Source organism: Liolophura sinensis, chromosome 1 (genome assembly GCF_032854445.1).
Source record: "Liolophura sinensis isolate JHLJ2023 chromosome 1, CUHK_Ljap_v2, whole genome shotgun sequence".
NCBI classification, from domain to species: Eukaryota; Metazoa; Mollusca; class Polyplacophora; order Chitonida; family Chitonidae; genus Liolophura; species Liolophura sinensis.
The window spans coordinates 93,223,033-93,295,121 of NC_088295.1; the positions used below are offsets into that span (position 1 = coordinate 93,223,033).

General features: G+C 43.6%; 1 protein-coding gene across 1 annotated transcript; it reads left to right on the top strand.

Moving 5' to 3' along the window:
- Positions 1 to 16,957: 16,957 nt before the first annotated feature.
- On the top strand, positions 16,958 to 37,127 carry LOC135465788 (mucin-2-like). Its single transcript, XM_064743134.1, has 6 exons — positions 16,958 to 16,979; positions 19,544 to 20,257; positions 23,254 to 23,423; positions 24,286 to 24,537; positions 36,507 to 36,615; positions 36,961 to 37,127. The coding sequence occupies exons 1-6, from the start codon at positions 16,958 to 16,960 to the stop codon at positions 37,125 to 37,127; spliced, it is 1,434 nt and encodes a 477-aa protein (XP_064599204.1).
- Positions 37,128 to 72,089: the final 34,962 nt, after the last annotated feature.

A 72,089-nucleotide genomic window follows, 5' to 3' on the forward strand; every position in this document is an offset into this window, starting at 1 on the left:
ACACCAGTGAACATGTGACAATAGCAGTAGACACTTGACAACACCAGTGAACATGTGACAATAGCAGTAGACATTTGACAACATCAGTGAACGTGTGACAATAGCAGAGGGAACGAAGCAATAGCAGTGGGCATGCAACAATAACAGATGTCCGTGTCTCGACGAAAGCAGAAAATAGTGTCTGAGACTGAGTGAAATGCACGGTGGGTACGATTGTGGGTTAACAGGAAGAAGCGACATCCCCGTGGACCACTGGTATGGCTACGACCAATCCCGATGACCAAGAACGGCCGTTTGTTGAGTCTGGTGCGGCTCTGTCTTCGTTTCGAGACTGGCGTCAGAACAACTTTACCTCACCTTCAAGTGATCACACCATGCTGTTTACTAAGTAAGTGCACGATCAGAAAGTATGCATCTTTACTTAATCAAGCTAGGAATGCCCGACATCATCTATCTTGATATACTGAGCCATATTTACTCTTCAAAGCCCTGAACATTTCGGCATAAACATGCATAATTCATGGTCCACTCAAATTCCACCTTATTTACTGATACTGACAGGAATTCAAAACAGCATGGGATGTGGCGAGAAGTGAGAAGTAGGACTTTGCGGTATATGGAATAAATTTATTTCACTCTAAGCCTATAAGTGCTAGCGCAAAAAATAGTCGTGCTCATTGACGTGTTAACGGCTAGCAAGGGGGTGGTTATTTTGAGGCAAAATAGATTTGAAAGAAATTAGTGTGGAAACAACAACAACATAGGCTACATCGATAGGCTTTTCGGTCTCTTTCGCTATCACCGGTATTTGCCGGATAGCATAGTGACTTTCGGCTGCCTGTTCGTTTCATGGCACTGCTTATTAGCATACATGCTTTTGCTTCGAAATAAGGAAGTACACACTTATAAGAGACGATCAATGATTGGCTAAAATGTCCTTGCGAAAGTACTCGTGGAATGAATTTACTGACATGAAAATAGTGTAGGTGTTTTCTCCTTGAACTTTTCCAAAATTTTAATAACCATTTAAAATAACCAGTAGAAAAACCTTTTCTGTGGAAAATAGGCTATCTGATGCTGTTTTGGACACGGATTCTGAATATGGAATTTATGCAAAACCCGAAGTGACATCCTCAAAACAGGAAGCAGGTATTCCTCCTTAACAAATGAAGCTAGAGTGACGGTCTAAAGGCTTAACATCATCCGAAGCCAAGGAGACAAATTTTACATCACCGAAAGTGACGTCATCAAACCGGAAGTAGGACAGTCTGAACATAAAACCACAGTTTTTTGCATGTTTCAAAATTACAAAACTTATGAAGCTAAAATGACAGGGCTGAGATACGTGAAGCATAGGTTTATACTAGACATCTAGATGAACTTTGGCTAGCACTAATTAGAGTGTCCACAGTCACCTGACCGTGAATCGTACGTTTATACCAGACCTCTAGATGAACTTTGGCTAGTACTAATTAGAGTGTCCACAGTCACCTGACCGTGAATCGTACGTTTATACTAGACCTTTAGATGAACTTTGGCTAGCACTAATTAGAGTGTCCACAGTCACCTGACCGTGAATCGTACGTTTATACTAGACCTTTAGATGAACTTTGGCTAGCACTAATTAGAGTGTCCACAGTCACCTGACCGTGAATCGTACGTTTATACTAGGCCTTTAGATGAACTTTGGCTAGCACTAATTAGAGTGTCCACAGTCACCTGACCGTGAATCGTACGTTTATACTAGGCCTTTAGATGAACTTTGGCTAGCACTAATTAGAGTGTCCACAGTCACCTGACCGTGAATCGTACGTTTATACTAGATCTCTAGATGAACTTTAGGTAGCACTAATTAGAGTGTCCACAGTCACCTGACCGTGAATCGTACGTTTATACTAGGCCTTTAGATGAACTTTGGCTAGTACTAATTAGGGTGTCCACAGTCACCTGACCGTGAATCGTACGTTTATACTAGACCTTTAGATGAACTTTGGCTAGTACTAATTAGAGTGTCCACAGTCACCTGACCGTGAATCATACGTTTATACTAGACCTATAGTTGAACTTTGGCTAGTAATAATTTGGGTATCCTCATTCACCTGACCGGGAGGCCATTTTGAATTGAGACGAAAACATTTGAGAGTCAGTATCTCCAGAACCTAAAAGTCCAACTGACTTCAAATTTAGCACACGTAACAAGCCTTCCAAGCAGGATATTGGTGAAGAAAAAAAATGCAATGTGTGAGAAAATTAGGTTTTAGCCTATAGAGCAAAAGTGAACCAAATTTTTGTTTAATTTGAAGATTTTAAGCGGGTTACCTGACGTAGTTTGACGTCCGGATCGCAAAACTGGTCTTATTTCTTTCACAGGAGTATAGTTTTGTCACAAGTTGCTGTCAAAGTGCAAATTGTATTGATGGCTTGGAAAAAATGTTCTTTCTAATGAAATTGTTGTAATTGTCTTTGCAATGACGTTATTCTGTTTGTCTTTTTGTTTAGGGCTATGAGCAGAAAATCAAATTGACATTATTGTTCTGCTAGTCGATTAGGTTTAGAATCAGCTTTGAAACAATGTGTTCTTCTTAGTATTGACTGCCTGCAGTAGATCAAACGTGCAATCCAAGAGCGCCGGTATAAATATTTGATTATCATATATCCTTTATTTTCTTTGTTTGTTTAATTAATTATATTGTAAGTGTTTAAATATTTTTATTATATTTTTGTATGGGAATGGCATTCGGCATATGAAAAAAAATTGACGGTTCGCAATTTATGAGCAGTTTTACTTCTCAGTTTCATTAGGTAGAGTTCGAATCCCACTGATATCGATAATTATTTTATGGAGTTTTTGAATTGTCTTATCAAAACGGGAAAGTTTGTATGTCCTTTACAAATACTCTACAATTCCATGGGACTATCCCTATTCGTTATTTCGCTGCATGGAAACAGAATTGATTTAACCAGAAATGAATTCTACCAGTGGAGTATCCTGAATGAGAGAAATGCTGTTCACTAGGAGCGCTTTTGTTCTGACGATCCGCAGAACTGTCACGATATGGCATGAAGGATTCATTTCCAATAAATGCTCGTCTTATTCATCCACATAACTATCTGTTTGACTATCCGCAGAAGTAAACACCTGTCTAAATATCCACAGAAGTAAACACCTGTCTAAATATTCACATAAGTAACCGCCTGTCGAAATATCCACAGAAGTAACCGCCTGTCGAAATATGAACACAAGTAACCGCCTGTTGAAATATCCACACAAGTAACCGCCTGTCCAAATATCCACATAAGTAACCACCTAAATATCCACAAAAGTAACAACCTGTCTAAATATCAGCATAAGTAACCAGTTTCTAAATATCCACATAAGTAACCGCCTGTCTAAATATTCATACAAGTAACCGCCTGTCCAAATATCCACAGAAGTAACCACCTGTCCAAATATCCGTATAAATAACTAGTTGTCTAAATATCCGCATAAGTAACCGCCTGTCCAAACATCCACATAAGTGACCGCCTGTCTAAATATTCACACAAGTAACTGCCTGTCCAAATATCCACACAAGTAACCACCTGTCTAAATATCCGCATAAGTAAGCATCTGTCTAAATATCCGCATAAATAACCGCCTGTCTAAATATCCGCATAAGTAACCAGTTGTCTAAATATCCACACAAGTAACCGCCTGTCTAAATATTCACACAAGTAACCGCCTGTCCAAATATCCACAGAAGTAACCGCCTGTCTAAATATCCACACTAGTAACCACCTGTCTAAATATCCATATAGGTAACCACCTGTCTTTTCATTCACACAACTATCCACCTGTCACTCCATCCACACGACAGCCTGACCACACGACTATCGACAGAAGTAACCACCTGTCTAAAAATCCACATTTCTACCTGCCTTTACATCCACAGAACTATTTATCTGATCATCCACAAAACTGTGTCTCTCCATTCACACAGCTGTCTGTTCGGCTATTCACATAAGCAACTGCCCGTCTAAATATTCACAAATCTGCCTGTCTTTACATGCACTGAACTATCAGTCTGATCATCCACAAAACGGTGTCTCTCCATCCACACGACTGTTCGATTGTCAGCAGTACTGTATATTTTAGCATCCGCATAACTGTGTATCTTAGCTTCACCATAACCGTGTCTTAACATCCACATACCTGCGCGTCTCAGCATTCAGATAATTTCCTGTCTTAGCATCCACATAAGTGCGTGTCTTAGCATTCACACAACTGCGTGTCCTAACATCCACACAACTGCGTGTCTTGGCATCCACAAAACTACGTGTCTTAGCATCCACAAAACTATGTGTCTTAACGTCCACATAACTGCGTGTCTTGGCATCCAGATGACTGTTTGTCATAGCATCAAGATAACTGCGTATCATAGCATCCTCCTAACTGCCTGTCTTAGCATCCACATAATTACGTATCTTAACATCCAAATAACTACGTGTCTTAGCATCCACATGAATTTCATACACATTTGACAATCCACATAACTATTCACATTTTGACACTTTTGTGTTTTCCAATGGCTTGTTTGGCTGTCTAACATCATGTATGTTCATTAACATGACGGCATGTCCAAATACCTACCTGTTTATGTGTATGCCTTTCTCTTTGCTCATCCACATGCCTACCTGTTTGGCCATCCAAATGCCTACCTGTCTGCTCATCCACATACCTACTTGTCTGTTCATCCGCCTGACGGCATGTCTGCTCATCCAGATACTACCTGTCTGTTTATGTGCATGCCTGTTTGCTCATCCAAATGCCTACCTGTCTGCTCATCCACAGACCTACCTGTCTGTTCATTTGCATTCCTACAGGCAGTTTGCTCATCCAAATACCTACCTGTCTGCTCATCCACAGACTTACCTGTCACATTTATGTGCATTCCTACAGTCAGTTTGCTCATCCACATGCCTGCCTGTTTGCTCATCCACATGCCTACCTGTTTGCTCATCCACATGCCTACCTGTTTGCTCATCCACATGCCTACCTGTTTGCTCATCCACATGCCTGCCTGTTTGCTCATCCACATGCCTACCTGTTTGCTCATCCACATGACTACCTGTTTGCTCATCCACATGCCTGCCTGTTTGCTCATCCAAATGCCTACCTGTTTGCTCATCCACATGCCTACCTGTTTGCTCATCCACATGACTACCTGTTTGCTCATCCAAATGCCTACCTGTTTGCTCATCCACATGCCTGCCTGTTTACTCATCCACATGCCTGCCTGTTTGCTCATCCAAATGCCTACCTGTTTGCTCATCCACATGACTACCTGTTTGCTTATCCACATGCCTACCTGTTTGCTCATCCACATGCCTACCTGTTTGCTCATCCACATGCCTACCTGTTTGCTCATCCAAATGCCTACCTGTTTGCTCATCCACATGACTACCTGTTTGCTCATCCAAATGCCTACCTGTTTGCTCATCCACATGACTACCTGTTTGCTCATCCAAATGCCTACCTGTTTGCTCATCCACATACCTGCCTGTCTGTTCGTCCACATGCCTATTTGTCTGTTTATCAAAATGCCTACCTGTCTGGCCATCTACCTGATGGTATGTCTACACATCCACATGCTACCTATCACATGACGGTATGTCTGGTCATCCACATGCCTACCTGTCTCTTTATCCATATGCTTATCTGTCTGCTCATCCACCTTCCTACCTGTCTGGTTATCGACACACCTACCTGTCTGTTCATCCACATGCCTACCTGTCTCATGACAGTTTGTCTGTTTATCCAGATGCCTACCCGCCTATTCATCCACATGCCCACCTGTCTCTCTAACCACATGCCTACCTGTCTCTTTGTTCACATGCCTACCCGTCTGCTCATCCCCATGCCCGCCTGTTTTAGTATGGTATGACTGCCCTTCTACATGCCTGCTTGTGTAGTTATCCACATGCCTACTTGTGTAGTCATCATGTCTGGTCATCCACATGTCTGCCTGTCTAGTCATCCACATTCCTACCTGTCTGGACATCTACCTAACAGCATGTCTGCTTATTCACATGCATATTCATCCACATGCCCATCCACATGCATACCTTATACAATGACGGCATGTCTTGTCATCCAAATGACAACATGTCTGGTTATCCAAATGACGGCATGTCTGCTCATCCACCCGAAGGCATGTCTGCTCGTCCATCTGATGGTATGTCTTTCATCCACATGACGGCATGTCTGCCCCTTCCACATGTTTGCCTACCTGATCATCCACATATCTGCCGGTCTGCACTTCCACGCGGAGGTAAGCCTGCTCATCCTTATGCCAGCATGCCTGGAAATCTTCGGATAGGAGTAGAAACGTCCTTCTTTGACTAATAATATATTTTTTGGACACTTGATCAGATCTCTTCTCCAGTCCTTCTATTTAGTAGCTAGTTCATTGTCATACATGTATAATGTAACTCCTTGTGTTCTTTCAGGGCCGACCTAACTCGAGATGGCTCTACAACAAATGCAGGTTAGTTTGCAGTGTAGTGCACAGCAATTTCCAGTGCTGTCATATTTTCTTGCATGTCTGTTAAACTAAATCCTATGATAACGATGTATGACTGATCTATTACTAGTTCTACTGACACGTTATTTTTTCAACTTTAAGGAAAAGAAAGCTAATGCTACAGACAGCTAACGCTTAGATTTTGTTAGCAGAAACGTAGAGAGTTGCAAAGCCATCTGGACTTGAAAAGAGGGCTACGCTTGAAACCACTGTCCTCACTTAGTGTTTCTTTCAGAATGGATGACTTGAAAATAGCATTACGCTTGAAACCACCGCCCTCCTTTAGAGTTTCTGTCAGAATGGCTAAATTATAAATAGGGTTACGCTTGAAACCACCGCCCGTTACTTATTGTTTTTGTCAGTCTGATTGAAGTGTAAAGAGGGCTAAGCTTGAAACCACTGCCCTCCTTTAGAGTTTCTGTCAGAATGGCTAAATTATAAATAGAGTTACGCTTGAAACCACTGCCCTCCTTTAGAGTTTCTGTCAGAATGGCTAAATTATATATAGGGCTACGCTTGAAACCACCGCCCGTTACTTATTGTTTTTGTCAGTCTGATTGAACTGTAAAGAGGGCTAAGCTTGAAACTACTGCCCTCCTTTAGAGTTTCTGTCAGAATGGCTAAATTATAAATAGGGCTAAGCTTGAAACCACTGCCCTCCTTTAGAGTTTCTGTCAGAATGGCTAAATTATAAATAGGGTTACGCTTGAAACCACCGCCCTCACTTAGTGTTTCTGTCAGTCTGATTGAACTGTAAAGAGGGCTAAGCTTGAAACCACCGCCCGTTACCTAGTGTTTCTGTCAGGCTGACTGAACTGTATAGAGGCCTACACTTGAAAGCACCACCATCAGTTGGTGTTTCTGCCAGAATGGCTAAATTGCAAAGAGGCTTACGTTTGAAACCGCCGCCCTCACTTAGTGTTTCTGTCAAAATGGCTAACAGTTGGTTACAGTACAATTATTCGACCGAGGCTGCAGTTTTTTTTATTAAACCAAGTGCTATGATCTGACATTTAACCCTTGTGAACAGCTTATGAACTTTTCACATTATTTTTTATCTGCAGGTCTGGCGTTCGTTGGTGGTGCATGTACAGTTAATGCCGTCTCCATAAACGAAGATAAATTTAATTTTGTGACTGTTACAATAGCTGCACACGAGCTAGGACATAAGTAAGTATACAGCTGCCACTCGAACTACTCCATCTTAGCAGAAAGCTTGTTTAACGTGGACACTTTTCAGAAGTGCCGACGGCCACTTGACTACTCAGAAACCACTCTCAGCCATCAAGGTGTGTATATGTATGACGTTCAATTCGCCCGGGTAGAACCATACCTGTGCAGGTTTCTCATGATATCACCTGTGTATATGCAGTCTTTGTTAAGTAGACGCATAACCCGTCAGTGCTTCCTGAGTCTGTGTATTGTAGAGGATCCTCCTTATCAGTTGTTATATAAATTACGTGAATAGGTCAGACAAATGTGTGTTCGTCGTATTTGGAATAATAAACGCATTGTGATAAAAGAAATACTCACATTCCCACATGGTGTGATCTTTCTACAATTCTCGGTGAGGTATCTGAGAGGTCAGGATCTATGTCTATGGTCTATCTGAGAGGTCAGGATCTATGTCTATGGTCTATCTGAGAGGTCAGGATCTATGTCTATGGTCTATCTGAGAGGTCAGGATCTATGTCTATGGTCTATCTGAGAGGTCAGGATCTATGTCTATGGTCTATCTGAGAGGTCAGGATCTATGTCTATGGTCTCTCTCTTGCAATTCCAGTTTGGGAGCAGGGCACGACGGTGATGGAAATGCCTGTGATCCAAGCGATTACTATATCATGGCGCCATCTAGTGGAGTAAGAACCGGGGATGCGGCACGGAATCAGTGGTTCTTCACTGACTGTTCTGTGGACTATTTCAGAACATACGCGTCTTCACTGTAAGTATCAACCTTAATCTGGGAATTGTTTCATAGCTACAATGTACAAAAGGCAGATAACTGAGGCCTCCAACCCTGTTGGCCATTTTTAATTTCCCAATCCTTGGTCTCTCGGACAGGTTGTCAACTTACCAGTTTGAAGGTCTGAGGACTGATTATTCTTCAGTAGTTTCATCTGAAGGTCTCAGGTCTAAGCAGTCTCAAGAACACTCTCACCTGTCTGTTGTGTAAATAACTTCTCCCTACTAACAATTGCCGCTCCCTGACATCTGGATGTCAAGGTTACTGCTGTTCTATACCACCCAGTCTGTACAGTCACAAAGTAAATGTTGCGAACTGAAAGGAACTCGTTTGTTGAACTATTGCCGAATACATGTGAGGAACACATCCCACTGATATTAATGTACGCTGGAAGTGCTTAAATCAAGGTTAACCTAGAGATTAAAGTGAATGTAAAATCAAATAGGAATCTTCCACATTGAGTGAGCCTTATCTCTAATGTCAAAGCTGGCAAAGAATGAAATCTTGTCTCATAATAAAATGAAACCTAAATATACTAACAAGACACAGAGTGAAAGAGTTAGAAAAGTATGAAATAGATGTGTCTTACAATGGACAGAAATGTGAAAAAGGACCATTTATTGCGGAAAACTTCATTTATAGCGCGTGCTCATTTAATATAGTATATTGTAATTCAGATGTTTTGGACAACTGCGGAATGAATTGCGGAGAAATTACAAACTGTCTTCTCAGAGCATGACGTTCTTACTGAACTTGTATCTGACAATGACCCTTAATGGCCCTCTAAGTTGTTTCAGGACTTCTCGAAGATCAACAATGTTCACCATGTCCAATCTCCACCATTCTATCCCAGCCAAATGGTCAAACAGAAGGCTTTGTTGGGACATTGAAACGAGCAATGGAATCTAGACAGGATCAGAAGGCTTCTTGGAATCAGAAGATATCAGAATCCTTGCTATCCTACAGAGCTACGCCACACAGTACCACCAAGCGAACACCAGCTGAACTACTTCTGGGTAGAAACCTTAGAACCAGACTCGATGTCGTAGAGAGCTTCGCCCCATAGTACCACCAAGCGAACACCAGCTGAAATATGGAATACTTCTGGGTAGCAATATTAGAACCAGACTCGATGTCGTAGAGAGCTTCGCCCAATAGTACCACCAAGCGTACACCAGCTAAATTAGTTCATGGTAGAAACCTTAGAACCAGACTTGATGTCGTAGAGAGCTTCGCCCCATAGTACCACCAAGCGAACACCAGCTGAAATATGAAATACTTCTGGGTAGCAATATTAGAACCAGACTCGATGTCGTAGAGAGCTTCGCCCCATAGTACCACCAAGCGAACACCAGCTAAATTAGTTCATGGTAGAAACCTTAGAACCAGACTTGATGTCGTAGAGAGCTTCGCCCCATAGTACCACCAAGCGAACACCAGCTGAAATATGAAATACTTCTGGGTAGCAATATTAGAACCAGACTCGATGTCGTACAGAGCTTCGCCCCATAGTACCACCAAGTGTACACCAGCTAAATTAGTTCATGTTAGAAACCTTAGAACCAGACTTGATGTCGAGCACAACTAAGCCCCATAGTACCATCAAGCATACACCAGCTGAACTACTTCTGGGTAGAAACCATAGAACCAGACTTGATGTTGTAGACAGCTACGCCCCGCAGTACCACCAAACGTGCACCAGCTGAATTACTTCTGGGTAGAAACCTTAGAACCAGACTTGATGTGGTACAGAGCTAGGACACACATTGCCACCACGCGAACACCAGCTGAGCTGCGCCACATAGTACCACCAAGCATACACCAGCTACTGTAGTTCGTGGTAGAAATCTCAGGCCAATTCTAGGTGTTGTACAGAACTACACCATATTGTATTACCAAGCGTACACCAGCTGAAATACTTCTGGGTAGAAACCTTAGAATCAGACTTGATGTCCTACAGAACTGCGCCATATTGTACCACCAAGTGTACATCAGCTGAAATACTTCTGGGTAGAAACCTTAGAATCAGACTTGATGTCCTACAGAACTGCGCCATATTGTACCACCAAGCGTACACCAGCTGAACTACTTCTGGGTAGAAACCTTAGAATCAGACTTGATGTCGTACAGAACTGCGCCATATTGTACCACCAAGCGTACACCAGCTGAAATACTTCTGGGTAGAAACCTTAGAATCAGACTTGATGTCCTACAGAACTGCGCCATATTGTACCACCAAGCGTACACCAGCTGAAATACTTCTGGGTAGAAACCTTAGAATCAGACTTGATGTCGTACAGAACTGCGCCATATTGCACCACCAAGCGTACACCAGCTGAAATACTTCTGGGTAGAAACCTTAGAACCAGACTTGATGTCGTACAGAACTGCGCCATATTGTTCCACCAAGCGTACACCAGCTGAAATACTTCTGGGTAGAAACCTTAGAATCAGATTTGATGTCCTACAGAACTGCGCCATATTGTACCACCAAGCGTACACCAGCTGAAATACTTCTGGGTAGAAACCTTAGAACCAGACTTGATGTCGTACAGAACTGCGCCATATTGTACCACAAAGCATACACCAGCTGAAATTCTTCTGGGTAGAAACCTTAGAACCAGACTTGATGTCGTACAGAACTGCACCATATTGTACCACCAAGCGCACACCAGCTGAAATACTTCTGGGTAGAAACCTTAGAACCAGACTTGATGTCGTACAGAACTGCGCCATATTGTACCACCAAGCGTACACCAGCTGAAATACTTCTGGGTAGAAACCTTAGAATCAGACTTGATGTCGTACAGAACTGCGCCATATTGTACCACCAAGCGTACACCAGCTGAAATACTTCTGGGTAGAAACCTTAGAATCAGACTTGATGTCGTACAGAACTGCGCCATATTGTACCACCAAGCGTACACCAGCTCAATTATTTCTGGGTAGAAACCTTAGAATCAGACTTGACGTCGTAAAGAACTGCGCCATATTGTACCACCAAGCGAACACCAGCTGAAATACTTCTGGGTAGAAACCTTAGAACCATACTTGATGTCCTACAGAACTGCGCCATATTGTACCACCAAGCGAACACCAGCTGAAATACTTCTGGGTAGAAACCTTAGAATCAGACTTGATGTCGTACAGAACTGCGCCATATTGCACCACCAAGCGTACACCAGCTGAATTACTTCTGGGTAGAAACCTTAGAACCAGACTTGATGTCGTACAGAACTGCGCCATATTGTACCACCAAGCATACACCAGCTGAAATACTTCTGGGTAGAAACCTTAGAACCAGACTTGATGTCATACAGAACTGCGCCATATTGTACCACCAAGCATACACCAGCTCAGTTACTTGTGGGTAGAAACCTTGGAACCAGACGTGATTTTGTACAAAAGTACGCCACATAGTATCACCAAGCATGCACCAGCTCAACTACTTCTGGGTAGAAGCCTTGAACCATACCTGATGTCGTAGAGAGCTACGCCACACAGCACCACCGAGCGAACACCAGCTAAGTTAGTTCATGGTAGAAACCTCAGAACGAGACTTGACGTCGTATAGAACTACGCCACACAGCACACCGAGTAAACACCAGCTGAACTACGCCCCATAGTACCACCAAGCGAACACCAGCTGAACTACTTCTGGGTAGAAACCTTAGGACCAGACTTGATGTCGTAGAGAGCTACGCCACACAGTACCACTGAGCGAACACCAGCTGAATTAGTTCATGGTAGAAACCTTAGAACCATACTTGATGTCGTAGAGAGCTACGCCCCATAGTACCACCAAGCAAACACCAACTGAACTACTTCTGGGTAGAAACCTTAGAACCATACTTGATGTCGTAGAGAGCTACGCCTCATAGTACCACCAAGGAAACACCAACTGAACTACTTCTGGGTAGAAACCTTAGAACCATACTTGATGTCGTAGAGAGCTACGCCACACAGTACCACCAAGTGTACACCAGCTGAATTAGTTCATGGTAGAAACCTTAGAACCAGACTTGATGTCGTAGAGAGCTACGCCACACAGTACCACCAAGTGTACACCAGCTGAATTAGTTCATGGTAGAAACCTTAGAACCAGACTTGATGTCGTAGAGAGCTACACGACACAGCACCACCAAGCGAACACCAGCTGAACTATTTCTGGGTAGAAACCTTAGAACCAGACTAGATGTGGTACAGAGTTAGGCCATACAGTACCATCGACTGAACACCAGCAGAACTGTACCACACCAACATTGTACCACCAAGTGTACATCAGCTGAAATACTTCTGGGTAGAAACCTTAGAATCAGACTTGATGTCCTACAGAACTACGCTACATTTTACCAGCAAGCGTACACCAGCTAAGCTACTTCTAGGTAAAAACCTTAGAACAAGACTTGCCGCCATCAGGCCAAATTTTGGACAGCGAATTTAGAGACAATCTTCGCGAGAAAAAGATTCTCGAAATGTAGGAATAGGAGAACCTGTTTGGATATGAGATGACAGACAACCTAAGAAAGGATAATGGGTATCGTTCTGAAAGGAAGGAAGGATATCTAAAATCACCAGATGTAACAAAATTGTCAACTCAAGAACCACCAGTTGTATTTATGACAATATCTCTATTCATGCAGAAGATTCCTAACAGTGACCAGCAAATCACCAACCAGTCTGTAGTAGATAACTCGTGTGAACAGATACCAGTATAAATCTCACCTGATCATTCCAAACCATCTCAAGCTGGACTTGACAGGGATACAACCTATCTCAGCACTTCTTCATGAACATTTGGTGAAGATCATCAAAACAAATACGTTATCTGTGTTATTTGTTTTGTTACAGGAATACTTCATCATAACTAATAATGCATGCATGGTTATTTTGGATAATTTGCACGGGAAGTTTACTGTTTAAACTAGCTGCAAATCTGTTGTACCGGAACAAGAGTGTTGTGTGAATGACTTCTCTCCACTGATAATAACCGCTCAGGTAATGACTGCTATACTATACCATCCAGTCTATGTAGTCACAAACTACATGTTGCAAACAACAAGGAACTCCGCCATCTGCCATGACGTCTTGAAATATGTTGACAGGTCACCTAACTGCTTGTTAACGGACGATTCAGGTGCTGACCCTACTGCAACAGACGACCTGTTAACGGTTCTCACCGGCCAGTTCTATTCTCTCGATGAACAGTGTGTTCTGAGCTTGGGCAATGGGTCCTACTTCTGTCGGGTAAGGAAATAATTTACTTCTCAAGTTGTGATCAAATAGGAAGCTTTTAAATCGAATGTACCTAAATCCCAGAAAGGGTTTACTGTCATCCAACGAACTCATAAAACAGAGACTATCATGAATTGCCTATCACTTTGGAGTGAGATCAAAAATGAAACTGTTGCTTCTAAAACATTTCATGTCAGACTAATTTACAGTGCGCTGACACAGCTCTAAATGAATGTTGATGACCCTTTTGTTATAACCTAATCGGCTCGCTTGATTATTTTCGGTTACAGAGATCGTATTCTTCTCCTTCCGAATATGAGAGTCTGTGCACACTAACATGGTGCAAGATCCCTGGAAGCCTAGGTACATGTAGAGGGATACTCCCTGGTAGAGGAACAACGTGCGGGGATAAGAAGGTTGGTCGCATTATCTGACGAGCTTACATCTATAACTAAATATTTTCTGTTCACTGTTTATGTTGCCCCGAGTACATGGCCATTTACCTTTTCTCTTAGTAAAGATGAGACTGACCTGGAGACATTCACGGCTACGTGGCAAATTTTTCTTTGCATGATGTTCGATTAATTGCACGGTAGTGTTTGATTAACATAGGATATATTGTTTGAATACCCGTACAGTATAGTGTTTGCTTACTAAACACTAGTGTTCGGTTAATTCACTGCACATTGTTTGGTCACTACACAAAGTACGGTATAATGTGAGTTGGCTGCACGAAATATATTTCGATTACGGCACAGTAGTGTTGGACCACTGCACGGTGCGTTGGTCGCTGGTGGTACAGTATGTTGTTCGTTCATTGCACAACAATGTTCGATTATTGTATTGTGTAGTGTTTGATAACTACCCAACAGTTTGCCATCACCATACGTTATAGTGATCAGTTAATAGTGTTCGTTGACAGCACGGTATATTGTTCCATTACTGCACAGTATTGTTCAATTACACTCCGCTGTAGTGTTCGACTACTGCACGGTGAACTGTTTGATTACTGCACAGTATAGAGTTCGATTACCACAATCGAAGTGTTCGTTTACGCACAGTTATGGACACTAGTGTTTGATAACTGCACGGCATTCTTCGACCACTTTACAACACGTTCAATTACTGTGCAGTATAGTGTTCGATTATTGCACGGTAAACTGTTCGATACCTGTATGGAATAGTGTTCGATTATTATATGGTGAAGTGTTCAATTTATACCGGATAGTAGTGTTCGGTTAAAGGATTTAATCTGAATTATGATAATATTAATGAACATATTAAAATGTAATTATGATCAAAATACAGGTTAAACACAACTGTTAAGTGAAAAGACCAAATTGTAGTGCAGATGTGTTTATTAAACATGTGTCCATCCCCATTTATAACATTAGTACATAAGGACAATATATACCAAGAGGTAGCCCCAAATACCCACTTTACAAAAATGCTTTTCTAGTGTCATTTTGTCTTTATGTTATAACAATATTGAAGACCACATTTACATCTTACTTTTCTCACTCGATCATTTGAATTTTTTCATATGTAATTTTTATGTTTTCTCCACCTTTATTGCACGTTATAGTATACGATTACTGGGGAGTAGTCTTCGATCAACGCACGGTATTATAGTGCTCTATTAATGTACGGTTTAGTGTTCGATCACTGCTGGATAGTGTTCCATCACTGCACGGTTTTCAACAATTTTGGTGCAACGAAGGTATATGATCCGTAGATTGCCATGGCGTTTTTAGAATTCTGAGAAGTTCTGTCGGCTGACTTCACTTGGGATCTGTTAGTCTCACCACCCTCGAGCTCGCCAGATAGGACAAGTCGACCTACGACTGATCTATAGCAAATAATTTGTCACGGAGATAATTCTGTCACAATGAGCTAAATTTATATATCCAAAAAAAAAAAAAAAAAAAATAATAATGAATAAATAAATAAATAAATAAGTAATAATAAATAAATAAATATCCCCCCAAAATATAAATAAATAAATAATAATGAATAAATAAATAAATAAATAAGTAATGATAAATAAATAAATAAATAATAATAAATAAATAAACAACTGTGATTTATTATAAGGTGGTGTGTAATCAGACATACCTTTATAGAAGCAGTTTGCATGTGGTGTCATTGGCCTAGCGCTCAGCTTTCTTTTCACAAATCTCTCCAGTTATAAGACCATGAACACATTTACGGCGCAAAACTGAAAACGCCTCCTCACTTCGATCCGTTCAACCTTTCAGTGGTGTATTGACGGTGCCTGTGTTTGCGACGAAAACGCCCCTGCCGGTTCAGGTAGGCTTAACACGCTTATCTCTTACATATTATCACAGAATCTAACCATGGGTTAATGGTAAATAAATAATAAAACATATATTCTCGAGCAGCAGGTCATTGAGTAAACAACAAGTTTAAGAATTGTAGTAAGTCGGTCAACTAATATATAGAATCACAATATCATTGTGATATCACAAATCTAATGTGCCCCCAAATATGTGAGGATTTTATCAGCCAAAGACTCCACAGAGGTAGCCAGACAATGTGTGCCAGGCTGTAGTTAGGCAGTCAGAGTAACGCATGTTCTATATTGTGTCTTTCTATCAGATACGTGTCCATACGGGGACCAAGAAGAGGATGTATCACCGAATAACTGCGTGGACGTGTCAGGTTTTCCCGGGCTCTGCTATCAATCATATTATAGAGTTCGTTGTTGTGCCACATGCGAGGCGGCCAATACAGGACCCCCAGGTAGGCCTTCATATCAATACTGTATCTCATGTGAGACGGCCAATACAATACCTCCAGGTAGGCCCTCATATCAATGCTGTGCATCACGTGAGGCGGCCAATATAGAACTTCCGCATAGGCCTTCAAATCAATGCAGTGTTTCAAGTGAGACGGCCAATACAGGACCCCAGGTAGGCCTTCAGATCAATACTGTATCTCATGTGAGACGGCCAATACAATACCTCCAGGTAGGCCTTCATATCAATGCTGTGCATCACGTGAGGCGGCCAATATAGAACTTCCGCGTAGGCCTTCAAATCAATGCAGTGTTTCATGTGAGATGGCCAATACAGGACCCCCAGGTAGGCCTTCAGATCAATACTGTACCTCATGTGAGACGGCCAATACAGGACATCCAGGTAGGCCTTCATATCAGTGCAGTGTTTCATGTGAGATGGCCAATACAGGACCCCCAGGTAGGCCTTCAGATCAATACTGTATCTCATGTGAGACGGCCAATACAGGACATCCAGGTAGGCCTTCATATCAGTGCAGTGTTTCATGTGAGACGGCCAATACAGGACCTCCAGGTAAGCCTTCAAATCAATGCTGTGTCTCATGTGAGACGGCCAATACAGGACATCCAGGTAGGCCTTCAAATCAATGCTATGTTTCATGTGAGACGGCCAATACAGGACCTCCAGGTAGGCCATCAAATCGATGCTATGTTTCATGTGAGACGGCCAATACAGGACCTCCAGGTAGGCTTTCAAATCAATGCTGTGTTTCATGTGAAACGGGCAATACAGGACCTCCAGGTAGGCTTTCAAATCAATGCTGTGCCTCATGCGAGGCGGCCAATAAGGACCTTCAGGTAGGCCATCAAATAAATGCTGTGTTTCATGTGAGACGGCCAATACAGGACCTCCAGGTACATGTAGGCTTTCGGATCTCTGGGTCCCCATAATACTGGCAACACAGGACCCCGAGATCACTGCTGTGCCTGTAATACTTTCGACACAGGACCCAAATAACTACCTCTGTGTAGGCCTTCAGATCACTGGTGTGCCACTAATGCTGGCGAAACACCCATCGCCTTCTGTAATGTGGCTAACACAGGGGCCCTGGTAGGCCTTCAAATCGCTGTTGGGCCTCATGTGATGTGGTCAGTGCAAGGGCTTTAGATACATGTAGGCCTATTGATCACTGGTGTTCCCATAATGCTGCCAACATAGGGCCCCCAAATAACTGCTGTGCCTTGTACTGTTGTCGTTTCTGCAGTATTTATATGTCTGACCAAACATTCAATACACTGGTATCTGAGGTTGAGCTATTCCTGGGTTCATTTGTCAGTGATGAATAATGCTTGGAATGTTTCACTTTTATGGCAGAAGTTAGGTTTATAGTGGAAGTATCCTGGTACCAGGGGCAAATGTCGGCCCTTCGCCGTGCTTTTGATAAACAGGTCAACCATTATCTGCCCATCGCCGTGCTTTTGATAAACAGGTTAACCATTGTCTGCCCTTTGGCGTGCTTTTGCTAGACAGGTCAACCAATACCTGCTCATCGCTGTGCTTTTGATAAACAGGCCAACCAATATCTGCCCATCGCTGTGCTTTTGATGAACAGGCCATCCAATATCCCGTTTGCCATGCTTTTGATAAGCAGGCCAATCATTATCTGGCCTTCGCCGTACAGGCCAACTATTATCTTCCCCTCGCCGCGCTTTTGCTAAACAGGTCAACCATTATCTGCCGATTGCCGTGCTTTTGATAAACAGGCCAACCAAAATATGCCTTTCAGCGTGCTTTTGATAAACAGGCTAACCAATATCTGCCCATCGCCGCGCTTTTCCTAAACAGGTCAACCAATATCTGCCCATGGCCATGCTTTTGATAAACAGGTCAACCTATATCTGCCCATCGCCGTCCTTTTGATAACAGGCCAATCAATACCTGCCCATCGCCCTGCTTTTGATGAGGAGGCCAACCATTATCTGCTCTTTGCCGTGCTTTTGATAAGAAGGCCAACCATTATCTGCCCTTTGCCGTGCTTTTGATAAACAGGCGAACCATTATCTGCTCATCGCCGTGCTTTTGATAAACAGGCCAACCAATATCTGCCCATCGCCTTGCTTTTGATAAACAGGCCAACCAATATCTGCCCTTCAGCCTGCTTTTGATAAACGGGCCAACCATTATCTGGCCTTCGCCGTTCTTTTGATAAACAGGTCAACCAATATCTGCTCATCACCTTGCTTTTGATAATCAGGTCAACCAATATCTGCCCATTACCGTGCTTTTGATAAACAGGCCAACCATTATCTGCCCTTTGCCGTGCTTTTGCTAAACAGGTCAACCAATATCTGCCTTTCGTCGTGCTTTTGATAAACAGGTCAACCAATATCTGCTCATCGCCTTGCTTTTGATAAACAGGCCAACCATTATCTCCCTATTGCCGTGCTTTAGGTAAGCAGACCAATCATTATCTGGCCTTTGCCGTACAGGCCAACCATTATCTGGCCTTCGCCGTTCTTTTGATAAACAAGCCAGCTATTATCTGCCGATTACCGTGCTTTTGATAAACACGCCAAACAATATCTGCCCATCGCCATGATTTTGATAAACAGGTTAACGAATATCTGCCCCTCGCGGTTTTTTTTGATAAACAGGTCAACCAGTATCTGCCCATCGGCGTGCTTTTGATAAAGAGGCCAAGCGTTATCTGGCCTTCGCCGTGCTTTTGATAAACATGCCAACTAATATCTGCCCATTGCCGTACTTTGATAAACAGGCCAACCAATATCTGCCATCGCCGTACTTTTGATAAACAGGCTAACCCATCGCCGCGCTTTTGATAATCAGGTCAACCATTATCTGCCCTTCGCCGTGCTTTTGATAAACAGGCCAACTTCGATTGTGACGAAGTGACAATGTTTTACTCGGACGAGTCAGCGAAGTCTTACCAAAGCTGGAAGTTTTGCATTAAACTGAGTAGTTACCTTGAGTTTACATATTTACGTTGATTGTTTGCTATCCAGGTTGTGAATATGGGGATTGGAATAGCGGTTGCGAGGTGGCAAACTGTCCTTTTTATGACGTGTCCCATGTTAACACGGTATGCTGTGAGACATGTGCTGCATTTACGACTCCAAGGCCGACAACTGTCACCAGTGCTACAAGTGCAACCTCTACATGCAAAACAGCGACAACTACAACCATAACCGAGACAAGCACTACTGCAGCGACAACAACTCCTGCAGAGTTGACAACAGTGCCAGCGACAACGACAGCAGAACCCACAACCCCTACAGAGGCGACAACAACTGCAGAGGCAACAACAACAACACTTTTAGAGTTGACAACAGCACCAGTGACAACGACTGCAGAGGCAACAACAACTGCAGAGGCGACAACAACGCTTCCTGCAGAGTTGACAACTGTGCCAGCGACGACAACAACTACACAGGCGACAATCACTACAGAGGCGACAACAACCGCAGAGGCGACAACAACAACACCTGCAGAGTTGACAACAGTGCCAGCGACAACGAGTGCAGAGGCGACAACAACTACAGGGTTGACAACAACAGCAGTAGCGACAACAACCCCAGAGATGACAACAACTGTAGAGTCGACAAAAGTACTTGTGACAACAACTAACCGAGCAACAGTTACTTCTGCAGCTAATACTGCAACTTTAGAGGCAACGACAACATCAGATACTACCACACCATCGGCAACAATTACACCAGGTTTGCTGATTTTTGGTAAAATAATATGGTCTTGCCTAAAAACCGAACACAAAGCATAGTTAAGTTACGTTGGTCATCAGTGAGCAATGTGAGTGAATTACACACCATCATGTTGTCCTTGTAAATTGGTAATGAACGATGTAAATCAATGGCAGTTTCCAAGACAAAGGACTTTCTGGTTTGCAAGCTGGAAGCAATTGGAAATGTACCACAAAAATGAGCTCCATATGAAAGATATTTACAGTTAGTAATACGTTTATAATGTGGGCTATTTGCAGCTAACGACCAAGCTAACCACATGGCATACATAACATACGCGTAGATCGTACGTTCAAAATCAGATATCAAAGAGATATCACCATATACCCGCCAGTGTTTAAGTTTATCAAGAGTTTACAAAATCAGAAGAGTTGGGAACGGGGAGCGGAGTGGGTGAAAACATTAATGTGTAAGGAAAGGGATTTATTAATAAGGAAATATTGAATGTCTTGTTAAATTTGAATGAATTGGTCTTAAAACGCAATATTTTACTTTCAAAAGTTTGTACGTATTCATTGTAGGAACAGGACACAAGTTACATGCCCTTTAGTTTATGTTTGTGTACTTGTGTGTGTATAGGTCTAGATGTGTAGATAAACTGTCTTTTGTCCCCAAATGTATTTTACTACCAATCTTGGATGATGTTTATGTATTATTCAGTACATGTAACGTGAACGTGAACTTCGGTACAGTACACTCAGTAAACTCTATCTCCATGCATCTTGAGGAAAGATTTTGAAATTCTTTCTAATAGCCCTGTCCTTAATTTAAAATGTGTTCTGGTTTCAATTATGTTGCTAATGCAGGTAAGCTTATTGAAAATATTAACTATCGTTGAGAGGGGAGCTTTGTAGGGAGAGTTTGGCAATTACGATGGATATAGAGTGTGAATTTAAGTAACACGATAAAATATGGGTCTCTCTTCCTTTGGGTTGGCCTCATGGAGAGCTGCCTTATTTCCGCGACGCCTCGCGCCACTTCACTCCTTCAAACATACGCCTAGCTATGTCACAACGTTCATCAGCCCGTCAAACACAGAGCCATATGTGTTATCACCGACCAGTTTGAAAAACCCAGGCCGAGACAACTAAAGTAGGACAGGCTTCTACAACCCTTATGTATTGAAGGTTTAATGCTTGTTAGACTTCCAAGCGAATCCTCTGAGGATATGGTATACAGCTCGTAGTTCTTGGCTCCTGTCTAATTTTTTGAACAAACAAAAATGGCCGATCAGAATACTGCAGAAATACGGTTGAGGTAACTCTCCTTAGGAATCGTAAAATGCCTAGCTAAATAAAACAGTTGCTTGTGGCTGTTATGTAGGCGGACCTTACTTTGTGAGAGAATTGATTGAATCGACCAATCCGATGTTTTTTGTGCGTTGATAAATTGGACAGAAAAAATATAACTTGAAACTGAGTGAATGTTGGGTCATAAGTCATTCTTTATCAACGTATTTTTAGCATTTTTGTGCAAAATGTGTACTTTTTGAAGAGTAGTACGTGGTGGGAGGTTTATTTAGTATGTTGCATTAGGATAACTGGTGATAAGAACCAGAGAATTACGTCGATTTAATTGGGGATTTGTTAAGCCAGTGTTTTGTGTCCTCATCTTTTATTCAAGAACAAATGGACTGATCCTTCTAAAATTTAGAGACATATTAGTGACACACAGTGTAAAGAAAACATTGATATGTGGGCTCGCCACTGGTCGTGTATACGACATCATAAAAAAGTCATAAATATGCTCTTTTCATGGGAGTTCATGTTGAACTGCCGTCAATATTTTTTCGCTATAAGTGTTTTAAATGACATCAGCCAATTTCAGAAATACAATAAGCCAGATTTTGTGGGTATATAGTCTTTAATAGCCTAGATAGTTGTCCATTGTTTTACAAAACTGACCTTATATCTCAATATACCAGCATCGCTGTGTTGCTAATTGTAACAAACTATGCCATGCCGTTAACTGCTCTGTATTAACCATTCGTGAAACTATCAGCCGTTCTGGTTTCCATTTTGTACTCACAATTTAAATTGATGGCGGATATGCCCTGTAGTGAAGACTTGAGAAATTCTGGCTAATATGCATATGTATGTTACGTTTGCTCATGGGATAAAGGTTAACAACATTGTCTCACCTAAGGACTTTTGAGGAAAGCTTTTTATTACTTGCATGTATATACAGGGACTTATTGCGAATTCCAGGGATTATTGAAATTTTTCTTGTTTGGCTTTGCTCACCCAGCTTCCTCTACACATGAAACTCCTCAGCTTGTTTGGCTTTGCTCACAAGCTTCCTCTACACATGAAACTCCCCCAGCATGTTTGGCTTTGCTCACCCAGCTTCCTCTACACATGAAACTCCTCAGCTTGTTTGGCTTTCCTCACTCAGCTTCCTCTACACCCGTAAACTCCCTGGCTTGTTTGGCTTTGCTCACCTAGCTCTCTCTACACACGGAAACTCCCCGGCTTGTTTGGCTTTGCTCACCATGCTTCCTCTACACATGAAACTCCCTGGCTTGTTTGGTTCTGTCCTCACCCAAATTCCTCTACACATGAAACTCCCCGGCTTACTTGGCTATACACACCCAGTTTCGTGTATTCATGGAAACTTCCAGGCTCATTGTGCCTGTATTTATCTAGCTTCACCCGGATACTCCACCGCTTATAAGATATTTCAGTTTGTTTGATAGCTATTTGACGCCATAGCCAAGAATGGATGAATGATTATGGCTTAACGCCACATCGGCATCCCCATAGCCAAGATGTTTGGTCAGATACGACAATAGCGGAATTTACATATGGTGTAAAGCCGGGTTAGTTTGTCATCATTTGGCTGTGTTCATCCGAAGTCCTTGTAAATTTTATTACTGATTCTTGACGACGTTTATCGAGGAAATGTCTTTTTGTAAGAGCTGTAAGTCTGAGCGCCAAACGTGATTTTCCTCTTTCCAGCCCCAGTTACCTGCACGGAAAGAGGTTCCTTACCATGGATCAAAGAGATTCTGGAGGACGGTGTTTGTGACACTAGTGTCTCATCATGCCTTGAGCCGGTGTTGGATATGCTGGAGACAACCCCTGTACACGATACACCTAACCTTGTCTGCAAGTTTACACAGATAACGGTAAGGGATTCCTCTGTTTGTTTTTGGCCACACACACACACACACACACACACACACACACACACACACACACACACACACACACATATTTGTGCAGGACCAATGATCTAGGCAAACGGCTCTGCAGATATATTCTTAACAACATAAAACAAGCACAAGAAACGGACATAATTTGCGATCTATTCTCAGTAGGCTTCTGGGCCAGTGGAAAGTACAGCAGCACTTCAATATTAAATACGCCAAGTGAAGCTTTTCTGTAGATCTGTTGCAAGGCATATAGACTGACAAAGGGAGGCCATAGTACTAACCATCAAAGTCGACGGGTGTGTATTAGAAAGGGGATAAGATTTTGTAAAAGAACGAGACACCCTATTGGGTAGTTTAAACCCTTACACATATAGATGTAAAGTTTATAGACAAACAAATAAAACGAACTGTACAGAGCATAGTTGTATGGAATGTCTCACCGTAAACATTGGTACATCTCAGTTTTGGGCGCCTAGAATGATTTATTTGTTTATTTATTTGGTTTTACCCAGCTAAAATAAAGGCGTACGTACAGGGCAATAATCTCTTGAACATTTTCTAAATGATGTTTAATACACATGCTCAGTATGCACTTATTTCGCCCAGTTTTGCCCACGGGGATTTAATACAGTTCTTTGCGTTTCCCTTCTTTCTTTGTATGTTTTCATTTGGAAAAACAGAATCAGTGAATTCGTCTACATAAAATATGATACGCGTCAAAGATACTAAAAGTTGGCATCGAAACATGGGTGAAAAATAACTGGGCTTTGTTACAGACAGACGTTGATTATGAGATAGCTAAGGATTTAGTAAACACACTGGGCTCATTTTACAGGTGGATGAGATGGGCCCGCTGTTCACAGGACCAACAACGGTAGTGCCTGCTCGTTATATCAGCTGTAACAGTGTTGCCTGTCTGGTACCAAACCACACCATCCCCATCCTGGAGGGCAGAGTTTTGGCCGGGTGGTATGTGTCGGTCAGCGACGACGCCGACACGTTTGGTAACGAGTTGATATACCTGCCGTATGACAACCGCTGTGTGACTTGTACAGGTGTCAATGCGTTACCGATGTGCAGTTGGACGGTAAGTATAACATCAGCAAAACCTGCTGTGTGACTTGTACAGGTGTGATTGTGGTACCGGTGTGCAGTTGGGCGGTAAATATATCATTAGTAAAGCCTGTTGTCTGACTTGTACAGGTGTAAATGTTGCACCAGAGGTCAGCTGGGCGGAAGGTATAACATCAGCAAAGTGTACTGCGTAATTTGTACAGGTGTAAATGTAGTATCGGTGTGCAGTTGAACAGTAAGCATAATATCAGCAAAGCCTGCTTTGTGACTTGTACAGGTGTAATTGTAATGCTGGTGTACAGTTGGACGGTAAGTATAACATCAGCAAAGCATGTAGCGTGATTTGTACAGGTGTAAATGTAGTATTGGTGTGCAGTTGAACGGTAAGCATAATATCAGCAAAGCCTATTGTGTGACTTGTACAGGTGTAAATGTGGTACCAATGTGCCGTTGATCGGCAATCATAATATCAGCCAAGCCTGTTGTGTGACTTGTACAGGTGTAAATGTGTGCACTTGAAGGGTAAGCATAATATTACCAAAGCCTGTTGTTTGACTTGTACAGGTGTAAATGTGGTAGCGGTGTGCCGTTGATCGGCAATCATAATATCAGCCAAGCCTGTTGTGTGACTTGTACAGGTGTAAATGTGGTACCGGTGTGCAGTTGAAGGGTAAGCATAATATTAGCAAAGCCTGTTGTTTAACTTGTACAGGTGTAAATGGGGTACTGGCGTGCCGTTGGACGGTAAGTATAACATCAGCAAAACCTGCTGTGTGACTTGTACAGGTGTAAATGTGGTACCGGTGTGCCGTTGGACGGTAAGAATAATATCAGCAAAGCCTGTTTTGTGACTGGTACAGGTGTGAATGTGGTACCGGTATGCAGTTGAACGGTAAGCATAAAATCAGCAAAGCCTGTTGTGCGACTTGTACAGGTGTAAATGTGGTACCGGTGTGCAGTTGGACGGTAAGCATAATATCAGCAAAGCCTGTTGTGTGACTTGTACAGGTGTAAATGTGGTACCGGTGTGCCGTTGATCGGCAATCATAATATCAGCAAAGCCTGTTGTGTGACTGGTACAGGTGTAAATGTGGTACCGGTATGCAGTTGAACGGTAAGCATAATATCAGCAAAGCCTGTTGTTTGACTTGTACAGGTGTAAATGTGGTACCGGTGTGCCGTTGAAGGGTAAGCATAGTATCAGCAAAGCCTATTGTGTGACTTGTACAGGTGTGAATGTGGCAGCGGTGTGCAGTTGAACGGTAAGCATAATATCAGCAAAGCCTGTTGTTTGACTTATACAGGTGTAAATGTGGTACCGGTGTGCCATTGATCGGCAATCATAATATCAGCCAAGCCTTTTGTGTGACTTGTACAGGTGTAAATGTGGTACCGGTGTGCAGTTGAAGGGTAAGCATAGTATCAGCCAAGCCTGTTGTGTGACTTGTACAGGTGTAAATGTGTGCACTTGAAGGGTAAGCATAATATTACCAAAGCCTGTTGTTTGACTTGTACAGGTGTAAATGTGGTACCGGTGTGCCGTTGATCGGCAATCATAATATCAGCAAAACCTGCTGTGTGACTGGTACAGGTGTAAATGTGGTACCGGTGTGCCGTTGGACTGTAAGCATAATATCAGCAAAGCCTGTTGTGTGACTTGTACAGGTGTGAATGTGGCAGCTGTGTGCCGTTGAACGGTAAGCATAATATCAGCAAAACCTGCTGTGTGACTGGTACAGGTGTAAATGTGGTACCGGTGTGCAGTTGAACGGTAAGCATAACATCAGCAAAGCCTGTTGTTTGACTTGTACAGGTGTCAGTGCTTTACCGATGTGCAGTTGGACGATAAGTATAACATCAGCAAAACCTGCTGTGTGACTTGTACAGGTGTGAATGTGGTACCGGTGTGCAGTTGGGCGGTAAATGTAACATTGGTAAAGCCTGTTGTGTGACTTGTACAGGTGTAAATGTGGAACCGGTGTGCCGTTGGACGGTAAGCATAATATCAGCAAAGCCTGTGGTTTGATTTGTACAGGTGTGAATGTGGCATCGGTGTGCGGTTGAACGGTAAGCATAATATCAGCAAAGCCTGTTGTTTGACTTGTACAGGTGTGAATGTGGTACCGGTATGCAGTTGAACGGTAAGCATAATATCAGCAAAGCTTGTTGTTTGACTTGTACAGGTGTAAATGTGGTACCGGTATGCAGTTGAACAGTAAGCATTATATCAGCAAAGCCGTCTATGTTACGTGTACAGGCGTCATTGGTCAACTGGACGGCAAGTATAACATTAGCAGAGCCTGTTGTTTGACTTGTGCAGGTGTAAATGTGATACCAATTGTCAGCTGGGTAAAAGGTACAAACATCAGCAAAGCCTGTTGCGTGACTTGTACAAGTGTAAATGTAATATGGGAGTTAGTACAGCATAACAAAGCCTTTTGTGTAATTTGTGCGCGTGTAAATTTGATATAGGAGTAAGTATACCATCAGTAGGGCCTGTTGTGTGAATTATTAGGGTCTAAATGTGATATAGGAGTAAATATAAGATCAGTAAAGCCTGTTACAGCCCGTCTTTTGCAGTGATTTCACACAATGCCTCTGCCAAGGACTCCACATTTTGCCTCTGCTAGTGATTCCCCAATCTACCTCAGCCTGTGATTCTCCAGCCTCACTCTGCAAGTGATTCCAGTTTATCTCTGCAAGTGATTCCCCAACCTCCCTTTGCCAGGAATTCACCAGCCTACCCCTGCTAGTGATTTTGCAGTCTACCTCTGCAAGTGATTCCCCAACCTCCCTTTGCCAGGAATTCGCCAGCCTACCCCTGCTAGTGATTTCGCAGTCTACCTCTGCAAGTGATTCCCCAACCTCCCTTTGCCAGGAATTCACCAGCCTACCCCTGCTAGTGATTTCGCAGTCTACCTCTGCTAGTGATTCCCCAGCCTATTTCTGCCAATGGATCCCCAGCCTACATCTGCCAATGATTCCACAGTCTACCTCTGCCAATGGTTTCTCAGTGTACCTCTGCCAGCAATTCCCCAGCCTACCTCTGCCAATGGTTCCCCAACCTACCCCTGCCAGTGGTTCCGCAGCCTACCTCTGCAAATAATTCCCCAGTCTACCTCCGCTAGTAATTCCTCAGCCTACCGCCGCTAGTAATTCCCCAGGCTAACTCTGCCAATGATCTCTCAGCCTACCTCCGCAAGTCTTTCCCTAGCCTACCTCTGCCAATGATTTCTCAGCCTACCTCTGCCAATGGTTTCTCAGTGTACCTCTGCCAGCAATTCCCCAGCCTACCTCTGCCAATGATTCCCCAACCTACCTGTGTCAGTGGTTCCGCAGCCTACCTCTGCAAATAATTCCCCAGTCTACCTCAGCGAGTAATTCCTCAGCCTACCTCCGCAAGTAATTCCTCAGCCTACCACCGCTAGTAATTCCCCAGGCTAACTCTGCCATTGATCTCAGCCTACCTCAGCTAGGTGTTCCCCAGCCTCCCTCTGCTCATGATTTCTCAGTGTACCTCTGCCAGTGATTCCCCAGCCTACCTCTGCCAGTAATTCCCCAGCCTACCTCTGCCAGTGATTCCCCAGCCTACCTCTGTCAGTGATTCCCCAGCCTACCTCTGCCAGTAATTCTCCAGCCTACCTCTGCCAGTAATTCCCCAGCCTACCTCTGTCAGTAATTCCCCAGCCTACCTCTGTCAGTAATTCCCCAGCCTACCTCTGCCAGTAATTCCCCAGCCTACCTCTGCCAGTAATTCCCCAGACCTCTTTCAGTGATTCCCCAGCCTACGTCTGCTAGTAATTCCCCAGCCTACCTCTGCCAGTAATTCCCAGCCTACCTGTGTAAGTGATTCCCCAGCCTACCTCTGTAAGTGATTCCCCAGCCTACTTCTGTCAGTAATTCCCAAGCCTACCTCTGCCAGTGATTCTCCAGCCTACTTCTGCCAGTAATTCCCCAGCCTACCTCTGCCAGTAATTCCCCAGACCTCTTTCAGTGATTCCCCAGCCTACGTCTGCTAGTAATTCCCCAGCCTACCTCTGCCAGTAATTCCCCAGCCTACCTCTGCCAGTAATTCCCCAGCCTACTTCTGTCAGTAATTCCCCCAGCCTACCTCTGCCAGTAATTCCCCAGCCTACCTCTGCCAGTAATTCCCCAGACCTCTTTCAGTGATTCCCCAGCCTACGTCTGCTAGTAATTTCCCCAGCCTACCTCTGCCAGTAATTCCCAGCCTACCTCTGTAAGTGATTCCCCAGCCTACTTCTGTCAGTAATTCCCAAGCCTACCTCTGCCAGTGATTCCCCAGCCTACCTCTGCCAGTAATTCCCCAGCCTACCTCTGTCAGTAATTCCCCAGCCTACCTCCACTAGGGATTCCTCAGCCTAACTCTGCCAATGATTTCTCAGTGTAACACCTCTAGTCAATCCCCAGCCCCCCTTTGCCCATGATTTCTCAGTGTACATCTGCCAGTGATTCCCCAGCCTACCTCTGTCAGTAATTCCCCAGCCTACCTCTGCCAATGATTTCTCAGCCTACCTCCGCAAGTCTTTCCCAGCCTACCTCTGCCAATGATCCCTCAGCCTACCTCAGCTAGGTATTCCCCAGCCTCCCTCTGCCCATGATTTCTCAGTGTACCTCTGTCAGTGATTCCCCAGCCTACCTCTGCAGTGATTCCCCAGCCTACCTCTGTCAGTAATTCCCCAGCCTACCTCTGTCAGTGATTCCCAGCCTACCTCTGCCAATGATTTCTCAGCCTACCTCCGCAAGTCTTTCCCCAGCCTACCTCTGCCAATGATTTCTCAGCCTACCTCCGCTAGGATTCCTCAGCCTAACTCTCCCTATGATTTCTCCGTGTGACACCTCTAGTCAATCCCCAGCCTCCCTCTGCCCATGATTTCTCAGTGTACCTCTGTCAGTGATTCCCCAGCCTACCTCTGCCAGTGATTCCTCAGCCTACCTCTGTCAGTAATTCCCCAACCTACCTCTGGCAGTAATTCCCCAGCCTACCTCTGCCAATGATTTCTCAGCCTACCTCCGCAAGTCTTTCCCCAGCCTACCTCTGCCAATGATTTCTCAGCCTACCTCCGCTAGGGATTCCTCAGCCTAACTCTGCCAATGATTTCTCAGTGTAACACCTCTAGTCAATCCCCAGCCTCCCTCTGCCCATGATTTCTCAGTGTACCTCTGCGAGCGATTTCTCAGCCTATCTCTGCTAGTGATTCCCCAGCCTACCTCTTCCAGTGATTCCCCAACCTACCTCTGTCAGTGATTCCCCAGCCTACCTCTGCCAGTGATTCCCCAGCCTACGTCTGTCAGAGATTCCTCAGCCTACATTTGTCAGTGGATCCCCAGCTTACTTCTGCCTATAATTCCACACTCTGTCAGTGTTTCCCCAGCGTAATGGTTCCCCAACCTACCTATTTCAGTGATTCCCCAGCCTACCTCTGCCAGTAATTCCCCAGCCTACGTCTGTCAGTGGATCCCCAGCTTACTTCTGCCTAAAATTCCACACTCTGTCAGTGTTCCCCAGCGTAATGGTTCCCCAACCTACCTATTTCAGTGATTCCCCAGCCTACCTCTGCCAGTAATTCCCCAGCCTACGTCTGTCAGAGATTCCCCAGCCTACATCTGTCAGTGGATCCCCAGCTTACTTCTGCCTAAAATTCCACACTCTGTCAGTCATTCCCCAGCCTATTTCTGCCAATGGTTCCTAAGCCTACCTCTGCCAGTGATTCCCCAGCCTACCTCTGCCAGTAATTCCCCAGCCTACGTCTGTCAGAGATTCCCCAGCCTACATCTGTCAGTGGATCCCCAGCTTACTTCTGCCTAAAATTCCACACTCTGTCAGTGTTTCCCCAGCGTAATGGTTCCCCAGCCTACGTCTGCCAGTCATTCCCCAGCCTATTTCTGCCAATGGTTCCTAAGTCTACCTCTGCCGATGGTTCCTAAGCCTACCTCTGCCAATGGTTCCTAAGCCTACCTCTGCCAATGGTTCCTAAGCCTACCTCTGCCAATGGTTCCTAAGCCTACCTCTGCCAGTCATTCCCCAGCCTATTTCTGCCAGCAGGGTCACAGTCTACCTCTTCAAATGATTACGGGGCCTCCGTGGCTCAGTCGGTTAAAGCGCTAGCGCAGCGTAATGACCCAGGAGTCTCTCACCAATGCGGTCGCTGTGAGTTCAAGTCCAGCTCATGCTGGCGGCCGTAAGTGAGAAGGTCTGCCAGCAACCTGCGGATGGTCGTGGGTTTCCCCCGGGCTCTGCCCGGTTTCCACCCACCATAATGCTGGCCGCCGTCGTATAAGTGAAATATTCTTGAGTACGGCGTAAAACACCAATCAAAAAAAAAAAAAAAAAAAAAAAAAAAAAAAAAAAAAAAAAATCAAATGATTACAACCCCTCTAGTCACTCTCCAGCCAACCTCTACCAATGAGCGAGAATCCACAGTCTACTTCTGCCAATAATTCCCCAGCCTTTCTCCTACTTCTGCCTCTGCCTACTTCTGCCAGCAGTTTCACAGTCCACCTCTTCCAGTGATTCCACATTCTTCTTCTGCCAGTGACTCCACAACCTACCTCTGCCAGTGATTCCACAGCTTACCTCCGCCAGTAGTTCCCCAGCCTACCTCTATCAGCAATTCCCCAGCATACCTCTGTCAGCAATTCCCCAGCCTACCTCTGTCAGCAATTCCCCAGCCTACCTCTGTCAGCAATTCCCCAGCATACCTCTGCTTCCTCTCTGGAAGTCATTCTACAGTCTATCTCTGTCAGTGATTCACCAGCCTACCTCCACCAGTAGTTCCCTAGCCTACCTCTGCCAGTAATTCACCCCTACTTCTGCCAGTAATTCCCCAGACTTCCCCTGCCAGTGATTCCACAGCTTACCTCCGCCAGTAGTTCCCCAGCCTACCTCTGTAAGTGATTCCCCAGCCTACTTCTGTCAGTAATTCCCAAGCCTACCTCTGCCAGTGATTCCCCAGCCTACCTCTGCCAGTAATTCCCCAGCCTACCTCTGTCAGTAATTCCCCAGCCTACCTCCACTAGGGATTCCTCAGCCTAACTCTGCCAATGATTTCTCAGTGTAACACCTCTAGTCAATCCCCAGCCCCCCTTTGCCCATGATTTCTCAGTGTACATCTGCCAGTGATTCCCCAGCCTACCTCTGTCAGTAATTCCCCAGCCTACCTCTGCCAATGATTTCTCAGCCTACCTCCGCAAGTCTTTCCCCAGCCTACCTCTGCCAATGATCCCTCAGCCTACCTCAGCTAGGTATTCCCCAGCCTCCCTCTGCCCATGATTTCTCAGTGTACCTCTGTCAGTGATTCCCCAGCCTACCTCTGCCAGTGATTCCCCAGCCTACCTCTGTCAGTAATTCCCCAGCCTACCTCTGTCAGTGATTCCCCAGCCTACCTCTGCCAATGATTTCTCAGCCTACCTCCGCAAGTCTTTCCCCAGCCTACCTCTGCCAATGATTTCTCAGCCTACCTCCGCTAGGGATTCCTCAGCCTAACTCTCCCTATGATTTCTCCGTGTGACACCTCTAGTCAATCCCCAGCCTCCCTCTGCCCATGATTTCTCAGTGTACCTCTGTCAGTGATTCCCCAGCCTACCTCTGCCAGTGATTCCTCAGCCTACCTCTGTCAGTAATTCCCCAGCCTACCTGTGGCAGTAATTCCCCAGCCTACCTCTGCCAATGATTTCTCAGCCTACCTCCGCAAGTCTTTCCCCAGCCTACCTCTGCCAATGATTTCTCAGCCTACCTCCGCTAGGGATTCCTCAGCCTAACTCTGCCAATGATTTCTCAGTGTAACACCTCTAGTCAATCCCCAGCCTCCCTCTGCCCATGATTTCTCAGTGTACCTCTGCGAGCGATTTCTCAGCCTATCTCTGCTAGTGATTCCCCAGCCTACCTCTTCCAGTGATTCCCCAACCTACCTCTGTCAGTGATTCCCCAGCCTACCTCTGCCAGTGATTCCCCAGCCTACGTCTGTCAGAGATTCCTCAGCCTACATTTGTCAGTGGATCCCCAGCTTACTTCTGCCTATAATTCCACACTCTGTCAGTGTTTCCCCAGCGTAATGGTTCCCCAACCTACCTATTTCAGTGATTCCCCAGCCTACCTCTGCCAGTAATTCCCCAGCCTACGTCTGTCAGTGGATCCCCAGCTTACTTCTGCCTAAAATTCCACACTCTGTCAGTGTTCCCCAGCGTAATGGTTCCCCAACCTACCTATTTCAGTGATTCCCCAGCCTACCTCTGCCAGTAATTCCCCAGCCTACGTCTGTCAGAGATTCCCCAGCCTACATCTGTCAGTGGATCCCCAGCTTACTTCTGCCTAAAATTCCACACTCTGTCAGTCATTCCCCAGCCTATTTCTGCCAATGGTTCCTAAGCCTACCTCTGCCAGTGATTCCCCAGCCTACCTCTGCCAGTAATTCCCCAGCCTACGTCTGTCAGAGATTCCCCAGCCTACATCTGTCAGTGGATCCCCAGCTTACTTCTGCCTAAAATTCCACACTCTGTCAGTGTTTCCCCAGCGTAATGGTTCCCCAGCCTACGTCTGCCAGTCATTCCCCAGCCTATTTCTGCCAATGGTTCCTAAGTCTACCTCTGCCGATGGTTCCTAAGCCTACCTCTGCCAATGGTTCCTAAGCCTACCTCTGCCAATGGTTCCTAAGCCTACCTCTGCCAATGGTTCCTAAGCCTACCTCTGCCAGTCATTCCCCAGCCTATTTCTGCCAGCAGGGTCACAGTCTACCTCTTCAAATGATTACGGGGCCTCCGTGGCTCAGTCGGTTAAAGCGCTAGCGCAGCGTAATGACCCAGGAGTCTCTCACCAATGCGGTCGCTGTGAGTTCAAGTCCAGCTCATGCTGGCGGCCGTAAGTGAGAAGGTCTGCCAGCAACCTGCGGATGGTCGTGGGTTTCCCCCGGGCTCTGCCCGGTTTCCACCCACCATAATGCTGGCCGCCGTCGTATAAGTGAAATATTCTTGAGTACGGCGTAAAACACCAATCAAAAAAAAAAAAAAAAAAAAAAAAAAAAAAAAAAAAAAAAATCAAATGATTACAACCCCTCTAGTCACTCTCCAGCCAACCTCTACCAATGAGCGAGAATCCACAGTCTACTTCTGCCAATAATTCCCCAGCCTTTCTCCTACTTCTGCCTCTGCCTACTTCTGCCAGCAGTTTCACAGTCCACCTCTTCCAGTGATTCCACATTCTTCTTCTGCCAGTGACTCCACAACCTACCTCTGCCAGTGATTCCACAGCTTACCTCCGCCAGTAGTTCCCCAGCCTACCTCTATCAGCAATTCCCCAGCATACCTCTGTCAGCAATTCCCCAGCCTACCTCTGTCAGCAATTCCCCAGCCTACCTCTGTCAGCAATTCCCCAGCATACCTCTGCTTCCTCTCTGGAAGTCATTCTACAGTCTATCTCTGTCAGTGATTCACCAGCCTACCTCCACCAGTAGTTCCCTAGCCTACCTCTGCCAGTAATTCACCCCTACTTCTGCCAGTAATTCCCCAGACTTCCCCTGCCAGTGATTCCACAGCTTACCTCCGCCAGTAGTTCCCCAGCCTACCTCTGTCAGCAATTCCCCAGCCTACTTCTGTCCCCAGCCTACCTCTATCAGCAATTCCCCAGCATACCTCTGTCAGCAATTCCCCAGCCTACCTCTGTCAGCAATTCCCCAGCCTACCTCTGTCAGCAATTCCCCAGCATACCTCTGCTTCCTCTCTGGAAGTCATTCTACAGTCTATCTCTGTCAGTGATTCACCAGCCTACCTCCACCAGTAGTTCCCTAGCCCACCTCTGCCAGTAATTCACCCCTACTTCTGCCAGTAATTCCCCAGACTTCCCCTGCCAGTGATTCCACAGCTTACCTCCGCCAGTAGTTCCCCAGCCTACCTCTGTCAGCAATTCCCCAGCCTACTTCTGTCCCCAGCCTACCTCTATCAGCAATTCCCCAGCATACCTCTGCTAGTGATTCCCCAGCCTACCTCTGCCAGTAATTCCCCAGCCTACCTCTGTCAGCAATTCCCCAGCATACCTCTGTCAGCAATTCCCCAGCCTACCTCTGTCAGCAATTCCTCAGCATACCTCTGTCAGCAATTCCCCAGCCTACTTCTGTCAGCAATTCCCCAGCCTACCTCTGTCAGCAATTCCCCAGCATACCTCTGCTTCCTCTCTGGAAGTCATTCTACAGTCTATCTCTGTCAGTGATTCACCAGCCTACCTCCACCAGTAGTTCCCTAGCCTACCTCTGCCAGTAATTCACCCCTACTTCTGCCAGTAATTCCCCAGACTTCCCCTGCCAGTGATTCCTCAGCCTACCTCTGCCAGTAATTCCACCTCTGCCAGTGATTCCACAGCCTACCTCTGCCAGTAACTTCACAGCTTACCACCGCCAGTAGTTCCCCAGCCTATCTCTAGCAGTGATTCCCCAGCCTACCTCTGCTAGTGATTCCCCAGCCTACCTCTGCCAGTAATTCCCCAGCCTACCTCTGTCAGCAATTCCCCAGCATACCTCTGTCAGCAATTCCCCAGCCTACCTCTGTCAGCAATTCCTCAGCATACCTCTGTCAGCAATTCCCCAGCCTACCTCTGTCAGCAATTCCCCAGCCTACCTCTGTCAGCAATTCCCCAGCATACCTCTGCTTCCTCTCTGGAAGTCATTCTACAGTCTATCTCTGTCAGTGATTCACCAGCCTACCTCCACCAGTAGTTCCCTAGCCTACCTCTGCCAGTAATTCACCCCTACTTCTGCTAGTAATTGCCCAGACTTCCCCTGCCAGTGATTCCTCAGCCTACCTCTGCCAGTAATTCCACCTCTGCCAGTGATTCCACAGCCTACCTCTGCCAGTAATTTCACAGCTTACCACCGCCAGTAGTTCCCCAGCCTATCTCTAGCAGTGATTCCCCAGCCTACCTCTGCTAGTGATTCCCCAGCCTACCTCTGCCAGTAATTCCCCAGCCTACCTCTGTCAGCAATTCCCCAGCATACCTCTGTCAGCAATTCCCCAGCCTACCTCTGTCAGCAATTCCTCAGCATACCTCTGTCAGCAATTCCCCAGCCTACTTCTGTCCCCAGCCTACCTCTATCAGCAATTCCCCAGCATACCTCTGTCAGCAATTCCCCAGCCTACCTCTGTCAGCAATTCCCCAGCCTACCTCTGTCAGCAATTCCCCAGCATACCTCTGCTTCCTCTCTGGAAGTCATTCTACAGTCTATCTCTGTCAGTGATTCACCAGCCTACCTCCACCAGTAGTTCCCTAGCCTACCTCTGCCAGTAATTCACCCCTACTTCTGCCAGTAATTCCCCAGACTTCCCCTGCCAGTGATTCCTCAGCCTACCTCTGCCAGTAATTCCACCTCTGCCAGTGATTCCACAGCCTACCTCTGCCAGTAACTTCACAGCTTACCACCGCCAGTAGTTCCCCAGCCTATCTCTAGCAGTGATTCCCCAGCCTACCTCTGCTAGTGATTCCCCAGCCTACCTCTGTAAGTGATTCCCCAGCCTACCTTTATAAGTGATTCCACAGCCTCCTTTAGTCAGTAATTCCCCAGCCTACTTCTGTCAGTGATTCCCCAGCCTACTTCTGTCAGTGATTCCCCAGTCTACTTCTGTCAGTGATTCCCCAGCGTACTTCTGCCAGTAATTCCCCAGCGTACTTCTGCCAGTAATTCCCCAGCCTTGTGCCTATGATTCGATACCATACCTCTGCAAATGAATCCCAACCTTGCCTCTACTATTGATTGATACCACACCATACCTCTGCCAGTCATTCCACACCTTTCTTCTCTCAGCCATTCCACACCCTGCCTCTGCAAGTGAGTCCGCATCCTACTTCTGCAGGCCATACCACACCCTATCTCTTTCTTCGATTGCTCACGAGAAGAAGTGTCATTTTAGAATTTTCTTTACGATCTTCCAACACCGGTATGATAATAAAAGTCGTGCCTTATATTCTTTGTGTCTTTATAGGACAGTAGTTGTTACATCGGTGGTATGTGTTACAACCCGGGAGACAGTAATGGCGGTTCGTGTGAAGTCTGTGACATTGGACAGAGCCTAACTCGGTGGTCAATGCCAGGTGAGAAAATATACCTGTAGCATGAATCAAATCTCTCTTTCATCTAAGGCTTTGTTAAATTGTACAACATGATGTGTTTCATTATCAAAATTGACCAAAATTACATGTTATTTGTTTTGCATATTTAAGCCTTAAATGTTTTAAATTTTATTTCCAGAATGTAAATTTCCCCTTACGCTGGTGACAATTGGCCGCCAATCTTTTATTTTTTCTAACCACCACATTGTTCCACACATAAGAGCGTATGTGGGAGTTCACGAAATGTTTATACCAGCCACAGGCGCTGCTTAGGGGAATAGTGATAAAGCTAGCTGTTCTAGAGTCATGTTAGCTATTCTCTAACAGAAATGGTCAGCACACAGGCGTTCCATGGCAAGCTACTCCCTAACAGAAGGCGTTCCATGAACAGCTACTCTCTAACAGAAGTGGGCGGACCACAGGCATTCCATGGACAGCTATTCTCTAACAGAAGTGATCGGCACACAGGCGTTCCATGGTCAGATGCTCCCTAACAGAAGTGATCAGACCACACGTCATCAGTCATCCCAATATCCAATGTACCCCACACTTAATATAATACGAATAAAAAATGAAAGTATATAAAATGCGCTGCGACCCGAATCATAAAATGAAACCTTTCGTCGCCATAAATACATCCCCGTTTCCCACCTATGACCAAAATTTGCGCACACATGCCGCGTAAAGGTTTACTGCACGGATAATTTCTCGCGATCTGCTGTTCTGGGACATGACTGTATCACGTGAGGACACTTAGGCTTCACTCCTCTTCGGCATGACCTTATCACCTGATGACAGGTAGACTCCACTCTTCTGCCACATGACCTTATCACCTGATGACAGGTAGACTCCACTCTTCTGCCACATGAACTTATCACCTGATGACAGGTAGACTCCACTCTTCTGCCACATGACCTTATCAGATGATGACAGGTAGACTCCACTCTTCTGCCACATGACCTTATCACCTGATGACAGGTAGACTCCACTCTTCTGCCACATGACCTTATCACCTGATGAAAGGTAGGCTCCACTCTTCTGCCACATGACCTTATCACCTGATGACAGGTAGACTCCACTCTTCTGCCACATGACCTTATCACCTGATGACAGGTAGACTCCACTCTTCTGCCACATGACCTTATCACCTGATGAAAGGTAGACTCCACTTTTCTGCCACATGACCTTATCACCTGATGAAAGGTAGACTCCACTCTTCTGCCACATGACCTTATCACCTGATGACAGGTAGACTGACTTAACCTAATCACATGACGATACTCTTCTGCCACATGATCTAATCACATCAACTGTTCCATGACATGGCCTAATGACATGATGATAGGTAGACTCAACTGTTCCATGACATGACCTAATGACATGATGATAGGTAGACTCAGCTGTTCCACGACATGACCTAATGACATGATGATAGGTAGACTCAGCTGTTCCACGACATGACCTAATGACATGATGATAGGTAGACTCAGCTGTTCCACGACATGACCTAATGACATGATGATAGGTAGACTCAGCTGTTCCACGACATGACCTAATGACATGATGTTAAGTAGACTCAGCTGTTCCACGACATGACCTAATGACATGATGATAGGTAGACTCAACTGTTCCACGACATGACCTAATGGCATGATGATAGGTAGACTCAGCTGTTCCACGACATGACCTAATGACATGATGATAGGTAGACTCAACTGTTCCACGACATGACCTTATGACATGATGATAGGTAGACTCAGCTGTTCCACGACATGACCTAATGACATGATGATAGGTAGACTCGGCTGTTCCACGACATGACCTAATGGCATGATGATAGGTAGACTCAGCTGTTCCACGACATGACCTAATGACATGATGATAGGTAGACTCAACTGTTCCACGACATGACCTTATGACATGATGATAGGTAGACTCAGCTGTTCCACGACATGACCTAATGACATGATGATAGGTAGACTCGGCTGTTCCACGACATGACCTAATAACATGATGATAGGTAGACTCAACTGTTCCACGACATGACCTAATGACATGATGATAGGTAGACTCAGCTGTTCCACGACATGACCTAATGACATGATGATAGGTAGACTCAACTGTTCCACGACATGACCTAATGACATGATGATAGGTAGACTCAACTGTTCCACGACATGACCTAATGACATGATGATAGGTAGACTCAACTGCTCCTCGACATGACCTAATCACATGCTCTCTCTGTACCCTATTCCGTCATTGGTGTTGAAAGACTCCCTACGGTGTCACTGTGTGTGCAGAGGTGTCTGCCGACGCGTCCACACCGACGACTGGTTCGCAGTAAAGTTCATGAGAGAAACTTTAACTTTGGCAGATATGCTAAGTTTAACATGAATCAGATTTATATTTAAGCTGAGGTGGATTCAGTTGATATCACAATTAATATGCAGGACTTCTTCAAAATGCAAGGCCCATGTATTTTGAGCGCGATCGGTGATATGTGTCTTCAACACTAGTAATGATGGTAGCCCCCCCAGTGTTTGACACTTCTTGTTTTCAGGTGACAAATGTTTTGTCGGTGGTACATGTTACATAGACGGGTACATCAACCCTGCGGACAACTGCACAGTTTGCAACTCTACGGCCAGTACCTCAGAGTTTACACCCAGAGGTAAGCCATCTGCGCTGGAATATCCAAGGCACTTCTTGTCTTGCCAAATATCTGGAGTTGGCTTTGTAGTTCAGCGTCTAATTGTTGCTTAAAAGGAGGGACAGCTAAAGGGCTATTATCACTAGTATTTATTTATTTATTTGACTGGTGTTTTACGTCGTCCTCAAGAGTATTTCACTTATACGAAGGCAGTCAGCATTATAGTGGGAGGAAATCTGACAGAACCTGGGAAAACCCACGACCATCCGCAGGTTGCTGGAAAACCTTCCCACGTACGGCCGCAAAGGCATCCAGCATGAACTGGACTTGAACTCACAGCGACCACATTGGTGGGAGTTTCCTGGGCCATTGCGCGGCGCTGGCATGTAAGCCCCTCGACCACGGAGAGGCCCTTAACTCTGGTATATTACACAAACAATATCATGTTTATATATACTTGCACAGTCATAATTTGAAAATAACAAGCGTCTGTATATATAAGGGAGTCTTATGACGACGATGATGCTTTTGTTTGACATTTGACCAGTCGTAATGACCTAAAGATCAATCCTGCTGGATCGACTGTTTCCTGTTTTGAATTTGTGGACCCAACCATTCACTCACCCCATAACTTTTAAAGGCATAATTAGTATGATTTGAGCGACAGATAACAGAGCGCAGTCACGGAGACTTCCTTAATAGTGTATTATCTTCATTAGATAAACACAACGTTCTGAAAAAATACAGAAACTAACACATTAAGCATTTATCGATACAAAAAATTACATGAATTAAATATCGTGGACCAATAAACAATTATATTTAAATGTTCTAAATATCCCAGTAAAACTAGATAGTTGCCAGATCTCATGCTCACTTTAAAGTACAACTACAGGCACTCTGATTGAACACCTTTCACCTGATCACAGTTTCTGATATAAATATAACAATAAAGGTGTGAACAAACTCGTCACTGTGGGAGTCACACTAAAATAGTTCATCACACAGTAATCAGTGAATTTCAGTGCATCATATGAAATTGTCTAAGTAATTTAAGCTTCAGAATATAGAAATGCATTTATCACTGCTCTAGAGTTAACATCCAAACTTTACAGTGAAGTAATGCACAGAATGCTAATTAATTCACAATTATACACAATACATGTTTGGATACAGTATACGTATAATGATTGCACATAAAATACTTTCAACCAAAGCTGTAATAAATCAACACATTTAAAAGAACAAGATTTTTCTCTCGCTTATATAACTATAATTAAGACATTAGCCACACACACAAACTAGACACATTTGTATAAAATGTAAACAAACAAAAACCCCTAAACCCCTGACTTCATAATGGAACATTCCTGAGTTTTAACATCTAAAACATGCCGTTAAATCTCACATGGTTTAAAGCTGTAGATGACCAAATTCTGAAATCTATAAAACGCATTCTATATTAGATTTGCATAAAATTCCGTACACAGTTTCAGCTTACACAAACCCAAAACCCCTACCAATAATGGACAGAATCAGCCGGTTGAGCACAAAGTTGAAAACCACAAAAAATGTGACTAAAAAGGTACATATTTCAGCTTTGTCAGGCGATAATAATGGAGCATATACTAAAGATAACCAATACCTGGAGAGTGAATCTCCGTGCAGTTGTTCTAAAGCCTGAGAATTGGACAGAATCTGAGTGGCCTGTTATCTCTCCCACACCGATGAAAGACAAGATATTCTCTTGACATTTGGGCTGCGCAAGGCAGGGAGCATTCAATGTACGTTAATGTGACTAGTTACAGATTTTAACAGTACATGGACTGATTTAGACTGCAGTGTGACAGTGTTATAATGACATATAATGCTATCTCAGACTTAAATGTACAACATAGTTTATTTGATTGGCGTTTTTATGTTGTACTCAAGAGTATTTCACCTATACGAGGGTGCGTACAACTTAGTAAAATAAACAAGACACAACAATAATGTTGGATCTTTTTATATTGTTTCATTTTTGAAAATAATCAGCTAACATATGCTAAAATGGATCATATGTTTCTAAGTGTTTCCGTATCATTCTTTTCGTATTTAGTTTTGTTACAGGTTTTCGTTACGTCAGAAAAGCAGGTCTTCGGTAATTGAATGTTATAGAATATGTATACCGGATGTTTCTTCTGATTTCAATTTGCAGGGAATGCCTGTAATGAGGGTGGAAGATGCTATGAGGATGCTGAGATCAGCCATGAAGACAGTTGTCGTATATGTGACGTCACACACACAACAACCAGTCTGACCACCACAGGTAATGTTTGCACTTCAAATTTTACATTATTTGTTATGCTTTCTTTATATTCAGCTACCGTTGTATATTTTAAAATTATTGAACTGACTAATTGTTTTAAAAAAATTAAAATTTTTAATGGCACATTCAAGTGCGAGTTTTTGATAAACTGCATTAAGCTAGAGTTCCAAAGTAACGTATCACCGACAAGTTTGGTGAGCAGATCCCTAAAACGACTGATGGACAACCCTCAGCGCCTAATGTCTACAAGGGTTTTCTACAGAGTGAGTTTTATTTGCTAAAATTTTGCGTAGTAAACTAAGAGATGTGTTAATCATGTAAGTAATATGAGATATACATGTACATACATCTAGTGAGAGTTTGTAGGAAGACCTACACCTGCATGAATCTCCTTGTTCTGTGTGGCAGTACCACAGATGATTGCTGTTTTTATGTAATTTTACCATAAATGATTTGTGTTTTGTCTTCTTGAAAAATGTACATGTTGTATTTGGCATGATTGGTTTGTGTTTTTGTCTCCTTTATAAGTAGCTTTCCTATGGATGGTTTGTGTTTTTGTGTGATAGATAAATGTAGGTTTACTATTGATGGTTTGTCTTTTTGTCTCCTTGTTATGTGTAGCTTTACTATGCATATTTTGTATTTTTGTCTTCTTTATATGTTAATTTACTATGGATAGCTTGTGCTTTGGTCTCCTTTATATGTGACTTAACTATGGATAGTTTGTGTTTTTGTCTCCTTTATATGTAACTTTACTATGGATGGTTTGTGTTTTTGTGTCATAGATAAATGTAGGTTTACTATTGATGGTTTGTCTTTTTGTCTCCTTGTTATGTGTAGCTTTACTATGCATATTTTGTATTTTTGTCTCCTTTATATGTAAATTTACTATGGATAGCTTGTGCTTTGGTCTCCTTTATATGTGACTTAACTATGGATAGTTTGTGCTTTGGTCTCCTTTATATGTGACTTAACTATGGATAGTTTGTGTTTTTGTCTCCTTTATATGTAACTTTACTATAGATGGTTTGTGTTTTTGTGTCATAGATAAATGTAGCTTTACTATTGACAGTTTGTGTTTTTGTGTCATTGATAAATTTAGCTTTATTATGGTTAGTTTGTGTTTTTGTCCCATTGGTAAATGTTGCTTTACTATTGATGGTTTGTGTTTTTGTCTCATTGGTTAATGCAACTTTACTCTGGATGGACTGTGTTTTTGTCTCATTTTTTAAATGTAACTTTCCTATGGCTGGTTTGTGTTTTTGTCTAACTGATAAATGTAGCTTTACTTCGGATGGTTTGTGTTTTTGTCTAACTGATAAATGTAGTTTTACTTTGGATGGTTTGTGTTTTTGTCTCATTGATAAATGTAGCTTTACTGTGGATGGTTTGTGTTTTTGATTTCATTGACAAATGTAGCTTTATGGATGGCCATTGGTAAATATAGCTTTACTATGGATGGCCATTGGTAAATATAGCTTTACTATGGATGGCCATTGGTAAATGTAGCTTTACTATGGATGGTTTGTGTCATTGACAAATGTAGCTTTACTATGGATAGCCTTCGATAAATGTAGTTTTACTATGGATGGTTTGTGGTTTTGATTTCATTGACAAATGTAGCTTTACTATGGATGGCCATTGACAAATGTAGCTTTACTATGGATGGTTTGTGGTTTTGATTTCATTGACAAATGTAGCTTTACTATGGATGGCCATTGCTAAATGTAGCTTTATTATGGATGGTTTGTGTCATTGACAAATGTAGCTTTACTATGGATGGTCATTGATAAATGCAGCTTTACTATGGATGGTTTGTGTCATTGACAAATGTAGCTTTACTATGGATGACCTTTGGTAAATGTAGCTTTATTATGGATGGTTTGTGGTTTTGATTTCATTGACAAATGTAGCTTTACTATGGATGGCCATTGATAAATGTAGCTTTACTATGGATGGTTTGTGGTTTTGATTTCATTGACAAATGTAGGTTTACTATGGATGGACATTGATAAATGTAGCTTTACTATGGATGGTTTGTGGTTTTGATTTCATTGCCAAATGTAGCTTTACTATGGATGGACATTGATAAATGTAGCTTTACTATGGATGGTCATTGACAAATGTAGCTTTACTATGGGTGGCCATTGACAAATGTAGGTTTACTATGGATGGCCATTGACAAATGTAGCTTTACTATGGATGGTTAGTGTTTTTGTGTCATTGACAAATGTAGCTTTACTATGGGTGGCCATTGACAAATGTAGCTTCACTATGGATGGTCATTGGTAAATGTAGCTTTACTATGTATGGCTAGTGTCTTTGTGTCATTGACAAATGTAGCTTTACTATGGCTTGTGTTTTTGTGTCATTGACAAATGTAGCTTTACTATGGGTGGCCATTGACAAATGTAGCTTTACTATGGATGGCCATTGACAAATGTAGCTTTACTATGGATGGTTAGTGTTTTTGTGTCATTGACAAATGTAGCTTTACTATGGGTGGCCATTGACAAATGTAGCTTTACTATGGCTTGTGTTTTTGTGTCATTGACAAATGTAGCTTTACTATGGGTGGCCATTGACAAATATAGGTTTACTATGGATGGTCATTGATAAATGTAGTTTTACTATGTATGGCTTGTGTTTTTGTGTCATTGACAAATGTAGCTTTACCATGGGTGGCCATTGACAAATGTAGCTTTACTATGGCTTGTGTTTTTGTGTCATTGACAAATGTAGCTTTACTATGGGTGGCCATTGACAAATGTAGCTTTACTGTGGATGGTCATTGATAAATGTAGTTTTACTATGTATGGCCATTGGTAAATGTAGCTTTACTATGGATGGTCATTGATAAATGTAGCTTTACTATGGATGGTCATTGGTAAATGTAGTTTTACTATGTATGGCTTGTGTTTTTGTGTCATTGACAAATGTAGCTTTGCTATGGATGGTCATTGGTAAATGTAGTTTTACTATGTATGGCTTGTGTTTTTGTGTCATTGACAAATGTAGCTTTACTATGGATGGTTAGTGTTTTTGTGTCATTGACAAATGTAGCTTTACTATGTATGGCCATTGGTAAATGTAGCTTTACTATGGATGGTCATTGATAAATGTAGTTTTACTATGTATGGCTTGTGTTTTTGTGTCATTGACAAATGTAGCTTTACTATGGATGGTCATTGATAAATATAGTTTTACTATGTATGGCTTGTGTTTTTGTGTCATTGACAAATGTAGCTTTACTATGGATGGTCATTGACAAATGTAGCTTTACTATGGATGGTCATTGACAAATGTAGCTTTACTATGTATGGCTTGTGTTTTTGTGTCATTGACAAATGTAGCTTTACCATGGGTGGTTTGTGTTTTGTGTCATTTCCAGAGGGCTCTTGTTTCATTGGAGGCGAGTGTTACACAGATGGACAGGCTGACCCCGGGAACTCTTGTCAGCAGTGTGACAGTAATACCAATACATTCACTCTCAGCGGTAAGTCATCGAAAGTTGATGTAGGTAGAAATTCCCCTTCTGTCTTGCGATAAACGCAAATTGCAGAACGCCTTGAGTTTATGAGCAGAGGTTTCTACAGAAACGGCGCAATTTAACGTTAAAACCATGGCTTATGTGTAATTTTCTGTGGCATACGGTCTGACGCCGATGCTAGGAATCAGTACCCTACTTTCAGAAGGAAGGTAATTCTATGTATTTTGGGATGAAAAGTCTTTTTCACTGCCAGGCTGCTATTTTTGGTGTACAGGTGCATGCTTGGTGTCAACATGATGGAAATTAAGCCCTAGCAGGCAGTACTGGGCGTTTATTGTCACATGCCACTTTATGCATGATCATTTACACATGTATAGGTCAGCCAGCAACCCGCGGATGGTCGTGGGTTTCCCCCGGGCTTTGCCCTGTTAATGCTGGCCGCCGTCGTATAAGTGAAATATTCGTTAGTACGGCCTAAAACACCAATCAAAAAAATAAATAAATACACATGTATAGAGCCCTCGTGGCCTTGGTATATAATTTTTTTATTCAAATATCTGATCAAACTCATATAGACAGTTTAAATCAACTGTGATACATGTTAACATTTACCAGGGGACAAACGTATCCCCATTCCCTCCCATATATACTACTGGTTGTGAAATCTAACATGTAGTGATGGTAGTTTTACATCATTAAAATTGCCACATCAACCAATAATATTTCATTCTTTTTATTTTTTTATAATTTTTAAAAATATTTTATTTATGTCATTGGGGGGCCTCCGTGGCTTAGTTGCTTAGCGCGCTAGCGCAGCGCAGTGACCCATGAGTCTCACCAACGCGGTCGCTGTGAGTTCAATTCCAGCTCATGCTGGCTTCCTCTTCGGCCTTAAGTGGGAAGGTCTCCCAGCAAGCAGCGGATGGTCGTGTGTTTCCCCCGGGCTTTGCCCGGTTTCCACCCACCATAATGCTGGCCGCCGTCGTATAAGTGAAATATTCTTGAGTACGGCGTAAAACACCAATCAAATAAATAAATAAATATTTATGTCATTGTATAATTGAACACATGACGGAAAATTTAATGATTCATAAACAGGGAGGAATATAGGTTAAACCTTATAATAAAACGTTATTTTACCCAAATATTTGCAAAAAATCCGAAAGATAGTGAAACGAGGACAGGAAGAGAGGTTGTGATGAGGCTGCGAGTGATGTCCCGTTGGCGTTGCTAGTTTTAAGTGTTAACCTGTGCCGCATACCTCTGTGGTGGTCCTAGCGTTCTCAGTTCAGAGTGAAATTCACGATTTGCTTTCTACATGTAGAATGCGTTAATTCATTTAGGCCTTGGTGTTGTCATTAAAGGAAACAATCAATCTTTGGACGGTTTGAAAATACCGGTATAGGAAAGACCTGATTACTTCACATAAGCAAATCTGAGAGCATAGAAGAATGCAATAACCTGTATTCACTTTCTGGGAAAACTAGCGAGAGCCAAAGAGCCACTACAAGAAGGGACAACAGACTGTGGAAAGGCATGTTGCTCTACATGCCCACTCAATTTCTCTGTTTGACTCAGTTTGAGTGTTTAGGCAACCAACATGATCACCCAGATTGAAAGTTATTAGATGAGTTATTAATTGAAATAAATTGGATTCATTAAAACAGGTTAATTGCATCTATAAATGTGCTGTCTGCTTGTCTACTTTTGCTTTTCAAAGAAATTTTAGATGGGACAGTTTCAAACATGTAGCACACGTCACAAGAGCTGTAGCACCCGTCACAAGACATGTACCACACATCACAAAACATGTGGCACCCGTCACAAAGCATGTAGCACCTATCACAAGACATGTGGCACCCATCACAATACCTGTAGCAGCCATCACAAGACCTATAGCATTCGTCACAAGACATGTAACACCCATAACAAGACTTGTAGCATCCGTCACAAGACATGTAACACCCCTCACAAGACATGTAGCGCGCATCACAAACATGTAGCACCCATCAAAAAACATGTAGCACCCATAACAAAACATGTAGCACTCGTCGCAAGACGTGTAGCACCCGGCACAAGACATGTAGTACACATCACAATACCTGTAGTGCCCGTCACAAGATATGTAGCACCCGTCACAGACATGTATTACCCGTCACAAAACATGTAGCATCCATCACAAGACCTGTAGCACCCGTCACAGACATGTATTACCCGTCACAAAACATGTAGCACCCATAACAAGACTTGTAGCATCCGTCACAAGACATGTAACACCCCTCACAAGACATGTAGCGCGCATCACAAAACATGTAGCACCCATCAAAAAACATGTAGCACCCATAACAAAACATGTAGCACTCGTCGCAAGACGTGTAGCACCCGTCACAAGACATGTAGTACACATCACAATACCTGTAGTGCCCGTCACAAGATATGTAGCACCCGTCACAGACATGTATTACCCGTCACAAAACATGTAGCATCCATCACAAGACCTGTAGCACCCGTCACAGACATGTATTACCCGTCACAAAACATGTAGCACCCATCACAAGACATGTAGCACCCGTCACAAACCCGTAGCACCCGTCACAAGACCTGTAACACTCGTCACAAGACCTGTAGCACTCGTCAGAAGGCATTTAGCACCCATCAGAAGACCTGTAGCACCTGTCACAAGACCTGTACCACCCGCCACGCTGATGCTTTTGATTTGACAGGGCTTATACTATATCTATATCTCTAAGCCTTATTAATGCATAAACAGTACATAAACTCAGCTAATCTTCAAGCGCGAAAGGAAGGGTCAGTCTTACAACAGTTCACATGGATCAGTGAAGGCATCAGAGTGACGCGTCATCAATGATTTTTGTCTGTAGCACCCGTCACACTATGCAAATTAGTGAAACCTGAATCAATAAAACACAATCTGAATGTAGCACCCGTCACCCGTTGACCAAATACATGGGTAGAGTGGATGTTCAAGTGCGGTTTAGCTTAATTGCTCTTTTGTGGTATTTTCTTTGAATGAATATTTCGTTGCATAATGTGTTATTTAGTTTCAATCAGTCACTACATGCCACTGTGATTTCCTCGAAAGTTGGATAAACCTGTGAAACTGATGGCGTGTGTGCATCACGTTTTCGACCCAAACAACATGTATTTGAGCAATCTATCGTCTGTTTCTTTTAGCGACTCGCCTATATTCAGCTGTCTGTAAAATCAGTCATACTCGCTACCAAAATTGCCTTTAGTCAGTGACACAAAACAACACAAGCTCTACATATGGATACGTTGAAATTATATTTTTGCAAGGAAAATAAAGTTAGATCACTTTTTAAAATACATAATGTTAAAGCCTATAAACCTGGATATTGAACGGAGTTCAGTGTGTTTTGACGGAGGGTGACACCAGTTACCAAAACTCAACTTAACTGACTTAACTCGACTTAACTGTAAACCCCGTTGATGACACTGCCATATTTGAAGTTGATTACACGTTTTAATATAATATAACCTTAATAAATGAATTGTGTTTTATCTCACGGCTCTATGGATTTAGAAATGGATGTTAGCAAATTAAAGCCATGTCTTCGCAGAGACAGTGGTGTAGGCTGTTACTGCGTGCAGTTTGTTATAACCCCTTGTTGGTGCAGCCACTGTAAAACATGTTACACTCCAGTTCCACTCTCCAGCATACAACTTGGTTTGGAATAATTATGACGTCACCCTAAATAATGGATAGTTGGTGTTGAAACTAAGCTTATGGAGTTTAACATTATGAATTAGAAAAAAGTATTCTAATCGCATTTTCTTTGTTTTAATATGGACGTTCAACATGTCAGTGTGAAGAGTGAGTGAGTGGGTGCTTGAGGTTTAACGTCGTACATAACAATTTTTCAGTCATTTGACGACGAAAGAGTCCTTAGAGTGCATGTAATGTTCCTCTTTGTTGCAGGACGGATTTCCATCGCTCTTTTATCTAGTGCTGCTTTACTGAGACGCCTTACAGAAGGCGAGTAAGGTGCCCCGCTCTAACCATTCTACTGATACAGGCGAAGCAGTCGGTGCACTACATGTATTTGAACGCCAAGCCAGGAAGTTACAACTTCCTCTTTCAAGGTCTTAGGTGTGACTCGATCCATGATTGACCCTGGATCTACCGCCCCCGAAGCGGAAGCTCTACTAACTTTGATATCGGGGCCGGTCGTCAATGTGAAGAACTTGAGTTGTTACGTGTCACTGACCAAAGGCAATGTTGGTAGCTAGAATGACTGATTTTACAGAAAGCTGAATATAGGCGACTGGCTATTTTCCTCTTCCGCTCCGTCGTACGTGGGAAGGTCTTGCAGAAATCTGCGGATGGCCGTGGGTTTTCTGCCCGGTTTCCTCCCTCCACACACGGTCGTAAAAGTGAAATATTCTTGAGTACGGCGTAAAACCAATAAAATAAATGAACAAATAAACATACTAGAATTTCCCAGTCTCAATGGTTATAAACAATAAACATGTTCGCAACAATTCATAGTTGAGTCTAGAAATGATAACCTATTTACAGGACAGAGAAAATGTATATACATTGACAGTAAGCATCCAGAAAGATTGCCCGCTTCAAAAACATTCTCAACACAGCGAAAGCCATTACTCATAAACTGCCCAAATCCAGGTCAAACAGCGGCTGAATAAACCAAGCCTGGGCGTCCATATTCAGGGTGTAACAATCAAATCAACACAACGCACTACACAATATACAACCTTAGAATTATAACGGAAAATACCTTCCTTATTTTCAGAATTTCACGAGGCTTCAAGTCTTTTGCATTGATTAGTTCTGGTCTTGTCGCACTGGATTACTGTTGAAAAGAAAAACAGAAGCCTGCGTGGAATAAGGCTGTCTTTATTACATATTTCTGCAGGACATGGCGGTTGTACCATACCCCCGAGTACCACCTGCTGGCCCGACGAAACCATAAACCCTGCTGACACATGCCAGATCTGTGACGTCATCAAATCTACCAACACCTGGAGCGATATACAGATTCCTTTAACTAATGGTGAGTCTGGGGTCATTAGCGTCTTACTGCTTGTGAGACCGAGATGTTTATTGTCTGGCTGGTGGTAAGCCGGATATCCTCTGCGTCTTATTAATCGTGAGACCGAGGTGTTTAGTCTCTGTCGGATGGTGAGTCGGATGTCATTAGTGTCTTACTGCTCGTGAAACTGAGGTGTTTAGTATCTGGCTGATGGTGAGTCCGGTGTCATAAGCGTCTTACTAATCGTGAGACTGAGTTGTTGAGTATCTGGCTGATGGTGAGTCCGGTGTCATTAGCGTCTTACTGATCGTGAGACTGAGGTGTTGAGCATCTGGGCTGATGGTGAGTCCGGTATCATTAGCGTCTTACTGATCGTGAGACTGAGGTGTTGAGTATCTGGCTGATGGTGAGTCCGGTCTTATTAGCGTCTTACTGATCGTGAGACTGATGTGTTTAGTATCTGGCTGATGGTGAATCCAGTGTCATTAGCGTCTTACTGATCGTGAGACTGATGTGTTGAGTATCTGGCTGATGGTGAGTCCGGTATCATTAGCGTCTTACTGATCGTGAGACTGAGGTGTTGAGTATCTGGCTGATGGTGAGTCCGGTGTCATTAGCGTCTTACTGATCGTGAGACTGAGGTGTTTAGTATCTGGCTGATGGTGAGTCCGGTGTCATTAGCGTCTTACTGATCGTGAAGTCGAGGTGTTGAGTATCTGGCTTATGGCGAGTCCGGTGTCATTAGCGTCTTACTGATCGTGAGACTGAGGTGTTAAGTATCTGGCTGATGGTGAGTCCGGTATGATTAGCGTCTTACTGATCGTGAGACTGATGTGTTTAGTATCTGGCTGATGGTGAGTCCGGTGTCATTATCGTCTTACTGATCGTGAGACTGATGTGTTGAGTATCTGGCTGATGGTGAGTCCGGTATCATTAGCGTCTTACTGATCGTGAGACTGAGGTGTTGAGTATCTGGCTGATGGTGAGTCCGGTGTCATTAGCGTCTTACTGATCGTGAGACTGATGTGTTGAGTATCTGGCTGATGGTGAGTCCGGTATCATTAGCGTCTTACTGATCGTGAGACTGAGGTGTTGAGTATCTGGCTGATGGTGAGTCCGGTGTCATTAGCGTCTTACTGATCGTGAGACTGAGGTGTTGAGTATCTGGCTGATGGCGAGTCCGGTGTCGTGGGACTGAGGTGTTGAGTATCTGGCTGATGGTGAGTCCGGATGTCATTAGCGTCTTACTGATCGTGAGACTGAGGTGTTGAGTATCTGGCTGATGGTGAGTCCGGTGTCATTAGCGTCTTACTGATCGTGAGACTGAGGTGTTGAGTATCTGGCTGATGGCGAGTCCGGTGTCATTAGCGTCTTACTGATCGTGGGACTGAGGTGTTGAGTATCTGGCTGATGGTGAGTCCGGTGTCATTAGCGTCTTATTGATCATGAGACTGAGGTCTTCAGTGACTGACTAATGGTGAATCTGATGTCATTAGCGTCTTACTGATCGTGAAACCGAGGTGTTTAGTTTCTGTCATAAAGTACGTATAAATACCAGAATACGTCAGGAAGCTAGCCAGGGTGTACTCAAGACACTTTCATTCAAAAACACATTGGAAGGATATTTCTTCCACCGCTTGAACTATTGATAGACTTACTACCGTTTACAACTAATACTAGCTCATTATCTGCGGATTTGCCGCGAACGTTCATTGCAATGTACGATAGAATGTACTGTCACTGAGGAGGGGCACTGCCTGCTAGTCAGCTTCCTCAGCGGCCCAATTCAAATACCTTATTATTGCGCGTTCAGGTCGTAGGATCCGGACAGGATATTTTCCACCAGTGGATGTTTACAACAACACCATTGTTGTACGCTTGGATGCGTACTCAGTTTTGAAAACATGGAAGTAAATCTAAGCCCAGATGTGGCTAATGACATACGAATTTTCCTCTGACTGGTTAGTTGATTTAGCTATGGCTAAATATACATTAAGCTATTGCTAAATGTAGGGCCTATTGAGTGAGATAAATGCTGTTTGGGTGGAGACAATGGGTTACTGTTCAACATAATTTTTGATACCGTCTTTGAATGTTACACGACGGGTAAATCAACTGGTTTCACCTAGATATTATAAAATAGGTCCTGTTACACCTCTGTTACGGCCTCCTTTTACGACTCTGAGTCATATGCCTTTTCATTGCAGGTAGAACAACGCCGTGTGGGAGCCTGTGTGACTACGTCAGAGATCACCAGTCGTCAATTTTTTCCCTGGTCTGTAACTATCCAAATTTCATCTCGAGCCAGAATTTCAGGGACATGTGCTTTGTGAAGAACTTTAACGCACTCCCGCAAGGCATCTGTCCTGGACACCAAGGGAAACTGCAGAGGTGGATGGCCATGTGCCTGTATACCACAGTAGTGGACGCCGCCAATGATCCACAAGTCTGTCCTTGACCTCTTTTGATTTTGAATCTTCGTTTCTAAGTACCGCTAAGATATTGGTGCAAAATAAAACTCAAGATAGCAAATAAAACAAATGCAAGTTTTGGTTCATTTGTCTGACTCCTTTGTAATATATGAGACATTAAAAACGTGAGAAAGAGATGACACAAGTAATACAAAGCTAGGGTAGACAATCAATTTGTACTCTAAGGTGCACGCGCAGAAATAAAAGTGGCCAATGGAATGAAAGAAGCCTTTTAGTACTGTAAATGACACGTACTTGTTGTAACGCTGAAGGAGTGTGTCTGCAGGTTTTGTAGAAATACCCCCAACCCCCCAACCCCAACCCCACCCTATACATGTCATTAAAATGTTTCTGTATTTTTATGTGCTTGTAAATGCTTTGTTTCCACTTTTTATCAATAGGCTATCAAAAAATAACACGTTTGGATAAATGCTTCTAGCAGCTTGAGATGGCGACAGAAATCATTTGATATTACGTCTGAGAAAACTAGCATATATCATGGCGGTAGACATCGGGGGGCATGGGGGGAGGGGGGTCTATAGTCGAGGAATTATTTAGAAAAATAAATAAATAAACGAAACAATATATGATAGAATATTTACGTAGGGTGGGTAACATTGTTTGTAATATTGACACAGTTGTGTGACATGTCCACCGAGACGATACTTATGAGCTGGATCTGGAAGGAATAGCCAATCAATTCATTGGTAGAAAAACAAGTCGGCAGTCAATGTTTTCCGGACGACCCTAATCTGTGCAGTTGATACCTGGTGTTTACTCACTTGTACACCTAAATTTTATTTATTTGTACCCAGTTGCAAAAAAAGAACAAAAAAAGGCTGAGTTGACTTAGTACAACCTTAATTACAAAAAGTCCACTGAACTTTTTGACCTTTTTCCCAAGAGAAAATACATGCACGGTGTGATAAAAGTTGCCTTTTGGCAATAGAATTTATAGTGAATTTAAAGTGGGTATAGGGACCTGTACCCTGTGAGACATCGACACTACAACAAAGTAGTCTATTGAGGAGTCCGTCTGATGACAGACCCAATAGTGACCTGTACCCTGTAAGACATCGACACCACAACAAAGTAGTCTATTGGGGAATCAGCCTGATGAGAGACCAAATAGTGACATGTACACTGTAAAACATCGACACCACAACAAAGTAATCTATAGAGGAGTCCGTCTGATGACAGACCCAATAGTGACCTATACCCTGTAGGACATCGAAACCACAACAAAGTAGTCTATTGAGGAGTCCGTCTGAAGACAGACCCAATATTGACTTTCAACCTGTAAGATATCGACACCACAACAAAGTAGTTTATTGGGGAATCAGTCTGATGGCAGAGCAGAGAGTGACCTGTAACGTGTAAGACATCGACACCACAACAAAGTAGTCTATTGAGGAGTCCGTCTGATGACAGACCCAATAGTGACCTGTAACGTGTAAGACATCGACACCACAACAAAGTAGTCTATTAAGGAGTCTGTCTGATGACAGACCAAATAGTGACCTTTACCCTGAAAGACATCGACACCACAACAAAGTAATCTATTAGGGAATCAGTCTGATGAGAAACCAGAGAGTGAACTGTAACGTGTAAGACATCGACACCACAACAAAGTAGTCTATTGAGGAGTCTGTCTGATGACAGACCCAATAGTGACCTGTACCCTGTAAGACATCGACACGACAACAAAATAGTCTATTGAGGAGTCCGTCTGATGACAGACCAAATAGTGACCTTTACCCTGTAAGACATCGACAACACAACAAAGTAGTCTATTGAGGAGTCTATCTGATGACAGACCAAATAGTGACCTTTACCCTGTAAGACATCGACACCACAACAAAGTAATCTATTGGGGAATCAGTCTGATGAGAGACCAGAGAGTGACCTGTACATTGTAAGACATCGACACCACAACAAAGTAGTCTATTGAGGAGTCTGTCTGATGACAGACCAAATAGTGACCTTTACCCTGTAAGACATCGACACCACAACAAAGTAATCTATTGGGGAATCAGTCTGATGAGAGACCAGAGAGTGACCTGTACACTGTAAGACATCGACACCACAACAAAGTAGTCTATACAGGAGTCCGTCTTATGACAGACCCAATAGTGACCTTTACCCTGTAAAACATTGACACCACAACAAAGTAGTCTGTTGACGAGTCCGCCTGAAGACAGACCCAATATTGACTTTCAGCCTGTAAGATATCGACACCACAACAAAGTAATCTATTGGGGAATCAGTCTGATGAGAGACCAGAGAGTGACCTGTACACTGTAAGATATCGACACCACAACAAAGTAGTTTATTGGGGAATCAGTCTGATGACAGAACAGAGAGTGACCTGTAACTTGTAAGACATCGACACCACAACAAAGTAGTCTATTGAGGAGCCCGTCTGATGACAGACCATAGAGTGAATTTTACCCTGTACGACCTCGACACCACAACAAAGCAATCTATTGGGAAATCAGTCTGATGAAAGACCAGAGACTGACTTGTAACGTGTAAGACATCGACACCACAAGAAAGTAGTCTATTGAAGAGTACGTCTGATGACAGACCAAATAATGACTTCTAACCTGTACGATATCGACACCACAACAAAGTAGTCTATTGAGGAGTCCGTCTGATGACAGACCAAATAGTGACCTTTACCCTGTAAGACATCGACACCACAACAAAGTAATCTATAGAGGAGTCCGTCTGATGACAGACCCAGTAGTGGCCATTACCCTGTATGACATCGACACCACAACAAAGTAGTCTATTGAGGAGTCCGTCTGATGGCAGACCAAATAGTGACCTTTACCCTGTAAGACATCGACACCAGAACAAAGTAATCTATAGAGAAGTCTGTCTGATGACAGACCCAGTAGTGGCCTTTACCCCGTAAGACATCGACACCACAAGAAAGTAGTCTATTTGGGAATCAGTCCGATGACAGAACAGAGAGTGACTTGTAACGTGTAAGACATCGACACCACAACAAAGTAGTCTGTTGAGGAGTCCGTCTGATGACAGACCCAATAGTGACCTTTACCCTGTAATACATCGACACCACAACAAAGTAGTCTGTTGAGGAGTCCGTCTAATGACAGACCCAATAGTGGCCTTTACCCTGTAAGACATCGACACCACAACAAAGTAGTCTATTGAGGAGTGCGTCTAATGACAGACCCAATAGTGGCCATTATCATGTAATACATCGACACCACAAGAAAGAAATCTTTGGAGGAGTCCGTCTGATGACAGACCATATATTGACCTGTACACTGTAAGACATCGACACCACAACAAAGTAGTCTTTTGGGGAATCAGTCTGATGAGAGACAATAGAGTGACCTGTAACGTGTAACACATCGACACCACAACAAAATAGTCTATTGATGACAGTAGTCGTCTGATGACAGACCAAATAGTGACATGTACACTGTAAGACATCGACACCACAACAAAGTAGTCTATTGGGGAATCAGTCTGATGAGAGACCAGAGAGTGACCTGTAACGTGTAAGACATCGACACCACAACAAAGTAGTCTATTGAGGAGTCCGTCTGATGACAGACCCAATAGTGACCTTTACCCTGTAAGACATCGACACCACAACAAAGTAGTCTATTGAGGAGTCCGTCTAATGACAGACCTAATAATGACTTTACCCTGTAAGATATCGACAACACAACAAGGTAATCTATTGGGGAATCAGTCTAATGAAGGACCAGAGACTGACCTGTAACGTGTAAAACATCGACACCACAACAAGATAATCTTTAGAGGAGTCCGTCTGATGACAGACCCAACAGTGACCTTTACCCTGTATGATATCGACACCACAGCGAAGTCGTCAATTGCGGAATCAGTCTGATAAAAGACCAGAGACTGACCTGTAACGTGCAAGATATCGACACCACAACAAATTAGTCTATTGAGGAGTCCGTCTGATGACAGACCCAATAGTGACCTGTACCCTGTAAGACATCGACACTACAACAAAGTAATCTATAGAGGAGTCCGTCTGATGACAGACCCAATAGTGACCTTTACCCTGTAATACATCGACACCACAACAAAGTAGTCTGTTGAGGAGTCCGTCTAATGACAGACCCAATAGTGGCCTTTACCCTGTAAGACATCGACACCACAACAAAGTAGTCTATTGAGGAGTGCGTCTAATGACAGACCCAATAGTGGCCATTATCATGTAATACATCGACACCACAAGAAAGAAATCTTTGGAGGAGTCCGTCTGATGACAGACCATATATTGACCTGTACACTGTAAGACATCGACACCACAACAAAGTAGTCTTTTGGGGAATCAGTCTGATGAGAGACAATAGAGTGACCTGTAACGTGTAACACATCGACACCACAACAAAATAGTCTATTGATGACAGTAGTCGTCTGATGACAGACCAAATAGTGACATGTACACTGTAAGACATCGACACCACAACAAAGTAGTCTATTGGGGAATCAGTCTGATGAGAGACCAGAGAGTGACCTGTAACGTGTAAGACATCGACACCACAACAAAGTAGTCTATTGAGGAGTCCGTCTGATGACAGACCCAATAGTGACCTTTACCCTGTAAGACATCGACACCACAACAAAGTAGTCTATTGAGGAGTCCGTCTAATGACAGACCTAATAATGACTTTACCCTGTAAGATATCGACAACACAACAAGGTAATCTATTGGGGAATCAGTCTAATGAAGGACCAGAGACTGACCTGTAACGTGTAAAACATCGACACCACAACAAGATAATCTTTAGAGGAGTCCGTCTGATGACAGACCCAACAGTGACCTTTACCCTGTATGATATCGACACCACAGCGAAGTCGTCAATTGCGGAATCAGTCTGATAAAAGACCAGAGACTGACCTGTAACGTGCAAGATATCGACACCACAACAAATTAGTCTATTGAGGAGTCCGTCTGATGACAGACCCAATAGTGACCTGTACCCTGTAAGACATCGACACTACAACAAAGTAATCTATAGAGGAGTCCGTCTGATGACAGACCCAATAGTGGCCTTTACCCTGTAAAACATCGACACCACAACAAAGTAGTCTATTGAAGAGTCCGTCTGATAACAGGCCCAATAGTGACCTGTACACTGTAAAACATCGACACCACAACAAAGTAGTCCATTGGGGAATCAGTCTGATGAGAGACCAGAGAGTGACCTGTAACGTGTAAGACATCGACACCACAACAAAGTAGTCTATTGAGGAATCTGTCTGATGACAGATCCAATAGTGACCTTTTCCCTGTAAAACATCGACACCACAACAAAGTAGTCTACTGAGGAGTCCGTTTGATGACGGACCAGAGAGTGACCTGTAACGTGTAAGACATCGACACCACAACAAGATAATCTTGAGAGGAGTCCGTCTGATGACAGACCCAACAGTGACCTTTACCCTGTATGATATCGACACCACAACAAAGTCGTCAATTGCGGAATCAGTCTGATGAGAGACCAGAGAGTGACCTGTAACGTTCAAGACATCGACACCTCAATAAAGTAATCTACAGAGGGGTCCGTCTGATGACTGACCCAACAGCGACATCGACGCCACGAGAAAGTAGTCTATTGAGGAGTCCGTCTATTGACGGACCCAATAGTGGCCATTACCCTGTAAGACATCGACACCACAACATAGTAGTCTTTTGAGGAGTCCGTCTGATGAGAGACCAAATAGTGACCTGTACACTGTAAGACATCGACACCAGAACAAAGTAGTCCAGTGGAGAATCAATTTGACGGGAGACCAGAGAGTGACCTTTACCCTGTATGATATCGACACCACAACAAAGTAATCTATTGGGGAATCAGTCTGATGAGAGACCAGAGAGTGACCTGTAACGTTCAAGACATCGACACCACAATAACGTAATCTATAGAGGAGTCCGTCTGATGACAGACCCAAAAGTGACCTGTACCCTGTAAGACATCGACACCACAGCAAAGTAGTCTATTGAGGAGTCCGTCCATTGACAGACTCAATAGTGGCCATTACCCTGTATGACGTCGACACCACAACAAAGTAATCTTTGGAGGAGTCCGTCTGTTAACAGACGAAATATTGATCTGTACACTGTAAGACATCGACACCACAACAAAGTAGTCTAGTGGAGAATCAATCTGATGAGAGACCAGGGGGTGACCTTTACCCTGTATGATATCGACACCACAACAAAGTGGTCTATTGGGGAATCAGTCTAATGAGAGACCAGAAAGTGACCTGTAACGTGTAAGACATCGACACCACAACAAAGTAGTCTGTTGAGGAGTCCGTCTGATGACAGACCCAATAGTGACCTTTACCCTGTAATACATCGACACCACAACAAAGTAGTCTGTTGAGGAGTCCGTCTAATGACAGACCCAATAGTGGCCTTTACCCTGTAAGACATCGACACCACAACAAAGTAGTCTATTGAGGAGTGCGTCTAATGACAGACCCAATAGTGGCCATTATCATGTAATACATCGACACCACAAGAAAGAAATCTTTGGAGGAGTCCGTCTGATGACAGACCATATATTGACCTGTACACTGTAAGACATCGACACCACAACAAAGTAGTCTTTTGGGGAATCAGTCTGATGAGAGACAATAGAGTGACCTGTAACGTGTAACACATCGACACCACAACAAAATAGTCTATTGATGACAGTAGTCGTCTGATGACAGACCAAATAGTGACATGTACACTGTAAGACATCGACACCACAACAAAGTAGTCTATTGGGGAATCAGTCTGATGAGAGACCAGAGAGTGACCTGTAACGTGTAAGACATCGACACCACAACAAAGTAGTCTATTGAGGAGTCCGTCTGATGACAGACCCAATAGTGACCTTTACCCTGTAAGACATCGACACCACAACAAAGTAGTCTATTGAGGAGTCCGTCTAATGACAGACCTAATAATGACTTTACCCTGTAAGATATCGACAACACAACAAGGTAATCTATTGGGGAATCAGTCTAATGAAGGACCAGAGACTGACCTGTAACGTGTAAAACATCGACACCACAACAAGATAATCTTTAGAGGAGTCCGTCTGATGACAGACCCAACAGTGACCTTTACCCTGTATGATATCGACACCACAGCGAAAGTCGTCAATTGCGGAATCAGTCTGATAAAAGACCAGAGACTGACCTGTAACGTGCAAGATATCGACACCACAACAAATTAGTCTATTGAGGAGTCCGTCTGATGACAGACCCAATAGTGACCTGTACCCTGTAAGACATCGACACTACAACAAAGTAATCTATAGAGGAGTCCGTCTGATGACAGACCCAATAGTGACCTTTACCCTGTAATTACATCGACACCACAACAAAGTAGTCTGTTGAGGAGTCCGTCTAATGACAGACCCAATAGTGGCCTTTACCCTGTAAGACATCGACACCACAACAAAAGTAGTCTATTGAGGAGTGCGTCTAATGACAGACCCAATAGTGGCCATTATCATGTAATACATCGACACCACAAGAAAGAAATCTTTGGAGGAGTCCGTCTGATGACAGACCATATATTGACCTGTACACTGTAAGACATCGACACCACAACAAAGTAGTCTTTTGGGGAATCAGTCTGATGAGAGACAATAGAGTGACCTGTAACGTGTAACACATCGACACCACAACAAAATAGTCTATTGATGACAGTAGTCGTCTGATGACAGACCAAATAGTGACATGTACACTGTAAGACATCGACCACCACAACAAAAGTAGTCTATTGGGGAATCAGTCTGATGAGAGACCCAGAGAGTGACCTGTAACGTGTAAGACATCGACACCACAACAAAGTAGTCTATTGAGGAGTTCCGTCTGATGACAGACCCAATAGTGACCTTTACCCTGTAAGACATCGACACCACAACAAAGTAGTCTATTGAGGAGTCCGTCTAATGACAGACCTAATAATGACTTTACCCTGTAAGATATCGACAACACAACAAGGTAATCTATTGGGGAAATCAGTCTAATGAAGGACAGAGACTGACCTGTAACGTGTAAAACATCGACACCACAACAAGATAATCTTTAGAGGAGTCCGTCTGATGACAGACCCAACAGTGACCTTTACCCTGTATGATATCGACACCACAGCGAAGTCGTCAATTGCGGAATCAGTCTGATAAAAGACCAGAGACCTGACCTGTAACGTGCAAGATATCGACACCACAACAAATTAGTCTATTGAGGAGTCCGTCTGATGACAGACCCAATAGTGACCTGTACCCTGTAAGACATCGACACTACAACAAAGTAATCTATAGAGGAGTCCGTCTGATGACAGACCCAATAGTGACCTTTACCCTGTAATACATCGACACCACAACAAAGTAGTCTGTTGAGGAGTCCGTCTAATGACAGACCCAATAGTGGCCTTTACCCTGTAAGACATCGACACCACAACAAAGTAGTCTATTGAGGAGTGCGGTCTATGACAGACCCCAATAGTGGCCATTATCATGTAATACATCGACACCACAAGAAAGAAATCTTTGGAGGAGTCCGTCTGATGACAGACCATATATTGACCTGTACACTGTAAGACATCGGACACCACAACAAAGTAGTCTTTTGGGGAATCAGTCCTGATGAGAGACAATAGAGTGACCTGTAACGTGTAACACATCGACACCACAACAAAATAGTCTATTGATGACAGTAGTCGTCTGATGACAGACCAAATAGTGACATGTACACTGTAAGACATCGACACCACAACAAAGTAGTCTATTGGGGAATCAGTCTGATGAGAGACCAGAGAGTGACCTGTAACCGTGTAAGACATCGACACCACAACAAAGTAGTCCTATTGAGGAGTCCGTCTGATGACAGACCCAATAGTGACCTTTACCCCTGTAAAGACAATCGACACCACAACAAAGTAGTCTATTGAGGAGTCCGTCTAATGACAGACCTAATAATGACTTTACCCTGTAAGATATCGACAACACAACAAGGTAATCTATTGGGGAATCAGTCTAATGAAGGACCAGAGACTGACCTGTAACGTGTAAAACATCGACACCACAACAAGATAATCTTTAGAGGAGTCCGTCTGATGACAGACCCAACAGTGACCTTTACCCTGTATGATATCGACACCACAGCGAAGTCGTCAATTGCGGAATCAGTCTGATAAAAGACCAGAGACTGACCTGTAACGTGCAAGATTCGACACCACAACAAATTAGTCTATTGAGGAGTCCGTCTGATGACAGACCCAATAGTGACCTGTACCCTGTAAGACATCGACACTACAACAAAGTAATCTATAGAGGAGTCCGTCTGATGACAGACCCAATAGTGGCCTTTACCCTGTAAAACATCGACACCACAACAAAGTAGTCTATTGAAGAGTCCGTCTGATAACAGGCCCAATAGTGACCTGTACACTGTAAAACATCGACACCACAACAAAGTAGTCCATTGGGGAATCAGTCTGATGAGAGACCAGAGAGTGACCTGTAACGTGTAAGGACATCGACACCACAACAAAGTAGTCTATTGAGGAATCTGTCTGATGACAGATCCAATAGTGACCTTTTCCCTGTAAAACATCGACACCACAACAAAGTAGTCTACTGAGGAGTCCGTTTGATGGACGGACCAGAGAGTGACCTGTAAACGTGTAAGACATCGACACCACAACAAGAATAATCTTGAGAGGAGTCCGTCTGATGACAGACCCAACAGTGACCTTTACCCTGTATGATATCGACACCACACAAAGTCGTCAATTGCGGAAATCAGTCTGATGAGAGACCAGAGAGTGACCTGTAACGTTCAAGACATCGGACACCTCAATAAAGTAATCTACAGAGGGGTCCGTCTGATGACTGACCCAACAGCGACATCGACGCCACGAGAAAGTAGTCTATTGAGGAGTCCGTCTATTGACGGACCCAATAGTGGCCATTACCCTGTAAGACATCGACACCACAACATAGTAGTCTTTTGAGGAGTCCGTCTGATGAGAGACCAAATAGTGACCTGTACACTGTAAGACATCGACACCAGAACAAAGTAGTCCAGTGGAGAATCAATTTGACGGGGGGAGACCAGAGAGTGACCTTTACCCTGTATGATATCGACACCACAACAAAAGTAATCTATTGGGGAATCAGTCTGATGAGAGACCAGAGAGTGACCTGTAACGTTCAAGACATCGACACCACAATAACGTAATCTATAGAGGAGTCCGTCTGATGACAGACCCAAAAGTGACCTGTACCCTGTAAGGACATCGACACCACAGCAAAGTAGTCTATTGAGGAGTCCGTCCATTGACAGACTCAATAGTGGCCATTACCCTGTATGACGTCGACACCACAACAAAGTAATCTTTGGAGGAGTCCGTCTGGTTAACAGACGAAATATTGATCTGTACACTGTAAAGACATCGACACCACAACAAAGTAGTCTAGTGGAGAATCAATCTGATGAGAGACCAGGGGGTGACCTTACCCTGTATGATATCGACACCACAACAAAGTGGTCTATTGGGGAATCAGTCTAATGAGAGACCAGAAAGTGACCTGTAACGTGTAAGACATCGACACCACAACAAAGTAGTCTGTTGAGGAGTCCGTCCTGATGACAGACCCAATAGTGACCTTTACCCTGTAATACATCGACACCACAACAAAGTAGTCTGTTGAGGAGTCCGTCTAATGACAGACCCAATAGTGGCCTTTACCCTGTAAGACATCGACACCACAACAAAGTAGTCTATTGAGGAGTGCGTCTAATGACAGACCCAATAGTGGCCATTATCATGTAATACATCGACACCACAAGAAAGAAATCTTTGGAGGAGTCCGTCTGATGACAGACCATATATTGACCTGTACACTGTAAGACATCGACACCACAAACAAAGTAGTCTTTTGGGGAATCAGTCTGATGAGAGACAATAGAGTGACCCTGTAACGTGTAACACATCGACACCCACAACAAAATAGTCCTATTGATGACAGTAGTCGTCCTGATGACAGACCAAATAGTGACATGTACACTGTAAGACATCGACACCACAACAAAGTAGTCTATTGGGGAATCAGTCTGATGAGAGACCAGAGAGTGACCTGTAAACGTGTAAGACATCGACACCACAACAAAAGTAGTCTATTTGAGGAGTCCGTCTGATGACAGACCCAATAGGACCTTTACCCTGTAAGACATCGACACCACAACAAAGTAGTCTATTGAGGAGTCCGTCTAATGACAGACTAATAATGACTTTACCCTGTAAGATATCGACAACCACAACAAGGTAATCTATTGGGAATCAGTCTAATGAAGGACCAGAGACTGACCTGTAACGTGTAAAACATCGACACCAACAACAAGATAATCTTTAGAGGAGTCCCGTCTGATGACAGGACCCAACAGTGACCTTTACCCTGTATGATATCGGACACCACAGCGAAGTCGTCAATTTGCGAATCAGTCTGATAAAAGACCAGAGACTGACCTGTAACGTGCAAGATATCGACACCACAACAAATTAGTCTATTGAGGAGTCCGTCTGATGACAGACCCAATAGTGACCTGTACCTGTAAGACATCGGATGACAGACCCAATAGTGACCTTTACCCTGTAATACATCGACACCACAACAAAGTAGTCTGTTGAGGAGTCCGTCTAATGACAGACCCAATAGTGGCCTTTACCCTGTAAGACATCGACACCACAACAAAGTAGTCTATTGAGGAGTGCGTCTAATGACAGACCCAATAGTGGCCATTATCATGTAATACATCGACACCACAAGAAAGAAATCTTTGGAGGAGTCCGTCTGATGACAGACCATATATTGACCTGTACACTGTAAGACATCGACACCACAACAAAGTAGTCTTTTGGGGAATCAGTCTGATGAGAGACAATAGAGTGACCTGTAACGTGTAACACATCGACACCACAACAAAATAGTCTATTGATGACAGTAGTCGTCTGATGACAGACCAAATAGTGACATGTACACTGTAAGACATCGACACCACAACAAAGTAGTCTATTGGGGAATCAGTCTGATGAGAGACCAGAGAGTGACCTGTAACGTGTAAGACATCGACACCACAACAAAGTAGTCTATTGAGGAGTCCGTCTGATGACAGACCCAATAGTGACCTTTACCCTGTAAGACATCGACACCACAACAAAGTAGTCTATTGAGGAGTCCGTCTAATGACAGACCTAATAATGACTTTACCCTGTAAGATATCGACAACACAACAAGGTAATCTATTGGGGAATCAGTCTAATGAAGGACCAGAGACTGACCTGTAACGTGTAAAACATCGACACCACAACAAGATAATCTTTAGAGGAGTCCGTCTGATGACAGACCCAACAGTGACCTTTACCCTGTATGATATCGACACCACAGCGAAGTCGTCAATTGCGGAATCAGTCTGATAAAAGACCAGAGACTGACCTGTAACGTGCAAGATATCGACACCACAACAAATTAGTCTATTGAGGAGTCCGTCTGATGACAGACCCAATAGTGACCTGTACCCTGTAAGACATCGACACTACAACAAAGTAATCTATAGAGGAGTCCGTCTGATGACAGACCCAATAGTGGCCTTTACCCTGTAAAACATCGACACCACAACAAAGTAGTCTATTGAAGAGTCCGTCTGATAACAGGCCCAATAGTGACCTGTACACTGTAAAACATCGACACCACAACAAAGTAGTCCATTGGGGAATCAGTCTGATGAGAGACCAGAGAGTGACATGTAACGTGTAAGACATCGACACCACAACAAAGTAGTCTATTGAGGAATCTGTCTGATGACAGATCCAATAGTGACCTTTTCCCTGTAAAACATCGACACCACAACAAAGTAGTCTACTGAGGAGTCCGTTTGATGACGGACCAGAGAGTGACCTGTAACGTGTAAGACATCGACACCACAACAAGATAATCTTGAGAGGAGTCCGTCTGATGACAGACCCAACAGTGACCTTTACCCTGTATGATATCGACACCACAACAAAGTCGTCAATTGCGGAATCAGTCTGATGAGAGACCAGAGAGTGACCTGTAACGTTCAAGACATCGACACCTCAATAAAGTAATCTACAGAGGGGTCCGTCTGATGACTGACCCAACAGCGACATCGACGCCACGAGAAAGTAGTCTATTGAGGAGTCCGTCTATTGACGGACCCAATAGTGGCCATTACCCTGTAAGACATCGACACCACAACATAGTAGTCTTTTGAGGAGTCCGTCTGATGAGAGACCAAATAGTGACCTGTACACTGTAAGACATCGACACCAGAACAAAGTAGTCCAGTGGAGAATCAATTTGACGGGAGACCAGAGAGTGACCTTTACCCTGTATGATATCGACACCACAACAAAGTAATCTATTGGGGAATCAGTCTGATGAGAGACCAGAGAGTGACCTGTAACGTTCAAGACATCGACACCACAATAACGTAATCTATAGAGGAGTCCGTCTGATGACAGACCCAAAAGTGACCTGTACCCTGTAAGACATCGACACCACAGCAAAGTAGTCTATTGAGGAGTCCGTCCATTGACAGACTCAATAGTGGCCATTACCCTGTATGACGTCGACACCACAACAAAGTAATCTTTGGAGGAGTCCGTCTGTTAACAGACGAAATATTGATCTGTACACTGTAAGACATCGACACCACAACAAAGTAGTCTAGTGGAGAATCAATCTGATGAGAGACCAGGGGGTGACCTTTACCCTGTATGATATCGACACCACAACAAAGTGGTCTATTGGGGAATCAGTCTAATGAGAGACCAGAAAGTGACCTGTAACGTGTAAGATATCGACACTACAACAAAGTAGTCTTTTGAGGAGTCCGTCTGATGACAGACCCAATATTGACCTTTACCATGTAAGATATCGGCACCACAACAAGGTAGTCTATTGAGGAGCTCGTCTGATGGCAGAACACAGAGTGAACTGTACCCTGTGAGACATCGACACCACAACAAGGTTCTCTATTGAGGAGCTTGTCTGATGGCAGACGATAGTGACCTGTATCTGTAGGACATCCGCACTACAACAATGCAGTCTACTGAGTCCTTCTGATGTCAGGCCGGAGAGTGACCTGTACTCTATACGATATGGACAGGACAACAGGGCAGTCTATTGAGAAGCTCGTCTGATGACAGAATAGGCAGTGACCTGTATCCTGTAAGACAAGGCGGTCTATTGAGGTGTCCGTCCCATGACAGACGATAGTGACCTGTAACCTGAAAAACATTGACTCCACAACAAGGCAGTCTATTGGGGAGTCGGCCTGATGACAGACCAGAGAGTGATCTGCTCCTTGTAAGACAAACCAGCCTATTAAGGAGTCCGTCTCATGACAGACGACAACACGGCAGTCTGTTGAGGAGTCGGCCTGATGACAGACCAGAGAGTGATCTGTTCCTTGTAAGACAAGCCAGCCTATTAAGGAGTCCGTCTCATGACAGACGACAACAAGGCTGTCTGTTGAGGAATCCATCCGATGAGAGACCAGAGAGTCACCTGTGCTCCGTGGACATCGACATCACAACAAGACAGTATGTTGAGGAGTCTGTCTGACAAGAGACCAGAGATTGAACCGTAACCTGTAAGACATTGACACCACAACAAAGAAGTCTTTTGATGAGTCCATCTGATGAGAGATCGGAGAGTGACCTATCCTCTATACCACATGGACACCACAACAAGGCAGTCTGTTCGCCTGACGACAAACCAAAATGACCTGTACCCTGTAAGACATGGACACCACAACAAGGCAGCCTTTTCGCCTGACTATAAACCAAAATGACCTGTACCCTGTAAGACATGGACATCATAACAAGGAAGTCTGTTCGCCTGACGACAAACCAAAATGACCTGTACCCTGTAAAACATGGACATCATAACAAGGAAGTCTGTTCGCCTGACGACAAACCAAAATGACCTGTACCCTGTAAGACATGGACATTATAACAAGGAAGTCTGTTCGCCTGACGACAAACCAAAATGACCTGTACCTTGTAAGACATGGACATCATAACAAGGAAGTCTGTTCGCCTGACGACAAACCAAAATGACCTGTACCCTGTAAGACATGGACATCATAACAAGGAAGTCTGTTCGCCTGACTACAAACCAAAATGACCTGTACCCTGTAAGACATGGACACCATAGCAAGGTAGTCTGTTCGCCTGACGACAAACCAAAATGACCTGTACCCTGTAAGACATGGACATCATAACAAGGAAGTCTGTTCGCCTGACGACAAACCAAAATGACCTGTACCCTGTAAGACATGGACATCACAACAAGGCAGTCTGTTCGCCTGACGACAAACCAAAATGACCTGTACCCTGTAAGACATGGACATCATAACAAGGAAGTCTGTTCGCCTGACTACAAACCAAAATGACCTGTACCCTGTAAGACATGGACATCATAACAAGGCAGTCTGTTTGCCTGACGACAAACCAAAATGACCTGTACCTTGTAAGACATGGACACCACAGCAAGGTAGTCTGTTCGCCTGACGACAAACCAAAATGACCTGTACCCTGTAAGACATGGACATCATAACAAGGAAGTCTGTTCGCCTGACGACAAACCAAAATGACCTGTACCCTGTAAGACATGGACATCACAACAAGGCAGTCTGTTCGCCTGACTACAAACCAAAATGACCTGTACCCTGTAAGACATGGACACCACAACAAGGCAGTCTGTTCGCCTGACGACAAACCAAAATGACCTGTACCCTGTAAGACATGGACAACACAACAAGGCAGTCTTTTCGCCTGACGACAAACCAAAATGACCTGTACCCTGTAAGAAATGGACACCACAACAAGGCAGTCTGTTCGCCTGACGACAAACCAAAATGACCTGTACCCTGTAAGACATGGACATCACAACAAGGCAGTCTGTTCGCCTGACGACAAACCAAAATGACCTGTACCCTGTAAGACATGGACACCACAACAAGGCAGCCTTTTCGCCTGACGACAAACCAAAATGACCTGTACCCTGTAAGACATGGACATCATAACAAGGAAGTCTGTTCGCCTGACGACCCAAAATGACCTGTACCCTGTAAGACATGGACATCCTAACAAGGAAGTCTGTTAAAGAGTCCGCCGGACGACATACCAGTGAGTGATCTATACCCTGTGAAACACTGACACCACAGCAAGACAGTTTATTGAGTTGTACGTCTGATGATAGACAAGACAGACGCCTGTACCCTGTAGAATACCTATAACGAATGTACAATGAACGCACAGGATGAAACGTGAGATGGCTCAAGGTTCGCAGTGTTTTCGTAGTCACAGTGTACTTGAGGCAGAATGAAGGATCGACCATGGAAAACCAGAAGATTTTATTGGTCAGCAACATCCTCGTAGAGGCTGGGGAAGGGGCAATATGCTCCGTTAAAGCCTAAAAGTAGGAGAAACGGAAAACGGTCAGTGAATTATGTTAGTATATGGACACTTCACTCATTTCCACTTATCGCAAAAAAGCAAAACCATTATTTCTTATTTCTTCGGTGAAGTTTTGTTTTACCATAGTTTAAATATTCTTACAACATTTATTCAAGAAATAAAGCGCTTACTAACCACAATGACCCGTAGCCCAAAGCTAAGTCGGTGGAACTAACGTAATGCCCAACTTTGCTTTAATCTAATCCACGCGTACAATTCACTAAGAATAACAGCTCAAACCCTACCTTACATTAATATCCAGCAATTCACGAAAACGCCCGAAATGTAAATATGTCAAAGCCAACAACCCCTTTAGAACGTTGACGGTGTCAGAAGTCCTGTCGGGGCGTCCACGTGACCTTAGACCGATATACTTGTTAAGGTAGGCACAAAGAGCCGAAACTGTTAAGGCCACCATCCCAGATTAGGCAGTCTTCATTGCACCCCTGCACCAGTGTCAGTGTTCTCACTGATCATACAACGAAATATTCAGCCATTTAAAACGAAAACAACCTTCCATTTTTTCTCTCAATGTGTCCTGTTTGATTTTGGCTGGCGGAGTGTATGTGAAATGTAGCCTGTTGTTCATGCCAACTGCTACACATATTGCATATTTGAATCCAGCTATCTCGGGGTCTCGGGCGCAGTCTTGCACTGGCAGGCGACACAATCAGCGACACAACAGGCTTTTGACTAAATCGACTTGTTTGACACGAGATTGGAAAGAGCTGGTGTCACTCAAGCGGGATACAGAATGCCCAGCCACCATTATAGGCCTGTCAAACTGCAGACAGATAGTCTGATGATTAATAAATCGATTCCGATCATTAAAGACGACGAAAATTGAAGAAGTTGAGTTTGGTGATTAAAGATCAGAAAATACACTCCACTAAGATCGAGCCACCTTTGAACCTGTGACGTCAGAGGGATACATTGTCGACAGGCATGTGGGGCTTCTCTATGTCTGGAACATCTCTGCCCAAATGTGGCTTACAACTGCAGTAAAGTTACATACATGGCCTAGAAAAAAGTCACAAATTGAGAAAATATGGACCAGATCTCATGAAAAACAACCTGCGATTATACGGAGGGCTTGAACGTAGTCGTATGATACTTGGTAGCCTAATTCAGTCAGGCCTATTACAAAGAAAAAACAGACGGGCAAAGTTTATGTCCCAAAAATAAAGTCAAACCAAAAAAAAGTCCAAATTTTCACTCCCGGAATGCAGAAGTTGTTAAGTTACTTGTTTGTTTAAAAACATCAAGCTGTGGCAATAACTGTAGGGCTTCACAACGGCCACCAGGCTACACTGTGGCTCTCCAGCTCTCTTCACACCTTGTCTACAGAAGACTCTGCACGCCTGCGCGCAATTCGTGTCAGTCAAACCAGACTGTAGAGAGTGTGCGACATCCACGGAGATCAGTATATTTATTTATTTATTTGATTGGTGTTTTACGCCGTACTCAAGAATATTTCACTTATATGACGGCGGCTAGCATTATGGTGGGTGGAGACCAGTATATGCGCGGTCGATATATCGCCTAGTCGCTATGCTGTACCCGCTTTTCAAGAAGCTAATGCAGCTCCGTTAACTTCAAAAATATTTGTTGTGAAATTGTTTTACTTATTTGATTTTAGGGTGCTAATTAAGAGGTGAATACGTAGTGTTAATTATAGATTAAGTCAGACCACGCTTCAGGAGAAGCGTGGGTAATGCATGTCAGTACATTTGGAAAAACAATCATACACAAACTTTAAATTTAAGTCTTTTTACTCTTTTTAAGAGTATTCAAAAGTAATATTTTTCTTCTGAACTATAACATGACCTGGTTTAAATTTCTAAATAATCCATATTTTTAATACATCTGTCATAGTGAACGCATAAAAATGCACGCGATGCCTGTAAGCTGACGAAAATGCATAAGTTATGGCAGGTGCGAGATGGTATCAAAGTAAACTATAGCCCGTTTGTCATACTGAAATATTTCAACCAGCCAAATTAAGTATAGTGGTAGATGCTTCAGAGAATAAATTTATATTTGCTTGACGAAAAGCATTCGATGACAGTATTTTTTTGACATCAGAGATAGTCAGTGTTTGCCATATTGTCTTCAAAACTATGTCTTCAAACGTATGTGTACCGCGTTTATGAAATGAAAGTTGTTGAATCCGAGCACCCGACTGTCGTACGTTTTGGTCACAAGTTTTTAGATGCCAAACGAAGTCACACTATATGAATTTCAGTCAACAAATATTAAACATTATATTTTGTAGACCGTCGGGTATGTTTTGTCGGGTTAATAACGACTGGGATTTTGTCCTCAGGGCGTTTTGTACGCGGGTAGATTTGTCCTCTGGTGCTTTTGTTCTGGATTCATGCAAAACAATTGTGAACGATAGCCATGGAACCATACTGCAAAGCGATGGAACGATAGTGGGAAAGCATAGAACGATGATGCAAATCCATGGAACGATTGTGCAAATCCATGGAACGATAGTGCAAAGCCATAAAACGATAGTACGAAGCCATGGAACGATAGTGCAAATCCAGGGAATGGACGTGCGAAATATGACTTAAAGTCATGTTTACAGTCTGCCATCTTTGCTCTGCCTGCATGACTGAAGAGACTTACTAATACTTACAGTTTGCTATCTCTGCCTGCATGACTGACAGAGACTTACTCATACTTACACTTTGCTATCTCTGCCTGCATGACTAACAGAGACTAACTCATACTTACACTTTGCTATCGCTGCCTGCATGACTGACAGAGACTTACTCATACTTACACTTTGCTATCTCTGCCTGCATGACTGACAGAGACTTACTAATACTTACAGTTTGCTATCTCTGCCTGCATGACAGACAGGGACTAACTCATACTTATAGTTTGCTATCTCTGCCTGCATGACTGACAGGGACT

Excerpts from the sequence above, each read along its gene's own strand:
- LOC135465788 (XM_064743134.1), top strand. The coding sequence starts at position 16,958 with ATGGCCAATACAGGACCCCCAG. Across the intron at positions 23,424-24,285 it reads GCAAGTTTACACAGATAACG|GTGGATGAGATGGGCCCGCT; the intron begins GTAAGGGATTCC and ends CTCATTTTACAG. Across the intron at positions 24,538-36,506 it reads TACCGATGTGCAGTTGGACG|GACAGTAGTTGTTACATCGG; the intron begins GTAAGTATAACA and ends GTGTCTTTATAG.